We start from the raw sequence: 72,089 nt of genomic DNA, 5'->3' as shown, positions 1-72,089 counted from the left end.
GACAGGGCCCTGACCCTATAGTGGTAATTGCTGTCCCAGAATGGTACAGCCCATTGAATCATCCATGCTGACAATGTTGTAACATCCAATGTAAAGGGCCCCAAACTGAGTGAAAGGGACAAATGCTTATCCCATCAGATCAATACATATGGTATGATTAAATCAGAACAGTGTGTGTGTGTGTGTGTGTGTGTGTGTGTGTGTGCGCACATGCGTCTTCCTGTCAGTGTGTGTGTGTGGGTGTTTCTGTGTCTGTGTGTGTGTGAATGTCTGTCTGTGTGTGTATGTGTACAGTATGTGTGTGTGTGCGTGCGTTTGTATGCGTGTGAGAGCATGTTTGTGCAGCTGTGCTGTGTCCCACTCTTCTGGTCTGGCTACTGAGTTTGCCCAAAGATCATTAAGGGGCGGAGCAAGATACTTCATGAGAAGCCACTTCCTGGAACCCGAATCGCAAGGGGGGGGTCAAAATCCCCCTTTATGCAGAGCAGAGGCAGCAACTGTTCCATTGAAGTCTATGGACATAGATCAGAATTTCAACTATATGCTAAAATCTCCATTCTCTTGAGTTAGGAATGTGAATTTTGGGCACGGTTTCATGACCCTCAACCCCTTCTGACCACTTCAGGTACCTTTTTAGCATTTTTGAGCATTCCCGTCTGGAGAAAATCGACTTTATATCAGGTGTGCCCCTCTTGTTTATTCTGCTTATGTTGGCCGGTTGCTACGTACGCTCTACCTTGACAACACATTAGCCAGCTGAACCAAATCCTGATTTGTGCTAACGACGATCAGATGGCGCTGGGGTAACTTAATGAGAGCAGCGACATATTTCCATTATTCCATTGATGTTTTTATTCAATTCCTTGAAATGTATGCTTTGTGTGTGTTACTTCCATATTAGAACTAATAAATGTAGATGGCTTGAAAGAGCAGCAAGATTATTTTGGAACATCATCAAGCATTGATAATCGAGTGCTTGATTTTGTACACCTGTGGAAAGGGACCTGATGAAACCCATGAATACGTCTGACACGCAATGACGCGCCTCTTTATGCAGAGGAAGTGATCCCCGTTTTGCGCCCATAGACATGAACTACGACGACGTATCTTGCTACGCCTTAAGGATCTTTGGTTTGCCTTGCTGCTCTGGACTCAGACAGACACGACAAGGGGAGGAGTCAGGGAGAGGTCACAAAGAGGTCAAGCAGTGGCTGACAAACAGCGGCTTAATGAGAGCAGTCATCCCATTATGGTGACCCTGACCAGCAGCTAGACTTTAACGCCCAGCTCTCTCTCTCCCTCTCTCTATGTTGAGTTGAATTAACCATTTGTTATATTGGTTAAATTTGGACTATCATCACCATTTGATGATGTTGTTTACAGTTGGACTACTATCACCATGTATGATGTTGGTTACAGTTGAATTATCACAACTGTTTGATATACAGTTGAAAAGTTCTGAATGTTTTTGCTAGTACATCAAACTAAACTTCCATAACCTCAGCATTCCCCCCACAGCGTTAAAAAAGTACTCAGTGTTCAGTAGAGTCAGACAAGATTATTGTTCTATATTGTGTGGATATTGTGTGGGTTTACTTTTGAAGCTGAGAAAAGATCTGTGAGTTGAGTCATTGTGGTGGAGTGTTTTTGACCTCTCTCTTAAGAGGTAATGCTATTCTGGGGACTGGGCGAGGGGGGGTAATGCCTCTCTACCTCTAAACTCCCACTTTCTGTCTCCCTCTCTCTCCCACTCTTTCTCTCTCTATCTCTCTCATTCTCTCTCACTCTCTCTCTTCCATTCTAATTTACCTTCCACTCACTGACAGTCAGGCTTTCAATTTTTCACAATTTCTAAAACACATATTTAAATTCTTCCACCCTTTTCTCAAAATTGTAAACACAAAATGTTCACATAAAATTCTGACAGTTCTTGCAAAATCAAACAATACCCTAAAAAAACCCCAATATTTTACCTAGCCTGGCTAGCGCTTACCACTTCTCAAATGAAACGTGGTCTGGCAACCAAATGCTCATTTTCTCCTTTTTGAAAAAATGCCCAGATCCGTTCATTGGGCGCCACGGATGTCTATCAAATGTGTCTGTGCATAGCTCATCATCATCTTGCTTTCCCCCCTGTTCTGTGATTGGTCCCCTATCTCAGGCAAAAATTAGGGCGATAGTGAAGGCAGGATGGGAACACCCAGGCTAATTGCTTAGACACGTTTAACAGAATTTGGCTCATTGTATCAAAACTCTACACACAGCCATATAAGACATAGCTACTTGGAGATAAACAACACACATCTGTGCCAAAATGAAATACTGCAATCGAAACGTAACACTCCTTGCTAAAAATCTAATTCTTGCAACAAAACTGAACACACAAGCACCTTTTGAATTACTCTTTCAAATCAACAGCAACACATTGATGAACTTCATATAAAACACTGCAGTCTTTGTGTTTATATTACTGTCATTTTGTCAGACTCTGAGTTGCTAGACCACGTCTCATTTGAGAAGTGGTAGGCGCTATAGCCAGGCTACTAAGCAATAGGAAAAAACTGTAACTTGCGGCCGGGACCATTGTCCAAAGCAACTTGAGTAGTGTGCGTATAGGGTGATCCAGCCTTGCTCAGTACTCACTCCCGCCCCCTGGCATTTTACAGAAGAGGTAAGTTTGAGTTTGAGTTTGAGTTGTTGGACTTTTAGTGGCCCACAAGCAAGCCGAAGCAGCTTGAAGAGGGTCCTCTGAAAGCACGAAGTTCCCCCAGTGTCTAGAGCCCTACACTATAGTTTCCATGGCAATGAATGGCACTCGCTCAGCGGTATCCATAGCGATGGCTGTTCAGGAGCAGTTGAACGAGTGTGGAGGCTTGGTGGCTATCGGTCACTTAGCTCCAGTGCTGGGTTAGGCCAAGGTGATCACCACAATGGGCACGGCGGGAGAACATGGACATCTGGCCATCTGTCAGGTGGGCTAGCACCAAGCCTGAGAGGCACTTCATGTTATTGTGTATGTATGTATGAAAGGCCAGGAGGTGAGGTGAGAGGAGGAGAGGAGGGGTGTGGGGTGTGAGGAGAGAGGGAGAGGTTTGAGAGATTGTGGAGAGAGAGGAGAGGAGGGGGAAAGGGGTAAAAGAGAGAGTGAGTGATATATATATATATATATATAGAGAGAGAGAGAGAGGAAAGAGAGCAGAGAGAGAGGAGGGGGAAATGAGTGATAGGAGATAAAAGAGATAGAAAGAGAGAGAGAGAGGCAGGGGAATACTGAGAGGAAATAAAGAAGAGAAGGACAGAAGAGGGAAACCTTTGAACAGTAGTATAGTATAAGTATAGTATTCCATCATGTTTATGAAATATGTTAAGGCTAAATTTCTAGAATCTAAGGGGCAGTTTGGAATTTTTAACATACAGTATATGGACCTCATTTCTATAACCTGGATGCCAGCCAAACTTAACCCCGCCCACAACATTTGAGGTTGGGAAGTTTGGTCTGGCATTGCTCCGTTGGGGCGTAACTATGCTCGAACCAGACCTGTTCGTACCAATCAAATTGTCATGGCGGGCTTTATACAATGAAGGACACAGTGCCTCGCCACATCATCTGAGTGCAGAGGAATTACGCTGCAAATGTTTGAAATGTGTGTATATTTGAATAGGTTCATGGGATAGTTCTTTCACTCGGAATATAAAGTATGTACACAGTCTTGTACCTTTACCTCTTTTTTGTTTTTCTGGTAGTTTTTTTGCTCGAAATGATGTGCTGTATAAGTATGAGTCACACCGTAGCTGATTAGCCTAAGGCCCTAAGGCATGGTCTAAGTGGCCAAAATTTAGAAATTGTTCTGCCTTGAGCATCAACTCCATAGATGTGAATGTCGCCACAAGGGGGAAATTCAGTAAAAAATAATTAATTTAATGTAATTAATTACATTTTAAAAGACATTTAAAATCATTGCAAATAAATAGTACATAACATTTTATCAAAATTGGTGCAAGGGTGAAAACAAAAGATGGAGTTAGTCATGATGATGGTCCATAATGTTTGAAAAGAAATAAATGTTTTGATTTTTGATTTAAAAGTGGTAATAGAGCTGGCTTCTCTGGCATGCAACGGAAGGTTATTCCTGAGGTACGGTGCTCAATAAGAAAAGGCACAGTGGCCTGCCGATATCTTTTTGACCCTAGGAATTTCTTCTACAACTTGATTCCACCTGTGTCCACCTGTCCACCTGTGCCTAAATGAATTCATTGGACATTATTAGGAGAAGCGCACATCTCTCTATATACAGTAAGCTCTCACAGTTGATGGTGTATGTCAAAGTGAAAAACCAAGCCACAAGGTTGAGACAATAATTGTCCATAAACCTACAGTACAAGACAGGGTTGTGTGGAGAGACACAGATCTGGGGAAGGATGCAAAGTGCCCAAGAGCATGGCCTCCATGATTTTCAAACGGATAAAATTGGAACAACCAACACACTTCCAAGATCTGGCTACTCAGCCAAACTGAGTTATCCGAGATAAAGGGCCTTGGCCAGGCTGGTAGCCAAGGACTCTGGTCACTATAAATGAGATCCAGAGTTCCTATTTCAACACTTTTGCATGTAATGACTTTGAGACCTGCCCAAACTGTTGTGCAAACGCTAACAATGAAAATATGCCAGGCCGAATATTTTCATTCTCGTAAAATATACTTTACTGACTATGACAAGTTATGACAATTTGTCAATTGACAATTTTGCTTGTAATAACTCAAAGGATGAAATAAGGCCTAGTTTGTTTAATGGGACAATTAAACATGATATTAGCAATTTAAAAGGGAAATCAAATACAGCAGACATTTGCACACAATCAGTTGCATGAATGTGGAATTTACTGTTTGTTAAAGATTAGCAATAGCCTTTTTGATATGCAGAAGTGATAACATTTGGAGTTTGAAAAGGCAGTGTTGAGAAATGCAGCGAAATGACTGAGGAAAACTGCAAGTGACGGCCCTCAGGCTACATTGGGTGCTAAAGCAGAGGGCATAAGCTAAGGGCTGTTTCCTCATCTCTGCGATAACAAAAGGGAGATGTAATGTTCTGAGATGTTGTGCTGCAGGTCACTGTCTCCATATAAGGCCAGTCATTGGTATGACGAGGAGGAGCTGAGTGTCTGCCAACAAAATACAAACCGTCAGCAGCTGAGCATTTACTTGGTGACCAGGAAAAGAAGAGCCACCATACAGTAGGTAAAGCTAAAACATTTTTTTTTTTTGCAGGTTTTTTTATGCTTAATGTCCTTCCTCTGTGTAAAGTAGTGAAGTCAAGTGTATTTGAATGCATTTTGGATTGTGAGGGGGAGACAGAGTACGCTAATTATGCATACAGATGAAATGGAAAAAAACAATGTGTTCCTCTTTTTTTTACAAATCATAAGCACTACATCAGTCTTATGGTCTTCAGTGCAAATAACAGGTTTTATGTGAAATATCATATGATCTGTTCAGACAGGAAGAGGACACAGAAAGGGGTTTGAAATGGCGGTGATCAACGAAACAGTCCCAGATGACATCTTCAGTACGTACCAGTGATCAGTTGGGTGATACTAGTTGTCGCCTTACCCATCACATTACTAACCATTTACGGACTCTACTTCTTCATCAAGGCTGATCACGTTGCCCCCGTGTATGTCATCAACCTTCTCATCTCTGATATTATTCAGATATGTGCAAATCCATTAAGCTTTGTGAAGGCAGAAGTGTATGTACTTTATTATCTAAGTCTGATGGCAAGTGTTTGGTTTATGGTGTCCATTGCTGCAGAGAGATACATCATGATCGCCTATCCAGTGTTTTACAGAAACATACGAACAATCAAGAGAGTCCTCCTTGTGTCATTTGCTGTGTGGATGGGGGCTACTATTATGGTGATCATATTTAAAGTGGTTGAGGGGGCTAGCTACTACCGAGGAGTGGTTCTACTGCTGCCCTTTCCCTTGTTGGTCTGGTTTCTCCTGGGATCATGGAGGGTCCTCTCAAAGTCTCGCTCTGTGTGTCCGAAAAAGCGACGCCAGGTCATGGGCACCCTGATCCTCGTGTTCTGCATCTACGTGTTCATCTTCCTGCCTTTCATTGTCACGTCTCATCTTTTCTTTAAGCCGCAGTTGAAAAATCAGGTGTTGCACTTTCACCTTTTCTCTGAGGTCCTCATGTCCCTGAACCCACTGCTGGACCCCATCTTGTATGTCTTCATGAGGAGGGACGCTAAGGACATCCTCTGGGCTTTCCCCTGCTGCCGCCAGTCCCAGAGATGCAGCCAGCCATCGGAGACACGGTCCACCAACAGCACAGCAGTTCACTCAGAGACACTGGTCTGAGTGTTGAACCACTGAGAGACATAGGTGCCTACTACTGCTCTTCTGGTATCATGTGGCAAAACACACATATTCATTCAGGCAATATGTGGCAAACATGCTTTATATTTAAGCTTTATATGATATTTTTCAATTACTTTAGGGCTTTATTAGGTGTCTATTGAGCGAGATACAAGAAAAGATATGTTGATGATATCTGACCAGAAATGAAGCCATCATATGCCTATGGACGTTTTATAGCGTGTTGGCATTACAATTTGTCTTGCAACATTGTAAATGAGGCCTAGCATACCCTACAAGACATGAAGCTACTACACCAGTCCGCTCAAATAGCATAAATTGAATCCAATATGCGGGAGCTAAAGGTGGTGGTGGTCAGGGGCGGAGTGGTAATCGGGAGATTCGGGACATTTCCCGCCAGGCCGGCCGGCCTGATATTGCATTTGAACTGGCCCAAGACGTGCCTGAGCGGCCACTAGAACATTTATTATCATGAGATATTTCCGCAAGTGCATCTATCCCCTGAAATCGCTCATTAACATTTGTAATTATTCGGAAACCAACCACTATTTAAACCATTTAGTTGCGATATATACCTTAGTCATGGTTACCCTACATATTAATTCACAGGCCTATTCAGCTCAGTTCTCTCCCATCAGTGCATTTGTGGGTAGCCTTGGGTGTCTTCGTTTAATTCTTCATATCAGTAAAAATGTTATTTAACTCTTTTGGTCACAAATAAATTCAATATAGAACAGCAAAGCCTCCTGGGAATGGCAAATACGTTTGCTAGGTCAAGTCTATTACAGAAATGTAGGGGGATAGATGAGCGGCCCCTCCTCTAATGGCATGACCCTTTAGCCTGTCTTCGTGAAAGTAGCGTTTTGATAGTGAACGGATTAGCAGGTGTTTGCTTGATTAATATGGAAGGCAAGAAGAGGAAAGAGAAAGAGGGGGCTGAAAAATGCAGAATTAAGAAGAAGCGACTGCTGGAGGAGCATGCATCTAAATGCTCAAAACAGATTTAGGCTATCCGTAGCCTAGTCCACAGCCATTACGAGTACAGGTAAATTTGACAGAATGAAAAACATTGACGCAAAGCTGAACTACGTTAGGCTACTTGCTAGATGGAAAATATCACAAGCTAGTTAACTCATGTAGCCTACATGTCAAACGAATCAATGGCTTACAGTTTTTTTCAGTGACTAACATAGCGTTTGTCCAAACAGTTGTCACGTTTTCAAAACTCTAAACACATTGTGGCCATAGGCTACCATTCACACATTTCATGTCGTTTTCGCACAATATGCAGGCAGTGAACACATTTCCACAATGCTTACATTTTCTTAACAAACAAGTTATACCTCTCAACAAAATGATGGATCGTTTTTCTATTATTTTACAGATGTTAACACATGACATCCCACAATAATTAAAACAATTCCAAACCTTAGTAACTGCTTCTGCAATGGTATCAGTTCAAAAACAATATATCTCAGCTGATAATAAACAAACAATTGAATAACTGGCACACAGATGATGTTGGGTAAATTGGGCCAACCACAGCTGATTCCAGTTTGTCTTAGACTCAGTGGCAGGGGTTACTTTTTACATTTACATACACAGTAAAAGGAGGAGGTGATGTTTTTGGAAACAGAAACATAAAAAGACAAATACTGTAATGTTTGGATGAGGAAGAGTAAGAACAATGGGCCCAGGGAGAAGAGCAGTGAAGGGCGCAGTAGGTGCAGGAGCAGTGAAGCAGTGAGAGGTGCAGGAGCAGTGAGAGGAGCAGGCCCAAGGAGAGGGCAAGGTAGAGATGTAAAATGCTTTTGAATGTGAACATTACAGTATATGTGGACATACAGTTCCCAACCAAGAAATTTAGTGTAAAAATGGTGTATTGCATGTTTTGCATTCAAATGCCCGTAAAACTGAAACATGAAGTCTGGACCTGGACCTTCATAGATTGACTATATTACATTTAGCCAACATTTTGTTTGTGTTTATAATATACGGAAGGTGGTCGTGCTCAAGGCATGGGTGGGTTGGGCCGGCAGTGGGCTGGCGGCGGGTAGGGGGCCGGTGTGGTCAGAATATTCCCGGTGGATTTTAGTGTCCCACTCCGCCCCTGGTGGTGGTGGTGGTGGTGGTGGGTGTGTGTGTGTGTGTGTGTGTGTGTGTGTGTGTGTGTGTGTGTGTCACCCATCAAACAACCTCTACCCCGGAAAATATGTATTAATACTGGACAATAATATTAGCCCGTGTCTCGGTTTTAGGTTCGTGCATTGGTCAGCAAAAACGTAGCCTACATAACAGCATCCACATGCAATCAATAATTTAATACAACAATAAAGTCTAACAGTGACCTACTCATTTGGACAACGTTACACAGCCCTATGGCTAAGTTACCTTTAGTTTTGTACACCTTTAGCGTACAGTTAACGTCTGGCTTTAGCTAGTCAATTCCGTCAAGCACACCAATTGTCTACCTGTTTTGTCCATCAGGAATAGGCGTAACTCTAGCTTTGCTTTCCATCCTTTCTGTTTTCGTTGTTGCGATATAATATCCATGATGAGTATTGAGTTGTGATTTAGCTTCACATTGTGTACTGATAACGCTAACCGGGTTAAAGAAAACAAATAGTTGCGCGCCTGCGTGCGTAATTTCTCCTGCTTAAACAACATGTGTGCGCGTGGATGTAACTCTGCATTAAGTTAATTTTGATAACGTGTTGACTAACTTCAGGCCTACTTAATATAGAAAATTGTAAATAGCCTGATGGCATGCAGCTAATGGGATACTGTGCATAGTTGGTAAAGTATGGTCGGCCAATTTGGTGTGAATACACACGGGACATTTTCTCCCGTTGATGAGTAGCCTCATGGTACGCTCAGTGCATACAGACGCACACCTGCAGGCAGGTGTCTCTGTCTGTGTGTGTGTGTGTGTGTGTGTGTGCACTAATGAACCCAACCAACGTTGTGGTTCGACTGCACAGTTACAATAGCACAACATAGATGGGAAGGGTGGCCGTATAAACTCTCATTTCCCCAGCACCTCTCAAGACAATGCCCGTCCAATGAATTATTAAAGGCTATCGATCTGCTTCAAATCTAGATGATTTTACGAGCTCTCCCTTACTGAAATTCGCTGCGTGACGTCAGCACGAAATAGAATGCGAAATATTAAAATAATCGCATCGGACTCGGTGTGTACACTTTGAGTGCGAAAATTTCGCACACGAATTTTTCGCATTTTCGCACCGCAAATTCGTGTCGTATCTGGTCTGTACGGGCCTTAAGTCTAAGTACTCCCAATTGTCACACTATAGTTATCCATCTTACCTGCTTAGAAATGCACCACGTTTTTATTTTGTTTCACCATACTTGGTCGTGTGACTACTCGAGTAACTGTATTTTAATAGGGAAAACATGGAGGTGAAGTGTTCCTTTAAGCATTATATTGTTAGAAACGTAGTTATATCTTTGAATAGTCGTGCATAATTCCTTCATTTTCATCTGAGATGGGAGAAAAAGCCATCATGTGAATGAAAGCCAACAACTCCCAGAAATCAGCGCCTTTCACTGCTCTTCATGTTACACTCAATCTTGTGGCCATATTGAAGGTCCTGTTCCTCGTAATGAATGTTTGAAAAATCGCTAGTTTGCGAACCATCATTAGGCTACTTGTCTGAACGAAAATCGCATCGCATTTCCATGTCAGATGTCCCACAAGTTGACTGAATAGGCTAGAATACCTGACATTTAAAAATCATTATAGGCCTACTAATTTCTGCGATCATTTGTGAGTATCGTTACTTTAGGCTACTGACCTTCAAGGCGATTTCACAAGAGCAAGTCCACCGCAGGTCGAGCCTGCACGGGGTATGGCTCCTACCGACAAGCAGGTCTGGCTAGGCCTCCTGTTCTTCACTGTATTACAGCTCATATACAGGTAATCACACATCATCATTATGATTTACACAGTAAGATGTAAATCAGAGCAACCAGGGCAACCAGAACGTTTTCAGACCATTTTAAGTTTTCCACATTTTGTTCCGACTCATTTTAAAATGGATTTCTTTTCTTATCAGTCTTCACACTGTACTCCAATACTTTCCAAAGCAGGTGTTTTAAGTCTTTTGTACATTTTTGAAAATAAAATAAAAGACTAAAATATTCCATTTAAGTATTCTGACTCTTTGTTATGACACTTGCTACTGAGCTCTGGCACATCCTACTTCTATCAATGGTCCTTGAGGTGCTTCTACAACTTCATGAGAGTCCACCTGTGCCTAAATGAAGTAATTGGTCATTATTAGGAGAGGCGCACATCTCTCTAGTTCTCACAGTTGATGATGTACGTCAAAGTGAAAACCAAGCCACCAAGTCAACATAGTTGTCCGTAGACATACAAGACGGGCTCATGTGGAGACCCAGATCTGGGGAAGAAACTTCCTGTAGCATTGAAAGTGTCCAAGAGTCTCCATCATTTTCAAATAGATAACACTGGAACAACCAACACACTTCCAAGATCTGGCTGTTCAGCCAAACTGAGTTATTCGAGTCGCAGGGCCTTGGTCAGACTGGTAACCAAGGATGCAATGGTTACTATGAATGAGTTCCAGAGTTCCTATTTCAACACTTTTGCGTGCAAATGACTTAGCAAGAAAAAATTTGAGACGCCCAAACTGTTGTGCAAACGCTAATGATGAAAATATGCCAGGTCGTATATTTCCATTGCGCAAAATATGCTTTACTGACTATGACAACAAGTTATGACGACTAGTTTGACAATTTTGCTTGTAATAACTCAAAGGATGAAATAGGACCTATTTGTTTTATGGGGTAAGAGCATTAAGCATGATATTAGCCATTTTAAAAGGGAACCAATACAGCAGACATTTGCACACAATCAGTTGCATGGATGTACTATAACAATTATTGTTTGTTAAAGATTAGGAGTAATAGCTTTTTTGATGTGCACAATTGATAAGATATGGAGTTTGAAAAGGCAGTTTTGAGAATTTCAGCTCTGAGAAATGCAGCGAAATTACTAAGGAAAACTGCAGAGTGCATAAGCTAAGGGCTGTTTCCTCATCTATGCGATAACAAAAGGGAGATATAATCAATGTTGCTCTGCAGGTCACTGTCTCCATATAAGGTCAGTATTTTACTGGATCGGTGATATGATGAGGAGGAGCTGAGTGTCTGCCAGCAAAGTACAAACCTGTACAGCACTTGAGCATTTACTTGGTGACCAAGAAGAAGCTGAAGCACCCAGGTAAAGCTAAAACATTTTTTTCCTTTGCGTTCTTTTTTACGCTGAGGATCCTGCCTCTGTGTGCTGTTTAGAGTAGTGAAGTGAAGTGTATTTGAATGCATTTTGAATTGTGCTAGGGGGAGATGGTAGAGTAGGCTAATTATGCATATCGATAAAATGGGACACCCCCCCCCCCCCAAAAAAAAAATGGTGTTCCTCAATTTTTACAAATTTAGTATTTTAGTCTTCCATGCAAATAAGTGTCGAATTATAGGTTTTATGTGTCTGAAATATCATATGATCTGTTCAGACAGGAAGAGGACAGGAAAAGAAGTTTGAAATGGCAGTGATCAACCAAACAGTCCCAGACGACACCTTCAAAGATACGGTCATGCCAGTGATCGGTTGGGTGATACTAGTTGTCGCCTTACCCATCACATTACTAACCATTTACGGACTCTACTTGTTCATCAAGGCTGATCACGTTGCCCCTGTGTATGTCATCAACCTTCTCATCTCTGATATTATTCAGATATGTGCAAATCCATTAAGCTTTGTGAAGGACGAAGTGTATGTACTTTATTATCTAGGTCTGATGGCAAGTGTTTGGTTTATGGTGTCCATTGCTGCAGAGAGATACATCATGATCGCCTATCCAGTGTTTTACAGAAACATACGAACAATCAAGAGAGTCCTCCTTGTGTCATTTGCTGTGTGGATGGGGGCTACTATTATGGTGATCATATTTAAAGTGGTTGAGGGGGCTAGCTACTACCGAGGAGTGGTTCTACTGCTGCCCTTTCCCTTGTTGGTCTGGTTTCTCCTGGGATCATGGAGGGTCCTCTCAAAGTCTCACTCTGTGTCTCCTAAAAAGCGACGCCAGGTCATGGGCACCCTGGTCCTCGTGTTCTGCATCTACGTGTTCATCTTCCTGCCTTTCATTGTCACGTCTCGTCTTTTCTTTAAGCCGCAGTTGAAAAATCAGGTGTTGCACTTTCACCTTTTCTCTGAGGTCCTTTTGTCCCTGAACCCACTGCTGGACCCCATCTTGTATGTCTTCATGCGGAGGGATGCTAAGGACATCCTCTGGGCTTTCCCCTGCTGCCGCCAGTCCCAGAGATGCAGCCAGCCATCGGAGACGCAGTCCACCAACAGAACAGCAGTTCACGCAGAGACCCAGGTCTGAGTGTTGAACCACTAAGAGTAAGCGGTGCTTACTACTGCTCCTCTGGTGTCATGTGGCAAAACATGCTTTACGCATTCAGGAAATGTGCCAAACATGCTTATTTATATAGTCTTTATATTTGATATCATCATTGATTATATTTTTAAATTACTGTGGGGCTTTATTATGTGCCTATTGAACTATGCATGTAAAAGTATGGTGTTGTTATATCTGATCAGAAATTAAGCCTTTCCTCTATAAATGCATCAGCTTTCCATCTTGTAACTCTGCGACCCAGACACTGACTGACTGACTGACTGACTTATTATCCCCTTTGCGTTTGTACTGGGTTTTTTACTTGTTGTGTCTGATCCAGTGGTCACAAAGAAAAAAGACGTAGACTAAATGTAAACCATCTCTATGCCTGATACTTTTGGGTCTTTCAAGAGGGGGCTTATCTGGAGGTTTCAGTTGTCATGTAGGAACCACCTTTTGAACTCTTTTATTTTATTATGAAGCAGTTTGAGTGTAGGCTACTGTAAATGTGCAATGTTTGTATATATATATGCTTTGTATTTGATATTTGGTGGTTATTGATATTACTGTTAGATGACTATTTTACAGACTTACCACCGTTTTAAACTATTTACTGTAATGATGTATAGAAAGATGCACAGTGGTGCACAGCTCTTAGCATGGAGTGTTTTACTGTAATATTGGTAATTTTTTATTCACACGATGTTTCAAAAGCCTTTGTTTTGTTTATATTGTCACAATGTCTGTCAACATTAAAAACTTTGAAACATTTACACTATCTTTCAATAACAATTTTGAGCAAGACTTTTGCTGGAAATTGTCTGGTAGTTTGCACTATTTGTTTTGAGAAATAACTGTTGTACAAATGATAATGACAGAGGTGCACAATTCCAACTTCAGAAAATGTGTACCTGTTTACACAGGCGATTCAACTATAGATACCACAAAATGCTACAAAATGTGTCTGCTGCTCAGTCCTGCACATTCTCCAATAAAAATAGACAATAAAATGCAATAATTGAAATGTATTCTCTGTAATTATGTTTTGCTGACTCAAAATTTGATGACTTATAATTTGGCTTAGGGCAGTGGTCCTCAAATGTGGGGCGGACTTCACCAGTGGGGAATAAAGTCAGGTCAGGTGCATGGGGCGCGATGAACAGAGGGATTTTTGTTGTTGTTAATCTTAGCAATCCCTTTCTTTTTTTTGACAAGATCATAGATTCAAGACAAAATAACAACACAAACGGGACCATAAACAGACCGACATATTAATTAAAATATCATCTGATCCAGCAGACCAAGACAGGAAATGCAATGTGGTGGAACCACTTTTTTTTTTAGCCATTTTGCTGAGTTGATGTAGCCTGGCTAACGCCTCCCACTTCTCAAATGAGACGTGGTCTGGCAACCAGACGTTCATTTTCTCGTATTTGAAAAAATGCCCAGATCCGTTGGGCGCCACGGATGTCAATCAAATGCGTCTCTGCATAGCTCATCATGGTCTTGCTTTCTCCCCAGTTCTGTGATTGGCCACCAACATCAGGCGAAAATGGGGGCGTTAGTTTCCAGCCTTAGCAGCGTGAAAGAAATCACCGTGCAAGGCAGTATGGGAAACCCAGGCTAGAGTTGATGGGGTCAGGCTTAGAAAATTCCCCACTTCCAGTGGAATAACAGAAAAAGTTTGAGAACCACTGGCTTAAGCAACAAAAAAGAACTCTCTTGAGCATGGTTCAAAGAAGTTGTAACAAAGGAGTTGTAAATCATGAAAAGGACCTTTTTATCTGTGCATTGTATCCCCCACCCGGTGTAGTGATAAATTAAGAGATGGGTAAACTAGGAATTCTGTGATCGTAGCCTAAGATTTGCCATGCAGAATCGGATTCTGAAAAAAGGTTTGATGATGGTGGAGGTTATTAGGCTATACAATGCTAGTAACACATGGTTCTTGTTGATGAGTGTACATATTGTAAATGTGGATAATATGTGTAGTTTTTCAATGTTAAAAGTTGCAATTGAATAAACTTTGAGATGGATCAACTGTGATTTCCTGTGTTAGCTGCATTGTATAAGCCACACAACAGTGTTTTATTCAAGTTAAAGGGATATTCCGCCATTTTTGGAAATACGCTCATTTTCCACCTCCCCTCGAGCAAAACAATCGATATTTACCTTGTTCCTGTTCATCCAGCCATTCTGTGAGTCTGGCGATACAACTTTTAGCTTCAGCCTAGCATAGATCACTGAATCGGATTAGACCATTAGCTTCTCGCCTGCAAGCTTCATGTTTAAAAGTGACTAAGATTTCTGGTAATTTTCCCATTTAAAACGTGTCTCCTCTCAAGTTAGAAAGTGCAAGACCAACTGAAAATGAAACCTGGCGTTTTTCTAGGCTGATTTGACATGGAAGTACACTCTCATCTGGCGTAATAATCAAGGCAACTTGCAAACGTACCATAGGCGCAGTGATATCGTACGCAGCATCTGAAAATAGTCCCCATAGACAACAAGCAGTAGTAGTGCCAGTAGCTGCAAGTTGCCTTGATTATTACGCCAGATGAGAGTGTAGTTCCATGTCAAATCAGCCTAGAAAAACGCCAGGTTTCATTTTCAGTTGGTCTTATTGCACTTTCTAACTTGAGAGGAGACACGTTTTAAATGGGAAAATTACCAGAAATCTTAGTCACTTTTAAACATGAAGCTAGCAGGCGAGAAGCTAATGGTCTAATCCGATTCAATGATCTATGCTAGGCTGAAGCTAAAAGTTGTATCGCCAGACTCACAGAATGGCTGGATGAACGGGAACAAGGTAAATATCGATTGTTTTGCTCGAGGGAAGGTGGAAAATGAGCGTATTTCCACAAATGGCGGAATATCCCTTTAAAAGAGACAAAACCATATTAATGCCATAACTGCCCCTGTGTATTAACCTCGTAGAAGAAATGTAGCAAAGTCAATCTACAGTATAAGCCGCAGCTCGGCCTAATAGGTTTGGGAAATAATAATGTGGAAATGGTTGAAGAAGATGATACATTGATTATTATTTACCTCAAGTTCTTTGTTTTACCAATGTATTTGACCTTGGAAGTCATTCGCCCTTAGCCTGGCAAGCCAAACTATACAAGGCAAAAAATATTTTTTGCCGCTAGGGTGCGTCTAGATTAATTTCTAGGCTAATTTGTCCTATCTAAACGGAGAAATAGTCTTCGCAATTCATTGTGTTTACCTAAATGAACATGGACCACCAGAGAAATCAAAAGAAAGCCCTATGAGAGGATCATAAAGAAAAGGATTGACAAGCACTAATAAGTTTGAGGTTTATCATTGGACTGTAGCCAACCTCAAAGAAAATCAACCCTAGACTGAACAAAATAATGGGAAGACCTTAAATGTGCCACATTTGGTTTGGCAATTAGGCCTAATAATTTTCTCTTGATTTTTAAATCCAGCACAAACCTTTGCTTTACAGTGGTCACAGTGGTTTACATTTATTATTAAGTTTGCTTTACAGTTTTAATTTTCGAAAGAAACACACACACACACACACACACACACACACACACACACACACACACACACACACACACACACACACACACACACTATTGGGTTTTGAAAATGGATTGGAATGTTATTCAGATAGCCTGCATGTGTGTGATGATGACAAATGGTAGCCTACCCCAAATTACTGTAGTTAAGATTTAGAGGGAATGTTGTCACTGTTTGGCCTATGCGAGAGTAGCTGTTACTGTTCAGCCATACAGTAGGCTACTACCTTGAATAGGCCTACAATAGTGTGCATATTTCTGTAATTTTTAAATTTACTAGGCTATTTAATCAGTGAAATTGCCCAATAACTCTTTTTTTTAAAGGGAAATCATGTAATGTGTTATCATCATAAAGAAATTGCAGTCAAAGCCTATCTTGTCTGTAACCTAATCGACAAGAATAGAAACCAATTTAAGCTCACTGCGTTTATGGTTCCTGACAAATCATTGGACAAGAGCAAACAACGTCCCTCCCCTCGGTCTGGACATTGAGCCCAGGGAGAATTGTGGGTCATCAATGGAGAGACGAAGGAAAGAACGTCATCTGTTTGTAATGACTAGCGACCTAATTTAACTCATCATTTTGCCAAAAATACAACCATTCTCACAGCTAATGAACCTCTAACCCCTAACACTTCAAAGAGTTACTGGTGAGGTGTCAAAAATGTACGAAAAACTCCCTGTTCGGAACCGGGAACTGTTTAAGGGAGAATTGGTCGTGTAAACCTTGATTGCATTAGCTTGCCCGCTAGCTATAACATTAGTTCTGGTCGGCGAGCTCATGTAAAGGTATCTTCATCTACTTGCACGAATACAAAACATCCAGTTGAAGTTGTGAAAATACCTCCGGTGGCCAGGGGAAAGGGAAGATATAACTTCATCCTGAAAACGTAAACGTAAGTAGCTAACTATTTCGTTAGCTAGCACGAATTAGCAGCTAGCAACATAGCTAACTCAGTTGTGTTTCGTAACACAGTCTGCGGAGCAACTGTACAGTAACTCGGGGAATCAGGTTCCAACTAGGTAACTGTAAGTAGCTTGTAGCCAATTTGTTGTTAAAACGTAGTATCAACAGTGTGCTGCCTTCGACGAATCTACTCCTCTGCTTGAATGCTGCCGTTAGTTGAAGCCTGTGACACCATGAATTCAATCTTGGCCCAGTAACGTTATACTCAGCTAGCTAGTTAGCCAACATAACAACCTGTGCTAGTAGAGGTCTCGCTGTCAGTCTACACGTTTGCCTTTTTGCTAGGGAAATTGGCAACTACAACTAAGTCTCATGAGGTGGTTCATGTCATGCATGTAATCAGCTTGGTGGTTTAAGGGTGAATTGTTGAATTGGTTTATAATGAAGTGACGTGTCTGCCATCATTTACTGGATGTAGTTTGACATGAAACATGCTTCATAACAGTTTTCAGAAACGATTTACTCGCATGTATCATAATGCTACAATGAAATTTTTTTCCCTTAGTTCCTCAGATCATTAAATCACTAAGGTATAACTGAGACTCTGCTGTAACAGACTGTAATGAGTACAGACCTTCGGAAAACGAGATGGGAGTTAGGCTAAAGTTAAAATAACTAGTAAGGTTTACAAATTAATTTGGAATCTGAACTAGGCTAACTGAATGTTGGCACTTGTTTCTTATAAGCGTTGACAAAATGTAGTTTTTTCTTTGAATTTCCAAGTTGACATGTTATATTGAGCAGTTGTTGTCTGTCCTGGAGGGTTTTTATTTGAATGAACAAAGAAAACTGGAGAAGCTGAAACTTACTTCCACTGGAAAGGAGTAGGCCTAGGCCTTTTGTATCTCCAAAAAGATGGCTGAAGGCCTGTGAGATGAACATCCTTCGTCCTTGGTGATTGAGGTAGAGGTAGAGGTAGAGTAATCTAGACTTCAGAGACACCATTGGGGAGCCATATAAGCCTATAGTCTGCCCCATCTTACATTTTCATGCCCTTGCTTCTGAAATGTGCAGAAGCATATTGCCAAGGTAATCTTCTCAAAGTTTTCCAGGTAATAGGTGGTTGGAAGTTTTCCGTGAAGGCAGCATACAATCACTACAGAATAGCAGCAAGGTAGCCTAACAATGACATGATACATTAGAGAATGATGTGTTCTGCTTTAAAGCTATCCTGTGTGACCATTTCTCCCATCAAGCGGTGAGATCACAGATCGCAGCCAATGTTATACTTCTCTCTCGCCCCTTGCTTTCCAAGCTCGTAGAATAACATACAGTAGCCCTTACTTGTCAAGCTTCCCAGATGTGATGATGAAAAAAAAAATGATATCGATATCAACTGAGTTACCATTTTCATTTGAGTATAACATGCAAGTACGCAATACTTCTTCAGCAGCAGACATGCCATGATGTATGGAAAACTATGGGCATGTTCAGATTTGCAAAGTAGCCTAAATTAGTTAGCCTACAGCACTGTTTCCTAAAGTGTGGGCAGCAGCCCACTTGTGGGTCGTCAAGGTATTGCAGGTGGGCCGCGAGAGGTAGACTGCGTTCAATATATATTTTTTATTTAGACATTTTGTTGTTGAAGTTGAAATACTGTGAATGTTGATTAGGGGTGTAAATCGGAGCCTTCATGACGATTCGATACGATATCGATTTCCTAGGCCAGCGATTCGATTCTTTTCGATTATTTAGAATTCCCACCGATACGATTCGATTCGATTCAATTCGATTTTTTACATGATATCTATTAAGCTTAAAAAATCTAGAAAAATAGGAATCATTTGCCTTTTATTGAGAATACAGAAACAGTAGCCTATTCTATTCACATGATGTGTATGTTACAGTATAAACAGGGCCAAATTGTCTTTCTACCAGCCACAAAACTTTTAGTGCAGTTTCTTCCTCCACACTCTGAGACATAGGCTACCTGCTGACTGTGAGATAACATAATACAAATTGTAGGCCCAATATCTGCTATTGCATATGCATTTTGTGTGTAATCAATATTAGAAGATTAATTAGCTACTATTAACGTTTAACTTTAGGTAATTTAAGTCATAGGCAGCCTTCACTGTATTGGCGATGTGAGATTAAATAGGTGTCTGTCACTTTAAGGACGTGAACTTGCGAAAACGTTCTGAAGTTGGAAAGATTTCCTGGCCGTGTGTAGCGGTACAGGCTATGATAGTTGCAAGCTATAGATGTCACTGTTAAAAATAAATCAGTCCACAACTGGAGGACTTTTTGAATCTAAGGAACATGCTCAGCCAAGACAGTATGGGAAACGAACACAAATCATAATCTGAAGCATGTTTAACTAACGGGATAAACGTTTCCCCAAAACTTTAAATTGATTCGTTTGGACACTTGTTTCTCCAATTCCACTTCGTCCTAATAACTGTTATTAAATAACACCTGCTACTCAGAACACAGAAATGTTCAGAACACGTAGCCTAACTTGTAAAACGACACAGTAACTAAAACATGATTAAAATCAAGATTGAGGTCTCTAGAATGCATTGGCCAAATGGATTGGATATAATATGGATATAATAATGAAGAATGACTAGCGTCACTGTTAGCGTGCTCACTTGATCTGACGAATCCATCAACTGTTTTCCACAGGGAAAAAACGTGTGCATCAGGTGAAGCTATGGTAGGCCTAACAGTGAGGGTTACTAAATGCAAAACGTAGTCCACCAACTTATGCGATGATGACAAAATTCGCAGGCTATAAACGCTTTGTTGCGGCGCTGAAAGTTTACAGTGAAGCATGTCAACAACCCGCCTTTAAATTCTACTTGCCAATGCAGAATTTCACTCACATTTGGCGAGTGGCAGAGGGTGCCAATTTTAAACCCCTACTAGGCTATGAAGTAGAAGACAATAATGAGGATAGCGCTACCCGCAGATTAGGAGTAGGTAGAAGGCTACGCATACGAGCGCAAGCTGAAAATAAACAGACGGAAAAATACTAAAATAAATACATTAATCGATTATCTTGCGGACGTATCGATGCATTGAATCGTCGGCTGTAGAATCGATGCATCGATACAAATCGATTAATATTTACACCCCTAATGTTGATGATTAAATAGTAAGTAGCCATGCTGCCACTTAAATATGAAAAACGTATTGAAGCAGTAGAGTATGTCAGTTTACGGGCACTACCTACAGCAGTGTTTTTCAACCTTTTTTGAGCCAAGGCACATTTTTTCATTGAAAAAATCCTGAGGCACACCACCAGCCGAAAATTTTAAATAAAATGAAATTTTATTGAAAATGAAATGAAATAAAACTCTGTATAGCCCGCATTAATGATATCAAGTCATTCTTGTCAAAATGTCTTGAATAGGAATCAAATGAACACAAAGACAATTATTTCTATTCACTCTTTTTTTAGACCAATTAGATGAAATTGGATAATTTCCCACGGCACACCTAACAATGTGTCACGGCACACTAGTGTGCCACGGCACAGTGGTTGAAAAACACTGACCTACAGTATATGGCGATGCCACCTGGCGGAGACTGAGGTCGGCTTCCTCACTGTAGATATGTAGATATACAGGACTTATTCTAAGCTTTTTAGAATGCCTTGATTTCTTGGTTATAGGAATTACACATTCTAAAACTGATTGTTCCGGTCCTTGGTTATGATTAGCTGAATCGCGTTCGATGCCGGTGTAAAACCCAACACACACCTTGACCGCATTTCGTATAGCAATGCGCTTACACAACTTGCACAAAGTTAGAGTAGATGCATCTCCATGCTGCATGGCAACCATTCAGATAGAGGAAATATATTTCTTGGCGGAAGAATGATCATCTGTGAATACATTGTTACATTTTTCATTGCTGTGCCTTTGTTTCATGAAATCTTGCGAAATAGACGTAGTAACAGTTTTAGAAAAGCAATAAGCCACTCAAATCTGATTTTAGATCGCTTGCACATCGTGCCTAATAACGCCCCTTAGCTGTTCTAAAATCAGTGCAAACGACGGCCTCTTAGGGCTTATTGCTTAAGTAATCAACACATATTTATGAATACTAACAACCCACAACAAGTCAAGGTTCTATTATTCCATGTTGAATTCAATGAGCCCAGAACGTTGATTTTTCAACATTCCCAAATTATGGTACACCATTAAGGAGAGCATGGGCTTTATCCATTTTTTCTGCCCTGGTTACGAGATGCGTCTGTCTGTCTGTCTGTCTTCACACAGTTTGTTGTAGCTGTAGAAAGAGTGAAGGGAGCGGGAGTGGGAAAGACGAAGCCTCTGCCGTGTTCACTGTTATGGAGTGTGACTGGAACCAGATCTGTCAGTCACAGCATAATCTGGAGGTTTCCTTCAGAGGGCTCCAGAATTTGCTGATGCTGTGTGCAGCAAACACACACACGCTCACACAGACACACACACACACACAGACACACACACACACACACACACACACACACACACACACACTGACACAAGTGTGTAGACACACAAACAGTCTCTCATGCACACACACGAACACACACACTTGCACACTGAAACTCACACTCAGATATAGAATAGTGACAAGAGCTGCAGTGCAGAGGAGTGTGTGTGTGTGTGTGTGTGTGTGTGTGTGTGTGTTTTGAAGATCTGTTGTAGTTACTACTGTTGCCAGTGTGCGCCCCCACTGCAGAGTATTTTCAGTTTCACATGTTAGATCACGTCACCTACTGCGTGTCGTCATTGGACACCCTCCGCAGTCAGGGGTTTTAGTCAGAGCTTAATGGTATGCTTCACATAGGATCTCTCTCTCCCTCTCTCTCTCACACACACCCTCACTCTCAATGCAGGTTAGTTATTGTTGCTCTTCGTGAGTTCCACGGCCTCTCCCCACCTGCCGAGTGACGGCCTTATAATTCTCCCTCCCCTTCTTCCATCTGACGGGTTGTCCTGGGTTTTACGGTGTGTGTGTGTGTGTGTGTGTGTGACCTCCTCACCCACACGCAGAGAGGCACACACAACAAAGAGCTTATTTTGGCCTCCTCCTGAGGCCTCTGGTGCCATCCTGTAAGTCGGACAAGTCTCCCACAGGGCCTCCAGGTTTAACTGAACTGAAGGTTTTACTGCCTGCCCTGCAGTATTACTGACCTGAGAGACCTGTGCCCACTGACCTTCAGCCAGCCAGTGGCCCTCTGTATGTTGGTGCTCTTCACTCGTAGGGTTTATTGAACAGCCTAGATCCTTGTTTCTTTATGCCACAGGACTTTACATTTAGAAAACCAGGTTTGTTTGTTAGAGGGCATTGATTAGTATCACAGAAAGCTAACTTTGCTATGCAGTTTAATACTTTTAAGTTACTATACAGTTAAATACTTAAGGTAATAATGGTGTGTCAGCATGTGCACACTTCATCTATTTTTGTCTATTGAAGTGTCTTTTTTCTTTTATATATATATTCAGGTGTGTTTAAGGGCTATGGTTTACTAGCCTGGGTGTTCCCATGCTGCCTTGCGTGTGATTTCATTCACGCTGCTAAGGCAGTCTGGAAACTACCGCCCTAATTTTTGCCTGAGCTAGGGGACCAATCGCAGAACAGGGGGGAAAGCAAGACGATGATGAGCTATGCACAGACGCATTTGAAAGACATCCGTTGCGCCCAATGAACGGATCTGGGCATTTTTTTTCAAATACGAGAAAATTAACGTGTGGTTGCCAGACCACTCAAAGTTGCGTCAGCCGTTGACTTCGCTGTTAAAGTGGTCACGTGGTTAGTGGTAGACTATAAACTGCATTGCCACATACATATATTACTCACTGAAAATTCATTATTATGCACACGACCATAAGTCATATGGTCTTATGATATCACCTGAGATATTCATTCATTCCCCCGATGAGAGGAACTGCTGAACGACCCATGACATACCGGATGTGCCGCCATTTTTTGTACATGGGAGTGAATAGTTGTGACGCAACTTTGAGATATCGATGGCTTTGGTAGGCGCTAGCCAGGCTTACGGTTTACAGTATTAAGCATATGAACTGTTTCACTTCAGAAACAGTTCATATGCCTGGTGTAGGAAAATAGATTATGGTAACGGTTCTGCATCCACTTTCTATCTGTTGTGGTCCTTTCTCAGAGTTTGTCTTATTCCCTGTTGAAAAGAACTTGGGACCCCCCACCCTTTTGATGTGTAAGTCACTCATACAGTTGCATACACATATTTTCTTTGGCTTTCTTTTTTGAGACTAGACGTTACAAGGTGCATTACACTTTCAATCTGTGTGAAGCGTCCTTGTTGTGTAAGAAAACGATTTTTGCATAGGCCTATAAATGCTTATCTGTGCAGACGTAAGCATCTGTTGGGTTAGCTGAGGTCAGAATGACTTTTAGTGTGACTGTTGACACTTAGCCTACCAGTTGACACTTACCAGCCCCTAATGTTTGACTTAACAGCAACCCATAATGTGTCCTATTCCAATGCAAGGGTTTACTCTTATTAATAAATTCATTATGCAGATGCTGTAAGGTGACTTGTTGTGCAGCTCAATTATGTAGCACATGTTGCACAAAAAATGTATCCTGTGCTATGGATGATTAACCAGCTTAGCAGTTAGCACCAATGGCACCTATTTTAAAATGTTTTCCAGAGTGTAGCCTACTCATGAGGTGTTTGTACTACATACTGATGCTAGGGATTTTGTGGATTGTGCTGCAACACTATCTTGTACTATTACGCTGTGTTGTTATTATTATTATTATTATTATCATTATTATTATTATCATCAATCCTCATTTTCTCCTTGTTGCAAGTGTTGGTCTTGTTTTTCCCCTTTAAATAACATTCCATCCCGTTGCATCGGGAACTGCCAGTTGACTGGCTTCCAGATTCCACCATGGGAGAGTAGCTGGACCTGCCCGGCTGGCGGCACTCCTTGTCCCTGAGAAAAACTCTTGGCCATCGGATGGATGTTAAAGTCTGTGAGGTCATACCTATTGCGGACCCGGAGTGTGCCTGGATGCAGGAGGGCATATCTTTGAGTGGGTTGTTATTGGGGCAGGAGGGTATATCTCTAAGCGAGGGGCTGAGGTCATGTCTTTGTGTGGGTCAGAGAGAGAGAGAGAGAGAGAGAGAGAGAGAGAGAGAGAGAGAGGGAGGAAGAAAGAGAGAGAGGGAGGAGGTGGAGGAGGAGAGAGCGCGAGAGAGAGAGAGAGAGAGAGAGAGAGAAACAGATTTTCAGGTCACATATGCAAGCAGGCCTTTGTGTGTACGCAGCATCATCAGTTCTAATCTGTTGGTTGTGCAGCTGATAGCTGATACCAGTTAGCGGTCAGTGTTGCGGCACTTTTGAATGTGTGAGCTGAGCCATGATGTTGCGCTTTGAAGTTGCACTTTGACATCATGCTTGCACAAGTTTTGTAGGCCAATGCTTCCTTGTATTCATAGTGTTTGTCACATATTATGGCATAGGCCTACATGGTATATGAGATGTATCTTTACCCATGATCACATTCAATTGAGTTGAGGGTATATAGTTGATGGACATATTTAAATTTGCAATGGTCTTTTCATTTTGAACATCAGCGTCATCTCATTTGAATGTCAGAAAAAGTGTATTTGTGTTTGTGTGTGTGTGTGTGTGTGTGTATATGTATGTGTATTATGTATTTATTTATGGAAGCATACTTTTTGGGGCTTTTTGCCTTCATTGTGATATGTGAGAGTGAAGAGAGCAAGGGACGGGACGGGAAGCGAGTGGGAGGGAGAGAGATGGGGCGGAATCGAGAAATGACCCGAGTTGGACTTGACCCCCGGGCTCCCGTGAGCACTTGGACCCAAATGTGGTACTGGTGCTGTAGCCAGTAGCACCACAGCACTCCCAAGGGACTGTGTTTTTGAGGCGAAAAGGATGCTGCAAATATACAGCAACTAGGGATTAGCATGGAAAGCATGTCCTCTGGAATTGTGGCTTGTTTTACATTTCCACCCTTTTTAACATTTTTAGTTGTGGGATTTTGAACATTCTAAGAATCCATTCCACAACAATGGAGTGCGTAAGTGTGATATCACGTTTCCATAGCAACTGAAATTCTGTTCTAAACAAACCAGAAAAAGGAACGTTTTTGCACGAATTGATGTACGAGTTTACATCGGTTGACATTAGTTAACTTTATGTAACCATAGATTAGCCCATTTTGCCGTTACAAAAACATTTTGTTTTTCATGTTAGCGTGAACTTCTCCTTTTGATACACCAGAAGGGTACATAAGCGCCTCAACATGGTAGTGATTTTCGCCGCTTAAAATGTATTTTCATTGTGAAAGGAATAACACAGTGAGGCAATATAAAGTGCCATTTGCAGTTTGTTTAGAACTGGAAATTGTGTTGCCAGGACAACGTGGCATTTTCACTATTTAATTTAAAACAACACTAAAGAGTTTTTTGTACTTTAAAATCATGTTTCCAAAATCATTTCGGTGGTTAATCAACTCGCAACAGGGTGAACGGCACTTCTGCTTTCTCTTCGTGGTCCTCTATCGGCTATAACCGCACTATGTAACTTTACGAAGTGGGGTAGTGTATCTGTAGTTCGATGAAATGAGACATCAGAAACTCCGAATTTGACTTGCTTCGATGTCGCAATACATCATACTTTCATAAAATCATGCAACATATTCTACCTTGTCTGTTATTTGCTGGATAAATAAAGAGTGTGTGTGTGACAGAGGAAAAGTGCTTTAGTGTTGCTTTAATGAACCCAGATATACTTTAGAGCGTTCGTTTTCCAACATTCTTGTCACAGCAGTGTGACCATAGACATATATACTTATATATGAGTGTGACGGTACACCTTTAAAGGTTAAAGTTTAACCCCTTACTCGTTTGCATCTCTTTGATGTGCTACATGTAGTTTAGGCCTGCTAGGCCTGCAGTTCAGCACTTTCTAAACAAAGCAGTTCGCACCATGCTGGCAGAAAGTAAAGTTTTGAACGTGAAAAAGTGGCCCTTGTTTCCATTGTATGTTAGACCTTAAGCTTTTGCTTGATCATCTCGGACTTCTCATGTTGCTAAATCAGATTGATTTGAAAACTTAAGATAAATAATAATAATTACAACACGTCACTCGGAGCTGGCCTGGCATACAGTAACCAGAAAAAGTTGTGGGTTCGATTTCTGGCTGTCATGTTGTACCCTCGAGCAAGCCACTTTACCCTGAGTTACGTTGAATTACATGTTACTATTATTTTATTGCTATGGTGAGCGTGATGCTCATTGTTTTTTTTTTTTTTTATGTTGTACGTCACTCTGGATAAAGAATATCTTCTAAGCAAATATCAATATAAATACAAACGATCACAGTCACAGTGAGGATGTGATGCTCACATTGCAGAAGGACCTTTGGTCTGGAGTTAATGCATCACCACAAGGATCTAATGAAAGGATTACCAAATCAAATTAGCTTGTTAACTCCACTCTCTGAAGTACCTCGGGCCTTCTTTTTCCCTCGCCAACTCTGCACCTATCTTGCATGCTCCGGTGAGTGTAGAAAGAGAGTGCGTGCGTGCATGCGTGCGTGTGTGTGTGTGTGGGGGGGGGGTTGTTTGTTTGCACATGTATAGAATTGTATAAAATTAGGGCTGTCAAAATAACTGATTAATTTAGATTAATTAATTTGAGATAAAATAACTGATTAAAAAAAATTAACGCAAATTAATCGATGACCTTTGACCCGGAGCCATTCTAGTCAGTAACCATTAGACCGTAAAATGGGGAGACGAGAATGTGCTGCCTGGATCATAGATTGGCACATTTACTTTAAAAAAAAAAAAAACAGCCTGACAGTGTTAAAAAGAAAGTGTTGATTAAAACAAAGTCCTTTGCAATGTCTGCAGCACAGAATTTGCATATCACCGGAGTTTGTCAACTCTTAAGTACCACATTACTGCAAAGACATAGTGTTGACATTGCGTTTTTGCGATTACATTTTATATGCGATTAATTTAGATTAATTAATCACAGAGTATGTAATTAATTAGATTAAAATTTTTAATCGATTGACAGCCCTATATAAAATGTGTCAGGCACATTTCCATTCCACTGAATTTAATTTTGTAAACAATTTGTAAGGCAAATACTAGGGTTTCAGTAGCATTGCCACAGATGTAATCGTGATATTGACATTGGGCCTGAATGTTTTCGGGACTAAAGTTATGAAGGATCACTTTTTTGTGTGTTTCTTACAGCCCAAGTTGATGAAGAATGTGAAATGTTGGGTGTTCCATAGTTGTGCCTTCCATGGAATGCTTGCAGTCAAAGGAGGATCCTAAATGGACCTTCTGTTGCTAGCACAGTTTAGTAAACATTGCCCGAAGCCGTGCACTGTTATGCATATATGCCATATACACATAGCCGGCCAAAGGTGCTTGAAAAGCCCTCTGTTGAAGGGAGCTGTGCCACAAGTGGTAGTCCAGCCACATTATATTTACATTTACATCTGTTCATTTAGCGCTTCTATACAAAGCGATTCACAACCACATAGAGGGCCCAGTGGCCGCAAGGGCCCAGGTTCAAGTCTGGCTATGAGGTCATGTCTTGATCTCACTCACACTCATTTCCGGTCTACTGTCTTCTGTCAATAAAAGGCTAGAAAAGCCCAAAAGTGATCTTAAAATAGCACAGGCTGGACTGTCCGAGACTACTCCTGAGGCTACGTTAACTTGTGACGTATCTGTCGAGCATCGCATGGGGAAGAATGCCACCGACAGCCATCCCACTTACTATATGTGATGTGAGAGATCGTCAGTGATCAGCTTGATTGTTTTGTTTACAATTAGAATGTCCTACTGTAAGTGGACTCGACTCGACTGGAGACAGTTCTGTGCAGAAACAACTGACTGTCTCTTTGGTGCACAGACTTTGCGTCTGTATCCTGATTGCCTGATATAGATGAGATCTCTCTGCGGAGAGTTAAAAGAAAGAGGTGTATATTATCAAGCACGCCCAACTGCTTGAAAAGGTTTCCCAAATTAATGTTTGAGACATGCCTTAAATCACATCTTAAAAACAAGAGTTTGCAGAGAGGAGAATTAGTACAACAGGTGAAACAGTGAAGCATGCCGACATCGCATCATTATGGGAATATGTTTTAATAGGTCTCCAGATCGTGAACTTCACGGGCAGCCATATTGGCAGCCTCACTCCTTAGTTTACTATGCGCCTTGTAAGGATTTACTCCTGCCTGTTAGTGTGTTCCTGTTACTTAGTTTTTGCCTTCTTTGTTGTATGTTGTTGTGTAGTGGGGTATAACAGCCCAACCCATGATTGCAAGAGGAAAAGAATCGGTAATACTATACATTTTCTGCTTCTTGTCTTCTGCATCTGAATGAATGGATCATTACGTTCGGTGCGCTACCAACATGGCGGCAATATTCCTTGAATGCAACGCGTGTGCTCGATCCCTATTCGTATTACTAACAAGATGATGGCTAATTTAAAACTAGGCCTGGTTTGCAGCCGCAGGTGTTACTAACAAGATAATGGTTAATTTAAAACTAGGCCCAGTTAAACCCATAATCCCAAAATCCTATAGGATTCCGATAGCAACAATCCTATTGGATTTAGGAATCCTATAGGATTGTCCAAAGAAAATCCAAAATCTGAACGGAATTGTATAGGATTGTCAATCCTGTAGGATCCTAAACCTATAGGATCCTATTGGTTCTGATTGGAGTCCTATAGGACATTTTGATTGGAGTCCTATAGGACATTTTGATAAGGGAAGTAGAAGGTGGGTGCTAGTGAGGACAGAATCTGAATGCCAATGAGGATCAGTGTATGAGAGAGCGTAGGCAAGAGCAACACGTCTTCAGGATTTTATTAAAGCCGACGTTTGCATGGTTTTAATAGAACTTTTAATAAATCTTCCAAGATATTCTCAGAAGCAGGTTTGTTAGATAAAATATGATTACTGTGTAATTGTTGTGTTGCTATGAAGAATTTTTAATCTTCATAACAAGTGAAAAGATCTGCCAGTGCACCGAGAGAAAATCCAGGCTGGTCAGTAAAAACAAGTCCTTTATAAGTTGTTTGTTGAGATGATAATATCTTTTATTAAGTGTAATGAGAGATTTTTTACTTGAAAAGAGACAAAAGTACTTGGTAAGATTAGGATTTTTGCAGTGAAGGAAGTAGGATTCTTTTCTTTTTCTGGCCAACCATTTCCCTTTCTGTCTCTCTCTCTGTCATTCTCTCTCTATCCTCTCTTTTTCTCTCTCCCTCTCTCTGACTGTGGCGGAGATGCCCTATGCAGCGGTGTCCTTGTATGGACAGCTTCTTTGCCATGGGTGTGTCTTGGTGAAGGCTGGCATTACCATCTGAAGAGGCCTGCTGAATGATATGGGGGATGTTAGGGGGTACTAGCCGTAACCTGGTAACATTGCTTGTGTTATTTTTAGCACAGAATTTCTCATCTACTTGCGTGACGAGGTATAACCTAGATGGGAATCGGAGATTATCAGGGTATCATAAAAACATGCACATTAGTGTTGTGTTGTGATAGAGTCAGGACAGGACCAACTACGAGCCCACAGATACTATATGTATCCTAAGGTCAGCTATGTGAATCTAGAATAAGCTACATAAGAATTAGCTCTTGCTCTTGTTTCCTTGGACAAAAGCTTAGAAGCTAACACATAACAGTTCTAGAAGAAATCTTACCATTTATTCTGGTTCTAGAACACTCCACACAACAATGGATTCTAGTCCTTCACATAACAATACTGGTTCTAGAATAAACCCTGCATAGCAAAAGGCTTTGGATTAGACCTGCCCGAGATCTGGGGCATTTCAGTTCTGCAATCGTTTACTTGCTACTAGGGTGGGGGGTTGTGCCTTTGGTAGAGGATTAGGCCATTTGCCTTGCTTGCTGGACCTGTTGTTTACTACACCTTGTGTTAATATGGTCCATAGGACCGCTAAGGTGTCCTCCTGATATACGGAATGAATGGACGAGGCGGAGGCATAGAGGTCCATGACGCACAAGGCTGTTATCCCGCTTATCCCCCAGTTGCCACTATGTATAGACAATAGTCATTCCTTTATAGAACGCAAAGGCTACCAGAGTTAATTAAAAAAAAAAGTATGTTGTACTTTCTTTGGTTCTGACCATGATAACGATGGGCAGCTATTCTATTGTTGCGAAGCCTGTTTCCAGACTCAACGGTTGTTTACAAGGGTTGTTATCGTTACCATTCAAATGAGCATTGATATGGAACGGTGATTAAACTTTTTTGCAAGGTCTACTGTACTTCATAGGTGTCCCGTTATCTGATGACTCAATAATGAGCCGACAATTCTTTCTCCGGGTCCAACTAATCCCAGACTGCTCGTTACAGTCCCCATAGACAGTAAAAAGAAATATGTTTCTGCTATTCAGAGTAGCCAAGAAGAAAATTATAGTTCTACTACTCATTTGCTCCCTCAACCCAACACGCGGAGGTCTGGATGTTACCTTTGACTATATAATTCGGCTGCACAGCTACACTAATTACTCTGTTAGAGTGAAGTGATCTTTTTTGGTTTAACCCTCACTAAAACAAAGGTGATGGTGGCAAGGTTTAGAGGCTGTGAAAATGGGCTAGCTGCACTACAGGTAGTGAACATTTTTGAATGAAGGAAGTGGTCGGGCCTGTGACGTCATACTTAACAACTGAACACAGAATTAATAGCCACCCTACCTGCCATACACTAAAGAGTATTTCTTCTGTCAGGGTGATAAGGTCTGATATTGTCTCTGGCTTCCCAAAGAATTAGTAAAGAGTACAATAGATGTTCAAATTCTGGACTTCATTGATGTCTTCTTTTGAAGGTTAATTAAGCTACAGCTAAGACGTGTTCATGCTCTGACATGTCTTTAAAGCAGTGCCTTGTCCCAAAGATGTCCTTTAAAAGTGGGAACATTTAAACATGGAAGAAAGGCACCTGAATATTTGAGAGTTCAGTACATTACACTCTAGATGGTATGCATTGTATTCCTTCCAGTTCTCTTTATCGGTTACACACATACTGTACACACACCGTTGTCAGTCTGTCTGTCTGGCCTATGTTTTGCACTGTATTACCCATTAGTAAGGCATTATGCCTGCAATACAACTGTTGTACTCTGTTCTTGCTTCCCTTTCTGTGTTCATCACAAGTTGAATTTGGATCTGTGGTACAGTGCTGTACACCAGTTTCATTTTATGGATATTTCAGCTCAAGAGCGTTATGATACTGTTGAGATCATGGAGGTGTTATAAGAACTGGAGAAAGTGAAGTCCCGCCCCCAATCATTTCAATGGGAATGCTAGGCTAGTGAAAATTGTCAAAATTGAACGATTTTTTTCAGGCTTCAACATGGTGTTTCAAGGGGCTTGTTTCCGGTGCCGTTTTACTTAGCCAATTAAGTGCCAGGTTACTGATTGACTTAAGGTACACGAGGAGGGAGTGGAACAGCCACCAATCAGCATGAGGAGAAATGGCACCAGACATGATGTTTTTCTGGGAGATGGCGACGAGGAAGTGCCTTGCTAATCGGCGAAGCTAATCAGTCAAATCCTGACCCCCTGGTTGAGATCCATTATCGTTGTTAGTAGCTGTTTTGGCAGGTTGTCTTTGGGTGCTAGCATACTATATGTGTATGTTTTTCCCCCCTTCTTTAACCCTTGTTTTGCCTGACTGTTTCCCTTCAAGTGTATGCTTAGGGTCTTCGAAGTTTGTGTGTGTGTGTGTGTGTGTGTGTGCGTGCCAGTGAACGACCACCTAAGTAATCCTTCTCATTGCCATTGCTGTGCCCGAGAGTGCGCTCAGAATGCAGGCAAGATCTGCTTAAGAGCACAGTTGGTGCCTCCTGTTGCCATAGAAACCACTCGGCTGCCACTCCAGGCAATGTAGCCATAGTGACGGAACCCATGACAGGACCTGAGTGGTTACATCATAGTGCTATAGATCCTGGGGGCTGGCTTTCATCTCTCTCTCTCTCTCTCTCTCTCTCTCTCTCTCTCTCTCTCTCTCTCTCTCTCGTCCTCAAGCTCCGTCCCTGCACTTCAATGGAATGTGTGCTTTGTGGTGTGTGTCTGGTGTGGGAGGGCATGTGTGTGTTTGGGTGTGTAAGGGCCCTGTGAGGGCAATGGGCCATTTGGAGACATGCTGCTGTTGATTTCTGGCTAGCACTAGCTAGGTAAGATAAGGACATGTGCATCGACTCCACTGGAGGGAAACAGGATGGGGAACTTGTTAAGAAACATGTCTTGTATGAGAAGCAGGGCTGCTGTTTTAATCCTTCTAATCTAAGTTGCCAGACAGGTGTTTGTCGGGAGCGGGGATATGTAAGTGTCAGGGAGCTGATCCAGACGTCTGCCGCCAAAGAGCTACACACTTCAAGAGCAGTGTCCGTTTCTCTTGTCCTTTTGGACCTTGAACCTCCACATCCTCTCTTTGTTACACCTGGAGCCTCCTCTCTTCTGCACATCCATCCATAAGCAATGAGTGGAAGCCTATTGTGTGGCTAGCCTCGTGGCTGCAGTGTAATGCTAATAGGGAAGACATCAAAGTGCATCATGGTCACTGCCTGTGTCCTCCAGATGGTAGCCTGCGCCACCACCTCACGTCTCTGTGGTCAGCACATGTCCCCCATTCACACCAATAACCGTGTGACTTGACCGTTTTATACAGTATTTCGCTCGCCCAAAGTGTCTTCAGCATACTTACACTTCTGGGACTGGGACTAGAGTTAACGATCGGCAGTCTTTCCTTCTCAGGACATGTGGTTAGCTCTGGGTGTAGAAGACTTTGATAATACTGATGTCGATTTGAAATGTGTCCAGTCAGCAGATTACTGGGGGTGGTGGTGTGTGTGTGTGTGTGTGTATGTGTGTGGTGGTGGTGGGTGAGTGCTGAATTCCATGCCTACGGTGTTCCTCTGCCTGTGTGATGGAGAGAGTCATATCATACTTGAGGATCAAATGGCAATGGCTGACTTGCATCCGTAATGTTGTGTAACCGCCTGTTCCTTCCTCTGGCCCACATTCATCATCAGATTCATCATCAAGGCCCAGACCAGACAACTCCGCCTTTTAATGTTATTTGGGCCTGGACCAGCTTTCTCCGGAGAACTCAGGCGCTGGAAGGGGTCTTGAGGAAGTGCTGCTTCCCTCACTGAAAGCTGAGAGTCGGGCAGAGTTGAAGAGAGGGTGGGCTGGGACTGGGGCACTAGGGGTGGATAGGGGTGTTTTGGGGTGGGGGTATTAGGGGGCCAGTGGGACTGTAACCCAAGCTGAATTGGGTATTTATAAACCTATTGCAGTGAGGTGTGCCAGTGGCAGACGCCGTGGCATGCACGAACGCCGCTTGGTTGGTGGCTCCATGCGCTGGATGCCTTTGCCTTAGGCATGCGAGGCTTGGTTGGCTGGGTTTGATGAACAAAGAATCAAACTCAGTAGTACATTAGCAGGAAGTCGTGGTGTTTATAGAAGCTGGTGTTTGTGTTGGTGTTGTATTGATCGCTGTCATTTGCTTTGAAAACATACTGAAGACAACATAATGGAGCATTAATTCAGGCCAAACAGTGTTTTTGTAGTTAGGGTAGTTTTGAGATTGAGACGTCAGACATCATGAGATTGATTTTATACAGTCCTGTATAGAGGAGCCCACTCCAGAAACCAGTCTACCTTGAAGCGTACTCTAGAAACCAGTCTGGCCTTCATTACCCCAGGGTGGAGCAGCCACGTTTGACGTGTTTTTGTGTCAGAGATTATCGTCAGTCCCTATTGTCAAGTCTGCTTTGTTTTTTCCTATCATGTGATCTAAGAAAGCCACCAAGCTCAGTGCACTGGAAATCCATTCATAGTTTTAACTTTGTTGTTGTTGTTTTGTTTTTTTTTACCTCAAAGTAACAAAAAAGAAAAGCACAACACTGCTTACTTCACATATTGGGGCGGTTTATTGATGAACTGACAGGTTCAGTCAGTCGGACCTTCATCTTTAAACCTGTCCGGTTGTGTTAACAGGAGAACAAAGCATTCATCTTGGCTGTGTAGTGCAGCTATCATGCTGAATGATGATGCAATATCACAAATAGATATCGCTCCGCAGCGTTTGTGACGCAGGCTATTCTTGGCCATATGTAGCCTGATGTCCTTATGTGGCTGGGGTTTTGCTAAAGCAGCTTAAAGCTATTCCACTGATTTTAATGCGCACATGGTCTGGTCATGGAGACACTACTTGTTTGGTACAGTAGATAGCGAATTGCCACAATATCCCAACTATTAGACAAGGCTTATACATTGCTTTTGCAAAATTTCTTCTGCTATGAGGTTAATACATGGGGGGAGTTAATATTGTATTTATATGGTTTTGTTTCTTTTCACTTGCATAAAACACTGTCCTGCGGCTTATATGCAATGTAGCTAATGCACAGGGAATTACTGTACTGAAATGGGTGGAGTACCAGTACCTGGAGTCAGTGATACCTTGGTACATGTAAGGTCATGGTTTGACCTGCATTGGGGCTCTTTCCGTCAGGACCTGTCCAGGCTTGTGATTTTGTCGAGGGACAAGTTGCTTTGACGTATGTTTTATTGACATGATTTTTAAAAAAAAGATTCATGGTAATACAGGGCCAATGAGAGGTGCTAGTTAGGTTAGCAATTAGCATACGGTAAAATAGTAGAGCTTTCTTCCTTTAATCGCCATCATGGCCAGTTTAGGCTTGTGATGTTGTGTAAGGAGAATTTGGATTCTTCTATGACAGCGAACATGGGGTTGACTTGTCACATGAGCTAGATCAGAGTCGGAATGTCGTTCACAAAAGCACTTGAATATGCCTATTTGAAGCCCTTGACCTTATTCAAAATGCCAGTATCTACCAGCCACTGACACACACATATGATCAAATTCACCAGTCGCTCAACAGTTTTACTATTTTATGTCTGCGATCTTTCAGCTACTTTCATATTTTTCCAGCATTTGGTTGGTGTCTGGTGCAATTTCCAGTCTCTAGATTACTCCCGTTAACATAGGAGTGTTGTTTAGGTGAAGCGGTCACCCACATCACTACGGAAACGAACACCAGGAACAAAGAGTGCTGTGGGGGTCAGTGGGCTGTCGCCGTAACAACCAGCTTACGCTGTGTGCCCACTGCCTGCAATCTGTTCTGGAACTTTCTCCCCACTGCTTCAGAGCTTTCACATGGGGGTTATGAAAGAGAGAATGGCAACATGTTTTGGGGGCAAAAGTGTGTGTGCAGGTGTCTAGGAACCTTAACACACACACACACACACACACACACACACATGCACCTTGGATAGCTAGTAAGTAATTCTGTGTTATACTGCAGTTGTTCGAGGCTTGTAACTGTTACTGTTGTAGCAATTTTTAACTTCTGACAATAAAAAATCTTATGTGTGCATCCTAACGTTAGTTACTCAACTCAGAAGTTCAGAGACCTTGGTGCCTATGCTTTTGCTCGATTAGCCTGAGTCTTCTAGGTAGGCTACTGTACTTTTGTTTGAAAGTGTCCACTAAATAATTAAATGTGAACTGTAAATATAGTTAGCTCAGTGGTTAGTCTGCAGCGCCCTACTGATAGGTCAGGAGTTCACCAGACTCGGTGGGGAGAAAGATCTGGAACCCTCTTAGGTTGAGGGGGGCTGAACCTGATGGCAGCTTGAGGTGGGCGGAGAGTAGGTCTGATGAGAGCAAATCCCATGATCCCGCAGTGTGAGAAGTTTAAGCTCTGTTACAGGGAGCCTGCCAGTCTGCAGATCGACAATCAGACTCTCACTTTTAATGAATGTGTGCTGAAAACCTAGCAGAGAAAACACAGTTCACTCACAGTTGAAGGGTTGAAAAGTTGAAGGTTTTTTTTTTTTGCCTTTCAGTGCTAGTTTCTTTTTTTTCAAACACATTTGGTGTAAATTTGATTTGACGCATGCTTTCCCTCTTGTTTTTGCACTCCTTCCAACACACACACACACACACACACACACACACACACACACACACACACACACACACACACAAACTCTACAAGGCATGTGTCCCCTTTTGCTGAAACTTCCCCCAAGCCCTCTGCCTCCATCACTCTATAGTCACACCAAGTGCTTTTGACAACGCACATACCATTTTAAAGCGGTCATGTAGAAGGAATTTCTCACTGACACTTTGTGTATTTAATCCTTAGCTAAAGAAGCGAGTGAAAGTCCGTGTTGTATCCGAAAGAAAGAGAGAAAGGGGGGAAAAAGCGAAACCATGCAGTGTCAGGACACAAAGCACAGGCCGTGGCCTCACCTGCCCTGCGTGATGACGCCTGCTTTCTGGACAGCGTGTTTGTTTAGCCACGCTAACCTGCCCTGGCGGAACGGGAAAGAATAGCTGGTGTGTGTGCGAAAGAAAACCCAAAACCTGGATGACGGTGACGTAACATTGACTCGTCGTCTCGGAACATTAGCGGAAACATGCTCTTTGGCTACTGGAAAGCCAAGATGCAAGTGTGTTGCCTTTAAAGTTCTTGTGTCCTGTTTTTTCTTTTTTTGTGCTGCAAAATATATTCTCCTGAATGCAGCCTTACCATGCCATTGTTATTATAGGATGACTTCATTGAGAAAGCATTCACGGTCCACAAACATTCAGGACAGTGGCATTGAACTGAAGTGAAGGCATTAAGTTGAAAAGCACTAGAATTTTCTGCTACCATTATGTTGCTATAAAGCCATTTGTTTGGGTCCAGTAGAAGGCCTTGAGTAGTGTAGTTGTGTCTTAAAGTTCAGAGTGAAAAGTAGTGGAAGAGAATGAACTGCAGTTAATTATTTGTGTCGTGGTACCAGGTTGTGTGTTTCAAAACAAGGTGGATTAATGAACACAAGTGCACATTACAGTGCGAGGCTATAGCCATGCAACTTGGAAGGGATTTTTTTATAAGGTCAAGTCAATTCGATAATCTTAATATTGACTCAATATTGATTCTGAAGGGATATTTCAGTCACTATACCAATGTTGCTTTTATATGAAATGGATTTGATGTAATGATGTGGTTTTTTTTTTTCAAGGGATTAACATGGTGCATTATTATAACTGGTTATGCATACATTGACAGTTGTCCCCAAAGCAGTTCATCAACCATTCTTTATGCAGGGGAACTTTACTGAGCTTTAAGCTCTTTTCCAGCAATGCCCTGACAGGCTACAACAATCACAAAATAATACAAAATAAACAATGAACAAAAAGACAGATAACCCCAAAAACAAGTAAAAAGCAAAACAAAAACAAATTGTTACATTAATGTTCTTTTTATTCAGACTTCCACAGAAAATAACCTTTTCTGTCGTTGAGCATATTATTTTACCAGAATGTTCAAAACTACCCTGCTGAAGGGTTTTGCTGAATCAGAACCATCTCTAGTATCAGGTTACCAGGAAACTTGCTTGTCTTGCATCATGATTGGGAGATCTGGTCATGCCTTCCATGTATAGGACAATGTCTCTGCATTCAAACGGACTTGAAAGGCAACCTTCAAAGTGTTCCGAAACCAGACATGCATCTTGCACAAGGTCCTGTGTGGAAATAATGTAGATGCATCTTGTTTTGTTTTGTTTGTTGTGTTTTTTTTTTTTTTCGTCATGGCAACTCTGCTGGCGGAGGCTCGGCTGCTTTATGATGAGTCAGCAGACGGAGAGCCTGCAGTCCGAGCACAGAGCCGCACTCTGATCAGTCCAACGCTGGGGCATGGTGTGCACTGTAGACACTCTCGTCTCATTCTCGTCTCCCTCTCGTCTCCCTCTAGTCTCGGTGTGCTGTTAGGCTGAAGGCTTAGAGGCAGCCCTTGACGGGGCTCTGTGCGGGATGGTCACCTAAGGGCAGGATCAGTTCTCATGTGCCACTCTCACAACAGTGACAGATGGCTCTTAATATGAGAGAATGAATTGATTTGAATTGAATTGAATTGATGAATATGGCTTGAAGGGTTTATATGGTGATGAAGTTATATTGCTGCTTTATTTACACATCAGATATTCTCTCTTTCTCTTTCTCTTTTTATCTTTCTCTTTCTCACTCATCTTTCTCTTTCTCTCTCTCTTTCTTTGTCTATCTCTCTTTCTCCTCTTTCCTTCTTTCTTTCTCTCTCTCTCTGTGCCCAGGGTTCTGTCCATCCCTCATATATCTCCTCTCTCATGTGGTCTCCTCTTCTCCTCTCCCCTGTCCTGTAGGCTTCACCCTGAGCCAATGGGGGCGTTCCTGGACAAGCCGAAGACGGAGAAGCACAACGCCCGCGGCGAGGGCAACGGCCTGCGCTTCGGCCTGAGCAGCATGCAGGGCTGGCGCGTGGAGATGGAGGACGCGCACACGGCCGCGCTGGGCCTGCCGCACGGCCTGGACGACTGGTCCTTCTTCGGCGTTTACGACGGGCACGCCGGCTCGCGCGTCGCCAACTACTGCGCCAAGCACATCCTGGAGCACATCGTGGCGGGCGCCGGAGGGGCCGAGGAGCTCCGACGGGCGGGGGGAGGCCCGGCGTCGACGACGACCGGCGGACCCCCCTCGGCGCCGCCGCCCGAGCCGGCGTCCATCGAGGCGGTGAAGAAGGGCATCCGGGCGGGCTTCCTGGCCATCGACGAGCACATGCGCAGCTTCACCGACCTGCGCAACGGCATGGACCGCAGCGGCTCGACGGCGGTGGGCGTGCTGCTGTCGCCCGCGCACCTCTACTTCATCAACTGCGGCGACTCGCGCGCGCTCCTGTGCCGCCGCGGCCGCGTCTGCTTCTCCACGCTGGACCACAAGCCGTGCAACCCGCGCGAGAAGGAGCGCATCCAGAACGCCGGCGGCTCCGTCATGATCCAGCGGGTCAACGGCTCGCTGGCCGTGTCGCGCGCCCTCGGCGACTACGACTACAAGTGCGTGGACGGCAAGGGCCCCACGGAGCAGCTGGTGTCGCCCGAGCCCGAGGTGTTCGAGATCGCGCGCGCGCCCGAGGACGAGTTTGTGGTGCTGGCCTGCGACGGGATCTGGGACGTCATGAGCAACGAGGAACTGTGCGAGTTTGTGCGCTCGCGCCTCGAGGTCACCGGCGACCTGGAGCGCGCATGCAATGAGCTGGTGGACACCTGCCTACACAAGGTGTGTGTGTGTTTGTGTGTGCACATTTGTATGAGAATGCATGGGAAGAACTGTATTCAGCATGTCTGTGTCAGTTAGTTAGCTGTGTGTGTGGGCAGGCAGTACAGAAGTGAATACCTGTGTGTGTGTTCATGTGCATACCTGCATGTCTGTGTGTGTGTGTGTGTATGTGTGTGGGTGGGTGGGTGTGGGAGTAGCCTAGTTGTATTGAGTTTGCCAGTTGTTTGTCTGCTAGTCACTGCTTGTGTGTTGTTTGTTTCTTTGGTTGGCCTCTGTATGTTTGTGTTCCTATTGCTGCTTGTCAGTGTTGACTGGTTATCTTCTTTGTGTGTGTGTGTGCTCTTTCCTGCTTGTCAGTGTTCTTTGTGTGTGTGTGTGTGTGTGTGTGTGTGTGTGTGTGTGGTTGCAGGTCTGTGCGAACTAAGCTCAGCGGTTTATGTTTCACTTGCCATGTAGTTAATGAGTTTCTCATGTATAGATCACATACGTGATGTAGCTGCGCTTTTGCTTTCGTGTCCTGTGGTTTGTGCCTTTGCTTGTAGTTTTCTCAGCACTTTGTCTTATTGTCTAGACAGACTGCATTGCCTCTAGATATGTGTGTCTGTGTATGTATCTGTGTTGCCTGTTGATGGAGCAAAATAATTGATTTTTACTTTAGGAGCTATTAAGCATTTGCAGATGCTGCAGTTGGAGTTCTGATGTATGGATTGGAACACATCTGGGGCCTCAGCAATGCACATTCCATCTATACGTTGCTCTTTATGTTTAGAGAACAAAACACCAACATCTGCTTTGAGTTGCTGTCCTGCACACAACCCCAACAACACTTGTTCTTTCTCTCTCTCTCTCTCTCTGTCACACAACCCCCACCCCATCCCCTTCTCATCTCTCTCTTTTCTTTCGCTTTCTCACTCTCTCACTCTTTCCCCCATCCCCTACTCAATCTTTCTTCTTGTACTCTCTCTCTCTCTCTCTCCCTCCATGTCTCTCGCTCTCTCTCACACACACACACACACACTCTCTCATTCCACCCCTCCAACCCCATCCCCTGTCTGTCTCTCGCTCTCTCACCTTCTCTCCCTCCTCCTCTTCATCCCCTTCATCCCTCTCTTCCTTTTCTCTGTCTCTCTCTCCCACTCACGCTGTCTTGTCCTCCTGTTCTGTCTGTCTTTTGTCTTGGGGCTCCAGGGCAGTCGGGACAACATGAGCGTTGTTCTCGTGTGTTTGCCCAACTCACCCAAAGTGTCCGAGGAGGCCGTGAGGAGAGACGCCGAGCTGGACAAGCTTCTGGAGTCTCGCGTGGAAGGTGAGCACACACACACACACACACACACACACACACACACACACACACACACACACACACACACACACACACACACACACACACACACACACACACACACACACACACACACACACACACTTTAGCCATTTATTTATGTCCACATGGAGAAAAGTGGTGCTGGACACATATTAAAGATGCAATATAATACACAAACATCTGCCCCACTGAATAACTGCACATCCGCTATCTGCATGCTGGATGAGGCAGCAGCTAGCATCGCAACTCAGCAGCTTGTTAGGCTAGTCATAAGTCAGTATTAAGTTGCTAAGCATAGCAGTGAGCTTGTGTTTGGCTAAAGGTAAGTTAGCATTAGGGTTTGGTAAGAATGGCAAGCTAATGCTAAATCAGTTTTAGATTGTGCTGAGGGCTGGGCTAGCAAAAAATAAGTTAGCATGAATGTTTGGTGAGGATAGCGCATAGTGCTAGGTCAATGTTGAGCGCTAGGTCAGTGTTGAGTGCTAGGTCAGTGTTGAGTGCTAGGTCAGTGTTGAGTGCTAGTCAGTGCTGGGCCGGTTTTTGGTGAGCATAGCATGGATAGCGTTTAGCGCTAGGTCACTGATGGGCTGATGTTGGCCTGGTGTTTGGTGAGGATACCGCATAGTGCTAGGTTAGTGTTGAGCGCTAGGTCAGTGTTGGGCCGGTGTTTGTTGAGGGTAGCGCTTAGCGCTAGCTCAGTGTTGGGCCGGTGTTTGGTGAGGATAGCGCTTAGCGCTAGGTCAGTGTTGGGCCGGTGTTTGGTGAGGATAGTGCTTAGCGCTAGGTCAGTGTTGGCCTCTGCATGTGGCAGAGAGAATGGAGTTCTGCTGCTCTGGTGAGGAATGCACTGCAGGAACATCCAGCTGGCTCTCATCCCATGCTGTCCCACTGGGCAGCACACAGCCTCTCTGGGTTCACACACACACACACACACACACACCGACACACAGACTGGCAGTTCCCTTCTAACTTTCTCTCTCCCACTCCTCCTTTTTGTTTCTCTCATTTGGTCTTATTCCCTCCGTATTTTTTTTCTCTCTCTCTCGCTCACTCACACACACACACACACACACACACTCTCTAATGTTCACTTATTCTGTCACTACATATCTGCATGTCTGTGTCACACCCTTCCTTTTTTGGTTGTCTAGTTTGCGCAGGATCTCTCACTTTCCTTCACATGGAAGTTAAACTTGAGTCACAGTGTTGTGAGTGTATGTGTATGCTTTATTTAGCCACCTCTTATTCTCTCTCTCTCTCTCTCTCTCTCTCTCTTTCATTCTCTTCCTCTCACAGAGATTATTGAGAAGGCTGGAGAGGAGGGCATTCCTGATCTGGTGCATGTCATGAGAATTCTCGCCTCAGAAAATATACCCAACCTCCCACCAGGGGGAGGCCTCGCCAGCAAGTAAGACAGTATACACACACATGTAGATTCACACAAACACACATGAAGACATGCACACGATCCAAGTGCGTACTTCCCAGGCATTCCCACTACCTCAGAGTAAGCACCAGTAAAGGTTTCTGAAAAGATATTAAAACTTTCTGAAACTTGTGGAAAAATGAATCTGTGTAAGAATCATTTGTGTTCAAGAATATATTGCCCTCTGTTTGTCTCTTTGTCTCTCGTTCTCTCTCTCTCTCTCTCTCTCTCTCTCTCGCACACACACACACACACACACACACACACACACGCGCTCTCTCTCAAATATCTCTGTATATATACCTTCATTGCAGGCATGGTGTTATTGAAGCAGTGTACACTCGGCTGAATCCGCACAGGGAAGAGGATGGGGTAAGTGTTTGAGTGTGTCCATGTTTGTGTGTGTGAGTGTGTCCGTGTTTGTGTGTGTGATGTGTTCATGTTTGTGTGTGTGAGTGTGTCCATGTTTGTGTGTGTGATGTGTCCATGTTTGTGTGTGTGATGTGTCCATGTTTGTGCATGTGAGTGAGAGTAAGTGTGTCCTATGCTTGTGTGTATGAATGTGCCTATGTTTGTGTGTGTTTGTGTGTAGAAAGACACAGATGTCAGGTTTCCCACACTCTTGCTCATAGCAGTAGCTTGTGTCTATGGGCAGATTTGTGTGTGTGTGTGTAGACTCCAACCTTTGCAACTCCCCAGATCCTCCTTGTGTAGTTACATCATGCCATGAGACACCTGCTCCAGTCTGATGTACTGTATGGTCAATAGCCCATCACTCTCTGGCCTTAATCTCACACACGGCCCTTGGCAAGTCTGGCAGATTGAGGGGACTTAACCAACATTTTGAATGTATACAACTCTCATGTTCCTCCCCCACTACCAACGAGCACCCTCTCATCGAGTTTGTGCTTATTAGTGACTGCACGAACTGTGATTGACAGTCAGATCTGCTGATGATTATACAGCCCTGCACTTGGACCAGAAGAACCAGGATCATTGGATTTTTGCAAAACAAATGACAGGTTCTAGGAGTAGATAGAAGCGCAGGGTTTTCTCTAAAACCTGTTGATTTATGTTGTTCTTTCGGAGCATACTGTCAGTCTCAGTTAATATGATCAAAAACATGTTGCCCATGGCAGCTCTCGCATAAGGGCCTTAATCTCACACACAGGCCTTAAACGGCTCTTTCAGTTTCCTTACCTTTCCTTTCCTCTCTTTCCTCTCTTTGGACAGCTCTGTGTTCCACACTTCACTTCCTGCCTCTCTCTCTCTCTCTCTCTCTCTCTCTCTCTCTCTCACACACGCACACACACACACACACACACACACACATTTCTTGTTTCTCTTTGGAGCTGTGCGTTCCACACTTCCTCTTTCCCCCTTTTCTTACACTTCATAGTAAAAAAATCATCACTTTACAGTTAAGTATAAAGTAATTTTTTTTTGTATTATATAGCACATGTTTCATGCACACAGTGGCCCTTAAGGCACATAGTGAACACAAGCCCTGATTTCTTTTCTTTTTAAAATCAATTTCTAAAAATGTTGATTCAGTTATACTGACCAGCCCTTGTAGAAAATGTTTGGCTATAGATGGCAACGTTAAAGACGTTTACTGGCATGACTTTGTACCAGTATTCACCGGTATTATATTTTGATGCAGTCATATATTGTTACAAAATACTCATGGGAATTAAATAAACCTTTATTTGCAGTATCAGGGCACTGCCTGCTTTTGTTTGAGGGTGGAGGAGGGAGGCCATACACACAGTCAATGAGCTATAATGAATAGAAACACACACACACACTCAACTCTCAGAGCTTTATGGGTGTTCTTCTCAAATGTTAAGTGCGTAAACCCTTCTGCGTCTGAAGGTACATTTCTTACGGTGTTTTTAAATTACCTTGCAACTGTAATCTGATCATGTAAATGGTGTTGCCTTGAGTGTAGCAAACCCCCCCCCCCCCTTTTATTTTTTTTAGTATAAATGGTCTCATGATGATGATGTCATATCCTGTTAAAACATATCTGGATGTGTCATGTGTTGCATGATGGGAAGCCTGTTGAGAGCGATCATCATGTGATCCAACCCCACATGAAGTCGCTGTAGTGGAAAACCTTAGTGCTGCTAAGAATGCAAACTGTGGCACTGATAGCGTGTTTTGTATCTATTAGCAAAATATGTGTGTCTAGATGTGTGTTTGTGTGTGTGTGTGTATATGTATGAGTTTGATGAGACTGAATCGTTGATGTCAAAGCAGGACATCTCTGTGGTCGTTTGCTACAGTCTGAGGTCCTGTGTGTGTATGTGTGTGTGTTCTGTGTGTATCAGAACACACTGAAATGACTGATACCTGCATCCCCTCCCATGTTGTTCCTCCCCTATCCTCTATTCGGGAAGTCTCAGATAGTCACACAAACACCCACACAGACTATAATAAAGCTAGGTTTTGGTCACTGGCATTTTCTAACTTTGTGTATGTTCATTCCTTAATTAACGCAGCCCTCCTGTTTTGTTTGGTAAGTTTGATAGAAAATTTCCTTGACCCGCCGCTGGGACGTAAACCCCCCCTCCCACATGAGGCCATCACAGTGACCACTAGTTCATTATAGTGACCACTAGCCCATTATGCAGTAATTTCCTGTGTATTAGCCACATTGTGTATAAGCCGCAGGACAGTATTTTAATGCAAGTTATAAGAAACAACACCATATTAATAGCATGTTAACTGCCCCCGTGTATTAACCGCATAGCTGAAGAAATTTTGCAAAATCAATTCGTAAGCCGCGGCTAATAGTTGGGAAATTACGGTAGTGACACACTAGTCCATCAGACCACTAGATCACAAGGCCATTATAGTGCATAGTCTTCACTCTCTTTAAGCTTTAATTGAGTGTAATCAATCTCAGAAACTCAGATTGAGGGTTGGAGTTGTTGTAGATCCAAGCCCCTAGATAATCGGACTTGATTAGTGGTGAGACTCGTTTGTAGCTAACTAGCGCTAGTGCTGACTAGCTGACTTCTGATCAGTTGGAATAAGGCCTTTGAGCCAGGCTGTTGGAGTAAAACATTCACATTATTATATAAGATATACAAATTTACATGCATTTGAAACATACAACCTATAGAGAAGATAGATATCTTAGAGTGACAAATGCTTCCATTGAAGGTGCAGTCAGCGATTGTATGCAATTTCAAACCCGTAACATTTTTGTCACAGCCAGTAATCATTTCCTCACCATCCGCTAGATTCCCAGCCTTTGAGTACCCGGTAAAAAACTGTCTCTGTAGGCAGCCCAGGCTCCGCAAACTGGGAAAACCGAAGGGAGCGGTGAACTACCTCTCTGGTGTTTTTCGTTTGGTCCTTGGTTAAAAAAATGTTTGTACATTTATTTATTTATTCGGCACATTCAGCGATGAGCATAAAGAGAAGGGATTTGTCATTATAGTCATTCAGTAGATTAGTCTGTCTCTTGTATAGTTCACAGTTGCATGTCTGCACTCAGAAGGAAACATAGAAGACTAGTTTCTGCATTGAGACCTCATTTGATTGTGCCTTACTTGATGTGATGTGATGTGATGTGATGTGACGTGGTGGAAACTGAAGAAGAATGCAAGATGCAGCAAGACTGGCCCCAAAGTTGGACTTTGTTTGACTAGTTTCTTCAGGTTGTATGGCAGCAGAGTTTTTTTGTTTTCAAATGTGTACAGTAAGGTTGTTTGCACTGTGATGAACAGAACTGAGGAATGACTATAAATTCACTAGAGCTTGAGCTCACACTCTACTTGGATAATCCTCCGACAGAGATTTTGCAGCTGTTTAAAGGCTGGACAGTTTCTTCAAGTTTTTGCTTCACCTCAACTAAGCCCAACCCTTAACACCAGCTTAAATCATAAATTGTTAAGAGTGTGTCTTTTTTGCTAGGCCTATATGGTCATGAGATACAGTAAAGGCCTTCCCTACCAGTTCCTACTTGCCTGATGCAGATCTGTTGAGATGGACACGTTGCCTTTTGAGAATAAATAAAATATTTTTTGGAGCCCATCTACAGTGTGCAGACGATCCCCTTCTGGCTCTGTTAACAGAGTGTCAACAGATAGTGTATCAGTATGAGTGTCTGTAGGCAGCCTGTAGGGGATCATCCAAGTAAAGTGTGACCAGCATGATGGCTGATGGTTTGCTTTCTATCATAAATTATCCCAACAGACATGGATAGGTCAGGAGATTAAGCTCATGTTGCCGCCATTCATTAACATCTTTGAGTATGTCCATGGTGTGTCTGTGTGTGTGTGCGCGTGCGAAAGAGAGGCTCAGGTCCACAGATTAATAGACTTTTTTCTTTCATTTTCTTATATAATTTCTGTGATTTATAAAAGCAATAAAGGGGAACACATCCATACCTTAGCATGAGTGCTGCTATTGTACATGAACAAGAGCAAATCTTTTGAAGACTAGTCTCAAAATCCTATCTTTATAAGGGCATGTGGTGAGAAAAGACCAGGTATTAAATGGTGTGTAATCAGAGAGAGAACTTTGCAGCCTGGATGAACCCAGACAAAAACCTGTCAGCAAATTTTAATTCGCTCTGCAGGTCCATCTGCGAAGGAGCCCATTGACACCTGCTTCTGAATTTGCTGTTTTACTGCTGCCACGGGCATAATCAGAAGTGAAATAAAATTTACTGTAAATCTGTTGATTAAAGATTTACCAAATGATTATATAAGTGCAGCGATCATATCTTTCTTGTTAATGAAAGTTTTAAATGCAGTTGGTTTAGTCCAGTTTGCTGCTAGTAGTGCTGCTGTTTAAAATACATATTCCTGGTTTTTAAAATACATATTCCTGGGTATTTGGCCATTCAGAAACAGATGACCAACCTGGAAAGCAAATTCCAATGTACCAACAGGTCTGTTTGGTCAGCTAAGAACTCTATGGAAGGTGACAGAGCTGCTCTGATTCCATCTGCCTGTAGTGCGCTAAGGGGGTGGGGGGCAATAACAACAACAAAACATTATTAAACAAGTGACGCTCTTCAATTTTCTGTATCAAACTCTCTCTCACTTTACACCACCCTATACACAATGTGTCTCACTCTCTTTCCTCAGATTGGAGCAGACCTGGAGGACCCCTGGTAGCTGTCCAGAGTGATTGCCTGTCTCCCTCCCCCCACCCCCAGGACTTCTTTTTACAGAAGACATCTTTGCCTCACCTTCTGTCTTGTTTTCCGTTTTTTATGATACCAAGAGATCAATTGGACCAGATATAAAACATTCAAAATGTTTTTTTTGTTGTTCTTTTTCTTTGAAACACAACACACAATCCAAAGGATTGCAACACTTTTTCTTTTTTCTATGAATGGGCTGGAGAAAAAAATGAAAACCCTCAAAGGAACTTTGGTGTTTTTGGAAAACTCTTGTTCGTGAATAAGAAAAAAAACACTCACACACACACACACACACACACACACACACACACACACACACACACACACACACACACACACACACACACACACACACACACACACACACACACACACACACACACACACACACACACACACACACACACACACACACACACACACACACACACACACACACAGATACACATAGCACACCATAGGAAGGCAGTAAAATTCTTTTTTTACTGCAGTTTTTTTCTGTTGTTGTAATCGTTCTCCCGTGGTTACTGTTGCCGTTGGTTTTCTTGTTTATGAATATTGATGATGACGATGATGATGATGATGATGATTATGATGATGAGGACATTTGTGATGAAAATGATCGTATAGACACTGGGCCTGATGCAAGCTGTCTGTGGTGCCTTCTGTATAACGACGGGGTTAAGCCAACCAATCAGGGCCAAGCAACTTTGCCCCTTAGAACACGTGGTTTGGACAGACGGGGGAAGAGGGGGCCATGGGGCAGGGGGTGGGGGGTCTCTCTACTCCTAGTACACCCTCCCACCATCACCCATCCCCACATGGATCGTGGATTGAGGTGGAAGCTCGGACTGACCCCCGCTCCACCCCACCGGCCTCCTGGAATCACATGGGCTTGCGTCTGAGTGCAGGGCCCCGACAAGCGTGTGTTGGTGAATATGACTGGCTGAGTTTAACCTGCCATGTTTGGGGTTGATTACTGCGTGCTGTGATTTGCACCCCCCCCCCCCCCCCCCCCACACACACACACACACATTCACCTTCTACCCCCAGTGCACCCCCACCCCACCCGTAACAGACATTGAAAAAAAAGAGAAGTGAACATTTTGATTTGTTTGTTTTTTTCCCGCATACACACTGCCTCAGCTTGCTAAGGATTCACAGCCTCTTTCAATCTCCTCGTGTGTGTCATTAAGCTTTTTAATCCTGCTGGTTAAGAGAGTATAGAATATATGAATATATATATAAAAACAATATATATATTTTTAAGTTACCAGTTTTTGATTTCCTGTTCTGTTTTGGTCTCTTCTACGATGACTGACGTGGCCTACTGTGTGTAAAGGAACTGAGCGTTGATGACCAGGTGACTCTTAAGAATGAGCTCTGGAAACTTGTGGACACAATAAGCTTTGTGCCATTTGTATGTATGTGCGTGCATGTGTGAGTTTGTGTGTGTGTGTGTTTGTATGTGTCAGAGAGAGAGACTGGGTAGATGAGAGAGTGTGTGTAGTGTGTTGGTAATTTCTCTCTGTGTGAGTGAGATGGAGTGCAAACCTGCCGCTCGGGAACTATGGGTATGTTGTGCTAGAAGGAGCCGTGGACTCCCTACAAAGCCACACCCATTTCCAACGCCTCCTCCCTCTCTCTTTCCCTCCATCCATCTCTCTCTGTCCTCTTTAGCTTTCCTTACAATGCAGAAATGGACTCTTGCAACAACCTGCCTTTATTTTTTCTCTCTCTTCGCTCAGAGTATATTGTACAACTGTGTGATTTCTTTGTTTCCTTGTTTTTTTGTTTTTGTTTTGGTTAGCCAGGCTAAATAAGAAATAGCTTTATGATGAATTCACTCTTATTTCCAGATGCAGCATTGTCATGTAACCTTGAATGTTCAGATGCGTTTCCAGCTCTTCGCAGCTCTCAGTGACACCACACCGAAATCATGAGTAACATGAATAAAAAAAAAGACAAAATAAAAAAAACAAAAGCTATGAACCTCTGCTGAAAAAAAATAAAGATTTAGTGAAACCTGCTCTTACCCTCTTCATCTAATTTCTGCCAACAGATTTATGGATGGTGTCAGATCCACACACACACTCAGAGGCATGCACTCAACTCACTCAAGGCCATCAATTACCAAGATAGTTAATGATTAATTCAGTAGACAACAACTCGTACATTTGAACTGATATACTGTTGCTGTCCCATTCCCCACATAGCCCTGGGTTCAAGGGTATACACATTAATGTGTGCCATTTGGGGTTCTATACAATTGCATATTTCTATTATGTTGGGGTTTTGTGTTTGAAACGTGTAGTCAGTGCATCTGTAGCCTGTACCTACAACGATAGATATCCTGAGGGATATGAATTGTACTTTGTGCTGATTCAGCCTATCCATTAACTTTTAAACAAATTTGAACATGAATATAAGAGTTAAAAGAAGACAAACGTTTCAAGGAAGGAGTAGATATTTTGGGGATATTAATGCTTGCTTGTTGATAACTATTGATAAGGGTACTTTTGGAAATGTATTTAGAAAACAGTTCTCTCATGGTCCTTTTTTTATTCCATCAGTGGAAGGAGCATCCCCTGTCCCCATGGCAACGTCTTGACAGGACAGATGTTTCACTTCCGATTGGGAAATTGCTGACTTGAATCTAACACTGTAAACGTTCTCACAAGCATAGGATCACCGGTCTCGCTTCATGTTAAGATCAATGTAGGCCTACAATACCTGTAGACTGACAATGTCATAGGCTACTCACAATTCTGGCTACAACACCTGTATAATTACACACAACTTACGGTGTAGGCCAATATGTGGTTTGCAAACGGGTGCATTTAATGCGTAGCTTGAAGAGAAATGTCACCATTGTGCAGCGCAACGGAAACGGCATCTTGTTTTCAATAGGGGGCTATTTCGCTGCTCTGTCGTCTAAACACATTACACACTGGAAATGTGCACCTCGAGTGGAGGTCAGGGGAATAGGAGCGGACGGGGCGTGGGCAAGAGCTGAGGGAGGGCAAGGTAGCCTGCCTACCGGGGACAACTACGACAGATTGGAATCACTACAGGCATTCCACTCGTTTTACGCACAGGACGCACTTGGCATAGTTCATTAGCCCGACAGAGAGGGAAACATCAGCGGTACTCCAAACACCAGGTGCCTAGCCTGCCAACATGAGCCTTAACCGAGACTCGCGTGACAACTCTCTCGAACTTAAAGAGGGGGTTGAAAACGCCTCTTTCGAAGAGGACGAGCGGCACATAAGTTCTGGAAACACCGGTGGACAGGTTACGGGTGACCGTCCTTCGTCCAGAGTTAACGTCGACGGAGATGAACATTCCTATACTCAGATCAAACCGTATGCAGGTATGCCAAAAGAAGTGCTGTTGCTGCACTCCGGCCAGGCTCGCTACCGACTTCCCCGGGAGATCCTGTTCTGGTTGATCATCGCATGCACCGTTGTCCTGATCGCGCTTACCATCACGGTGATCGCGTTATCGCCGCGGTGCCTGAGCTGGTGGCAGTCCACACCGGTCTACCAGATCTACCCGCGCTCCTTCAAAGATTCCAACAATGACGGCATCGGAGACCTGAAAGGTATTGTGCTTCAAAGTGCATTTATCTTCTCGGAAAACGTTACTTACGCCCGTTTCTGCTTTGGCGAACTTTTCTTTTTTTTTTTTTCATTTCCCACATGTGGAGAGTGGTGAAACTGTTGTGACAGACGCAATTAAGCCATTATAGACCACTATCGTGCAGTCCAGTCTCTCATAAAATGCTCCGGTTTATGCTTAACTGGTCATAAAGTCCTCTCCTTGCTGTCCATGGTCCTCTCTGAATGGCAGAATGAGACTCATAACAGACATAATGATGTTTGACTAGGGAGTGAGAGGTCTGTATTGCCCACTTAAAGAGTTTGCACAAGTTTGGTTTGTTTTCAATCTACACAAACAAATACCAATGCAATCAAACCTAACTATTGTGGTCTATATGTATTCTGCATATATTCTTAGTATGTTGTTATGTGTCAGTTTTGTAGAAATAACAGCAGCAGTTCAGGCTTTATTTCCAGGATAGCAGTTGTTGTTCAAATGAATGTAATATGTCTGTAAGCTGTTAAAACCTTACCTGGTAACAACAGCCAGAGAGCTACTGAAATGAAACAAATGAAAAGTTGAAAGAAGAGCTGCAGGCTGGATTAAGGTAAGGAGGGCCTCCATGTCCAGACTAAATGTGGTTCTGGATGGAGATTTCCTGTCATCCCAGCTGCTGAAGCGCGGTCATGACTTTATTGTCTGCTTCTCACTGGGCCCTGCATTCTCTGGAGGCCTCATGCTGTTAGACTCTATTCAATCCTAGAGGGAGAGAGAGAGAGAGAGAGTGAGAGAGAGAGAGAGAGAGGGTGTGTGTGTGTGTGTGTGTGTGTGTGTGTGTGTGTGTGTGTGTGTGTGTGTGTCAGTCCTAAATTGTGTGCATATGTGTGCATATGTGTGCATATGGTTCAAGCGAAATAGGATCACTTTTATTAACATCAAAACAAATGACTGATCACTATCCCATGCACAGGTATCAAGGATAAACTGGACCATTTTATTTACCTGAACATCAAGGCCGTCTGGATCAGTCCATTTTACAAGTCACCAATGAAGGACTTTGGCTACGACGTGGAAGACTTCCGTGATGTCGATCCCATTTTTGGAACCATGGCAGATTTTGATGATCTTCTCGCTGCTATGCATGATAAAGGTGAGCACAGATGAATACTGTACATCCCTGTTGTTCTTCTGAACTTCTCTGCAAGCCCTAAATAGTCTTAATAGTCTAAACAGCCTGCTGAGGTGGCCATGACCATGGCAACCTTGACAGGGACAACAAGGAGGTGGACGTTCCCAGTCGCACTCCCCCTAGTGTCTATTTATTGGCAAATGTACTGTATTTATTCTTATACATAGCCTTATTCTACTAACCTGGAAATCCAGACCCTGGTAATCTTTCAGATTAAGGGTCTGGCCATGAATAATGTAATGGCCCAACCTGAGGGGCGGCACCAAGCATGCATTTGAAAATCTCACTGCACACAATTGGATAACACTGTTTACTCTGACTGATTCCGGACTTCTACGCAATTGAAGCACAGGGGGTTACCCGTGATGCCTGGGGTAAAAGTAACATGCATCATTGCTCATTGCCAGAGTATCAGACACAATTCAAATTGTGCTCTCACGAGAACTCTGGATTTCCAGGGTATTATTCTACTGTCCTTCACTCTATTTTGTTTTTTTATTCTTTTATGTTTTATTTGTTTGAGTGTTGTACTTTAAGAACAAAAATTAACCGGAGTCAAATTCCTTGTTTGTTTACGCTAACCTGGTCAATAAAGCTGATTGTGATTCTGAATCCGCAGTGCCCTATTCTGTGTCGTCCCAACAGGGCTGAAGCTGATCATGGACTTCATTCCCAACCACAGCAGTGACAAGCACATCTGGTTCCAGAAGAGTCGCAATCGGACGGCTCCTTACACTGACTACTACATCTGGGCCAACTGCACCGACACCAAAGGGCCCAACAACTGGGTGAGAGGAGCGTGGCCAGTGGGGACAAGCAGAAGAGGCCTTGGCTCTTTAGATGACATTAGGCATCATGTACACATACTGTAATGTAGATTACATTACATTTAGCAGACACTTTTTGTCCAAAGTGATTTACATATTATATTACAAGGGATTACATTCTCCCCGGAGCAATTTGTGGTTAAGTGCCTTGCTCAACGCAACAACAGTGAAAGCCGGGAATTGACGACAACTTTCAGGCTACTACACGCAAGCCCAGCTCCTTAACCACTACACTACCACCCCCTGTTAGCTTACTTGTTGCTAAAAAGCACAGTGTTCATCAGATGTATTCAGATATATTCAGATATAGCATATGCGTATAACATGAGATGTATTTCCCAATGGATGTAGTTCCATATCATACGGACATACTGTATGAGTGCTCTTCTCTGATGCATCTTTTCCGTGTGGTGTATATTCATTGTGCCTCGCTATTTCCCTCAGTTTCCTCCTTACATCTCAATCCTAATTCTCAGTTCCAGTCTCTGATGCCCGTTTTCCCTACAGGTGAGCGTGTTTGGGAATTCCTCGTGGACTTACGACCCTCTCCGAGGCCAGTGCTACCTGCACCAGTTCCTGAAGGAGCAGCCCGACCTGAACTTCCGTAATCCCGACGTCCTGCGAGAGATGACGGTGAGGCGGTCGCCGCCGCTCCTCAGCCAATCCCCAATCCCTCTCAAACACGCTGCCTCTCCACTGTAGTTAGTAGTGTTGCGCGGGTGGGCTTTTTTTAAAACCCGCACCCAACCCGACTCTTCAGGAGATCCAAACCGCCCCGCCCAACCCGCAAAAATATGTTCGAATCGTGACCCAAATCCGACCCGACCCGACCCGAGGAAAGAAAAAAACGCACCTAACGTCTTTCGTTGCCTAATAAGTCTAATTCTCCCACGTGAGGACAGCAGTGGTTAAAATTATCGGTCATTTTTAGGCTACAATCTGCGCTCGTCCATGCCATTCATAATTGGAATCTGCAGCCTAGACAGCTAGTGTTAGATCATCTTCATGGACATAACGATTTTCCATTAATATTTCCCCTTGCAACTTCATAGGCTACTTTTGCGTGAAACACTGTCAAGCATAAACACATGTTGCATGATCACAGCTGTTTATTCGTGCATATGACAGAAGCAAGGCGTTCTCGCATTGTGCACAACCTTCCATATCCCAGATCAATTGGCTATATGTCCATAAAATAGCGTATGCGCGATTGACTTTTTTCAGTCAGTCACGCATGGCGCAATTGGATGCTGAATTTAGGAGAAAAGTTATGTTTTGCGCTCGACCACACCTCCTGCGTTGTAGCCTACATGCGATTTAGAAAGTCTGTAATGCAAAATGTTAGCCTAATTCGTTGCACCTCATATGTATTAAGTTCCCAAGTGAGAAATGTGCATTTTTACTTTTTTGACCCGACCCACCCGCAATGTGTAGAAAAAACTACTAGGCCTACCCAAATCCGCCCGACCCGCGGGTAAACCCGCGGATATCCGCGGGTAACGGGCTGAACCGCGCATCACTAGTAGTTAGATTAGATTAGACCAGATGAACTTTATTGTCCCGTGGGAAATTGGTTTTGAGCATACAGCGCTACATACAGTTGCTTATCCTACAAAAACATACCAATTCAACGCCACATACCACATAAAAGACCGCAAGAATAGAATACAGTGAGCACAGCAGACATAGACAATCTCTAAGCAGAGAAACACGCCGAGTGTAGTGTAGACAGACTCAGTTTTAGAGGTTTAAAATGGGGCTCCTCCAGCATGTCCTTTAGGTAAGACTGAGAAGAGGAGAGGAGTGGGAGGGAGATGGGGGATAGACTGGGAGAGACTGATGCCAGGTCAGTTTAACCTGATAAAGGTGTGGGGTTTTCAATATTCTAAGATTCCATTCCGCAACCATTTTTGCTTTGACCACATGGCTACATATTATCTTTCCTTGGCTTGCACCTTGTTAGGCATTGACAGCAGGTATGAAGATAACTATTACTCTGTGTGCGTGTGTGTGTGTATGTGTGTGTGTGTGTGTGTGTTTTGTCTGCTCACACGTGTGTGTGTGTGTGTGTGTGTGTGTATTTGTTTGTGTGTTGTGCGTGCTATCCACATTCTCAAAAACATTCCCATATGCCAAGATCACAGTAAGAGACCCACAAGCAGAAATGCACAATGTATACGCACACACATACAGTGCGTATATTGTGTTGCACACGTCAGATACGTACAGTATATTGTGTTGCTCATTTTATTTTATTTAAGCATGAGACAGGATGAGGAGACCATGCCAGCAGGCCCTCCATTAACAATCTCTCTCTCTCTGCCCCTCTCTGTCTTTCTCTCTTTCTCCATCTCTCAGTCTCACTTTCTCTCTCTCTCTCTCTGCCTCACTCATAGACTCACACACCCTTATCATTTCGTTATGATGTAGTCTAAAGGATCCAAGAAATGGCGTTTGCATCCTCTCTGTTTCTCTCTCCCTCTCTGTCTCTCACACTCTCTCTCACACACACTCTTATCATTCCCTTATCTCTATGATGTAATCTAAATGAGTAGTTTGTTCTCAGTGTTCTTTTGTGTTTTTTGCTGGGTTGTTCTGTAACATACTGTTTTCAATTGCCAGTATATCTAGTTAACATCAAAGAACAAAACAAAACAAAATCACTTGATACACAGGTTGCAAGAACAAGAAGCCCATTACATTTAGAAGACTTCAGTTAGTTATTGTACAGTCTGATATGTAATGCTGTACATGTCGCTGAATCTAGACCCTATAATTCGAATTTTGAAAAATATACCCTGTAGTGCAGTGATTAAAAATAAAATCATAAATCACAGATTGTAAACAATTAAAGTGATTGAGTGTTCAAGATATGCAATTTTCTTGATACATAATAAGAGAGTGATTTGTAAGACAAAACATACGGTATAATTTCCATCAGTTCTTTTGTTAGCCCCTCGCTAATTGTGGAAGATTATTAATTGCTAACAACACAAGTTGTAATATTTCAATCAACACTTACAGTACACAACTGCCCCAACTAATTGCACAGTGAGCTCCAGACAATCCCCACTGACATGTGAAAGATATTTATGTAAGTTTATGTAAGTTTTCAATCATAATTAAAGTAGAAAATGGACACAGTTGTTTACATGCATGCCTTTGTTTTGACTGATTACTGACCTGAACACCTGAGTCACACATAAGACCTGAAACACCCCACCACCACCATCACCACCACCACTGAACTACAAGTTTTAGATTAGATTAGATTCAACTTTATTGTCATTTAGCAGAGTACAGGTACAGAGCCAGTGACATGCAGTTGACAAAAACTACTGTCCAGCGTATAGTTGAATAGTCGCTGTTGCTACCGCTTCTCACTTTTCACTGTATGTTTCCACCATGCGTGTAGGATGTCATTCGTTTCTGGCTGGACAAGGGCGTGGACGGATTCCGCATGGACGCAGTCAAGCACATGCTCGAAGCACCGCACCTGAGAAATGAGCCCCAGGTGGACCCCCTCCAACCCCCAGTGAGTTACTGCTTCCTTTGGCTGATATCAGCCCAGTGTTAAAGGAGTTCTGCAACCACACTCTTAAAACAAATGTGTTGGAAACAACACAAACTGTGTTGTCCCGGTCTGTACTCAGAGGTGTGTTAAAAACAACACAAGTTGTGTAACAAATATCAAAAGCAATGTGTTGGTTAACACACAAATTGTTTTGTCCTTACCAAAACACAGTGCACACAGTTATCCTCCTTTGTCTGTACTTGCCTTTAGTCTGTATATGGTCTGCATTGGTATTTACGTGCTGTCAGCTGGCGGACACTTAACCAAAACATTACATTACATTACATTATGCTGACTGACACTAAAAAAACTAAATGACTAACAACATAATAAACAGTTAAAGCAATTCTTTCAACAATTCTAGGAACATTTAAAAAAAGGTGGAGTACAATGAGAATAAGTGCATCAGTTTAGATTTTAAAAAGGTGGAGTACAATGAGAATAAGTGCATCAGTTTAGATTTAAAAAGGTAGAGTACTATAAGAATAAGTGTCAATTCCAGTCAGGTGGTAAGTACTAGGATCAGCAAGACTAGTTGTAAGTAGTACGAGAGACGTTCTCTTTATAAGCATGTTACTTTATAAGCAAATTATCAAGAAAAAAACATTTGGAAGCAAAGATCTGCAACGAACACACATTTACCTTTTGCAGAACTTACTGTTAGTGCCTGGCAGAGGCAGAATTGCAACCAACTTCTCTTGTATTATTGACTAAGTTACTGTTAAAAGAGACAATTGGTCTCAGGCTTTGCCTATGGTGACCAGTCCACATGCGCTGGAGATTATACAGTTCAAAGGCTAAGTTCTCGTCTGTCTCTACACCACTGAGCTTTTCTCTGACAATGTTTTATTATTGGATGGAAATCTTCAGCCTTAGTTAGCATGCAGACCTTCTCTATTTGTGACCGAAGGTTCAATGACTTGAGACTTTCAGCAGGGACGTAACTAGCAGTCAAATGACACTTAAATTGGTGCATTAAACCCTTACCAAATCGTTTCAGAGGTGCAGCAATTTTGTATTCAAAGGTTTTAAATCCAGTTGTTTGCTCAATTCCAAAGAGATACACATCCATGTCAGATTAGTGATTGTAGCCTACTGTATTTGTGTGCCCACTGCCCATGTTTGATGGACATTTTATATTTTAGCTTAGTCATCTGATAGGCTACAGTAAAAGTACATTTTGTATACATGATTAGTGATTATGGCCATATCACTGTGCCTGACTGCTCTCAGGTCTTAAGCGTATTGGCCTTCTCCTAACCCCGAGACTGTGTTGCTGATCATGACGGTAATCACCAAGAACAGTTGAACTCCAAAGCTCAAATGAAACCAGCCCAGTCAAGGTCTGTTTTGTAATCCACACCCAAACTAAGCGACACCAAATAATCCCCATGCAGGCCAAGCCTCCCCAGCGCGCTGATCCCCCTGTTCTTGGTCAGTAGGGGCATGGAGGCAGCTGTCATTTAAAGTCATGTGAAAAATACCGTCTGCTGACTTTTCATTATTTCCATTCTCATCTCCCCTATAAGCTTTTGCTTTCAGCACCTTTTGGCCTCTGTGAAATCTTTACTTTTTTCCCTTCTCTTGGTGCTTAATAAGTGTGTCGAGTAAAAGGGACAAATGTGTGTGTGTGTGTGTGTGTGTGTGTGTGTGTGTGTGTGTGTGTGTGTGTTGACCTCCCAGGGACTCTCTCTCTCTCTCTGTCTCTCTCTCACACACACACACACACACACACACACACACACACACACACACACAGAAGAAGGGGGATTAGGAAGGGGCATATTTCTGTGGATTTGGTGGCGGCTCACTCTCATTATTCTAATGCTGTGCAATTACATCAAGTCTGAGCCCTCTGTCTCCACTCTGAGAAGGAGGTCGGTCTTGGGCAGTGCACACACACACACACACACACACACACACACATTGGGTACCTCTGAATCCCCCTGAACTCCTACCTTATCTCTCAGGACTGTCCTTATGACCCTGGACGATGAGAGAGAGAGAGAAAGTGAAGAAAGTAATGTGCACACACACAACACACACACATAGAGACACAGATACAAACCCACACACACACACACATGCACAGAGAGAGAGGGGGGAAGAGAGTTAGAAAGAGAGAGAAAGGATGAAGAGAGAAGGAGGGGGAGAGAGCGAGGAAGTGAAGAAAGTAAAGAATAGAGAGTCAGTTAAAGGAGAGAGAGAGAAGGGGGAGAGAGTCAAACGGTTGCTGTAAAGCTGCTGGCCGCTGCACTCTTTTTCATTAGTAAATCCGCGGCCGTATCGTTAGGCCTTCTCACCAGCTTTTGTCCGTGTCGGTGAAGGAGAGAAGCTCAGGTCAGGGAGTACATTTTAGGGGTTTTGGAAGCAGCTAATGACCAAACCCTGCTCCAGCCAGCCAAATCTGGGCTATTATCCTCTGTCGTCGCAAGCCGGCGGGCTACCATTCAAACTGCTCAAATGTCCTCTACCTCCTCCTCATCCTCCTTCTCTTCCTTTTGCAGGAGTCTCTGTGTTAGTGGTGTTATCATATTCTATTCTCTCCCACTCAGCCTTCCCATTTGGTAAAGATTCTGCACCGTACGTTATGTTCAGAGCGGCTCTGTTCAGGAATGTTTCTCTGCACAGGACATGAGACTCTAGTTGTTCGGCCAGCTTTGTTCATTCTGTTTTTTTCTTTCAGTGCCATTTATCCTTTCTGGACCATTTGGACTATGCTGTTTAATTGTTGTTGTTATGTTGTTCAAATGTTCGCTTCCTTTTCATGAGGACAGATCAAGGCGTCATAAAGAAAGGACATCAGAATATGTCTCATGAGTTGACAGATGTCAGACCTAACCACATACTCCCTCTTCATAAGATTTACCCATAATGCAGTCTGTCTACATCTCACACCCATAGACAGTAAAAGATATGGACAGAACTATCACGTAGACGTCAGCAGAGACCAAGGAAGCAAATTTCACCGGTTTTCCTTTTGGTCTACTGTCTACTGCGCAGGCTCAGGAGACGTACATGTGACGTAGGGACGTAGTCTGACCGAGGTCTGACTTATGGCGACCCTTTACTCTCTCTGGACGCATGCGCATTACCTAACCTACATGTATGTCACTTTAGCATTGATTTCGGAAAAACGTTTATTACTCAGCTAATAAGACAGTTATAGGTTATAAAGGCAATCTCACAATGTTGTATTTACTCCGAAAATAGAAAGAAAAGGTTTGTATAAAGGTTTAAAATGCTTCAGCTGTAACGTTATTTTATGTCAAAAGTGGCGCCTACGCCCCATAGGATTCAATGGAATGGCTAGCTAGCACTGTCTCCTATTTACCATGGCAGCCACCATACTGTCTACGCTCTCCGAACGTTCGCCTGCCCCCTTGCTCACACCCAGAACGTATAGGCCTTGGTTAATAGTTGGGAAATTACGGGTATGTGCATTGTTGAACGCAACACTATATAGTCCATGTGCATTGGTCAATGTTCCCATGCAGTTTCCAGGCTGCAGAGTCCAGCTGCAATGCACCTGATTGATTATTTGTTAAAAATATGGCTGGAGGTGACCACACGTGGAATGCCATTTTTAAAGATGGCTGCAGAAAATGTAGTATATTTTTGGCCGAAGTGCCTAGCCTAGCATTGACTACTGGTCTCTGTACAATGCATTCATGCTGACACCATCTCCATCTCTTTCACCTCTCCAGGAGGAGGTGAACACTGAGTTTGAGCTCTACCATGACTACACCTACACCCAGGTAGGCCTCCACGATATCCTGAGGGCATGGAGAGCCGAGCTGGACAAGTACAGTCGAGAGCCAGGGCGCTATAGGTACTAAACTAACACCATCCAGAGCTCTCCTCTTCCCATGGGGTTTTCCCTTCTCTAGTATTTTAGCTAAGCTTTAACTTCAGAATTTGACCATGTTAGCTAAGGTTTAATGTCACAATTTTAGCATGTCAGCTAAGCTTTAACTTCATAATCTTAGCTTTTTAGCCTAGCATTACTTTTCATACATAGCATGTTAGATCATTCTTCATTCAGTAATCATGTTAAGTAATCGTGATTTCAGAATTGAACCAAAAAATAATCACATTCATGCTTTTGGCCACAATCGAGTAGCCTAACTTTATGGTAAATGTAATTCTGTCTGTGACATCAGATTCATGGTGACGGAATCGTACGACTATGAGGAGATCGAGAAGACGATGATGTATTACAGCAATGACTTTGTGAAGGAGAGCGACTTCCCCTTCAATTTCTACCTGCTGGACCTGCCGCAGGGGCTGTCTGGACACAGGGCCCATGAGCTGGTCAGCCTGTGGATGACCAACATGCCGCGGGGAAAGTGGCCTAACTGGGTGGTGAGTCGTTAGACTGAGAAAAAAGAAGATACTATTTTGAACCTCACTTTATTCAATGTTAAGATTTCTGTACTTGAAATGTATGCGTAATCATTGCGTATATTCATTAGATAATTGATCATTTACATATTTAAACATAATCACAAAACATCTAATACAAAACATTATCAACATAATGTAAATAACAAAGCTGTGGTAGCTTTGTGGGGATATCTATTAGTTAGTCTTAGCCTAGTCACCTGTATTATCCCTTATCAAGAAATCAGATTCAAATTCAGATTCAGATCAGATTTAGGAACCTATACGAGGATTCCATTTAGATTTTTGGACAATCCTATAGGATTCCGAAATCCTAGAATTACAAATTGAATTAAAGGAAGAAAAATTGAAATTCAATTAAATTTGAAGAAATTCATACACAAATTATATTGTTTTGATAAAGTAACCCAAATAAAGTAATCCAAACCACATTTATAATGGGTAACTTATAAAAGTAACTAAATACATTTCTAAAGTAACCTTCCCAACACTTGTATGTGTGTGAGATTCATCATATTTTTTTTTTGTTATGTGACTGTAGGGAATTTTTTTGGAATCGCTATAAATTTAATTCCACTTCCTGTAATCCCAATTCCAATTCCAATTAAATTTCCTGTGGAGGCGGAGCCAATGTCATTCAAATTCCAATTCAATGAATTGAATGCAGGCCAAGTCTAAAATTCAGAATTGTCTCTGACATGCACGCACACACACACGCACACACACACACACAAAGGGAAAAAAATGAGCATGGTGCAAATAAAGCACAGGTCATGGTTTTTAGTATCCAGGAAACACGTAAAATGATGAAAATCTATTTGCGGTGCTTTCACCATATTATTATACTGTATTCGTCATCAATTGAGCAGGACGCATCATCCTCTGTAAAGTTCTGGGTATGTGTGTTTTGAATATTGAAAAGAGGATGAATTGAGCTGCCACCCTTTGTGTCTTTAAACTCAGGTTGGTAACCATGATAAGCCGCGCATGGCATCCAGCGTGGGGAAGGATTACATCAGCGCCATCAACATGATGATCCTCACTCTGCCCGGTACGCCCACCACCTACTATGGAGAAGAGATCGGCATGGAGAACGTCCACATTGACATCGAGGACATCCAGGATCCCTTTGGCAAATTTGACCCTGTGAGTGTCTTCCATAGGTGTGAAATATGTGTGTGTGTGTGTGTGTGTGTGTGCGCGCAACCCCCCTATGTTCATATCATCATGACCAATGAGACAGCTCAGCTGTAGAGCGTAATGATGTGGGGAGCTCTGGTGTCTTCCGATGTAGACTGATTCTACCCATAGACTGTGACCACTTCCCATTTAGGCTCGGATTCTCCTTCTCGGAAATTCTGAGTCTGATTGTTTGTTGTTCTAAGAATTGTTCTAATTCTAAGACGTTACTGTGTTCCACCTTTCGGATCCAGCGTTGGAGGTGTTCCGGCTCAAATTAAGCCCCAGTTCTCATCTGTGTTCCATGTGATTCATCCAGGCATAATCAAAGACATGAACTATCTATTGTGAAGTGTACTGTACATTCTCATTGGTGTTCCATGTTTAGAATGCCACCCGCGACCCCTCGAGGTCGCCCATGCAGTGGAACAGTGGGCTCAACGCGGGCTTCAGTGGCAATGAGACGGGCACCTGGCTGCCCATCAACCCCAACTACACCACCGTCAACGTGGAGGTGAGTTTAAATACATATACTTTTTTGATCCAGTGAGGAAAATTTGGTCTCTGCATTTATCCCAATCCATGAATGAGTTAAAGACACAGCACACACAGTAGGTGAAGCATACACTAACCTACCAGTGAGCCGTCTGCTCCAGCGGCGCTCGGGGAGCAGTGAGGGGTTTGGTGCCTTGCTCAAGGGCACCTCAGTCGTGTATGTCGGCATGGGTGAGCCTGAAAAACAAAATTCCTACTGGTCGAGGATCGAACCAGCAACCCTTCCGAAGCCTGAATGACAGCTGAATCAGATATCAGTATTTGGGAAGGGTATTCTAGCAGATGAATTGGGAAAACATTGTTATTGAAGTAAAATATTCTAGCCCATTATTTATTCATCTGGAACACAGTTATTTAAGTAAAATCTAAAACCCAGGGAACATATTTTAATAAATGTTGAGCATTTTCTAAAGGGGTTAAATTTCAGTACAGTGAATCTTATACTTAAAGGGATATTCCACCATTTGGGGAATTAAACTCATTTTCCACCTCCCCTTGAGTCTAAGTGGCTATACCAGTTTTTGCTCCAGCCTAACATAGATCATTGAATCGGATTAGACCATTAGCATCTCGCCTGCTAGCATCTAGCTTAAAAGTGACAAAGATTTCCGGTAATTTTTCTATTTAAAACTTGTCTCCTTCTGCAACGGTTTCATCTGGCGGTGGATCTTTGGTGTGAATTGGGCCTAAAGCTCCGCTGTGCTTGTTCCTCAGGCCCAGATGGAGAACAAGAGCTCGGTTCTGGCGCAGTACCAGCGCGTGAGCCTGCTGCGAGAGTCGGAGATGGCGCTGCATCGCGGCTGGATGTGTTTCGTGTGGAGCGACGCCGACGTGTTCGCGTACCTCCGCGAGCAGGACGGACTGGACCGGGCCTTCCTGGTTCTGATCAACCTGGGTCAGGCCACCACCACGGACCTGTCGTCCATCTCGGGCCTGCCGGGCCAGTTCCGCGTCCACACTAGCACCGTGCCGGAGAACAATGGGAGGAGCTACGACAGGGCAGCGGTTCCCACGGCGAAGGGGGAGGGGCTACTGCTGGAGTTCTCATCCAGTCAGAGGTTCCACACAAGCCACGCCTCCAGCTGTTACATCTCAGAGAGGGCGTGCTACCTGAGTGTGCTGGACATCATGTACAAGTGCTGAGAGTGTGTGTGTGTGTGTGTGTGTGTGCCTGTGAGTGTGTGCATGTGTATGTCTCAGATCACAATACTGACCAAAATAATAATAATAAAAGCACAAAGCACACCTGTACTGTTGTTTGTCACTCCCATTTTTTAAAAGAATAAAAACAGAAAACGTCATTAACAAATGAATGTACTGTATTGAATATCCATATTATATCAGAGTTTTACATGCTGTACATTTAGAAAAGAAAAACAACAAGCGTCACAACACTACTCAGACAATGAGCCATGAGGACTGGAGAAGGACTTTCCTCAGCGTTTGTGCTCCTTGTGCTTGTGTCCAGCTGTCTGGTCCAGGCCCAACTCCATGTGCAGAAAGGCCATCTGTCTTGCACTCTGTGGTGGACGAGAGGGAGAGTTTATCCTCAAAAAGGGTCAAATTGTTGTGTGATTGATAAAAGCACCACAATTGGTCCAGGCAGTCTTTTAAGATTATCAGAAGGCGGTGTCACAATGTTTGGACCCAGTAAGGGCATTTCTAGGGGAGGGAGATCTAAAATGGAGGCCACAAATAACAATAAAAAGTAACATAAATGGCACATTTTCCTTTTCTTTTATGCCATAACAGATCATCTGAAGACTGAGGGCAGGTAAAATCAAAGGTTAATTTACTTGGATGCACAAAGACAACAATCTCCTGCCCTCAAATCATCGTAAAGCACACAGGGCTATATAATACATAACAGACCATTTCCTGGGTGATACATGGTCAGATGGTGTTGATAAAAGGGTAAATGTTTTACTCTGAGATAGGAGATGACCCTTAAGCCACACATGGGAATTTATGGAGTTGAACCAATCATTTACGATTACAGTATGCCTTGACCAAGCGACCTCAGACAACTGCCTTCATCACCTCATCATGACTTTAGTCAAGTTAATTAGCATCTTTAAAACATGACATTGACATGACAAAACATTTTAAACATTTAATTATCTCAATGTGATATCACCTGGTAAAATAAAGGATAAATAAAATAAAATAAAATAAAAATAATCTTAATTTGTGAGGCTTACAAAAAAGACAAATCTGTGATTTGAGATGAGCGCCAATTTACATTATAACAACTCCATGGATGTCCTTAGAAAAAAAACTCAAAACAATCCAATCAAATGCAGCTATCCTGCTTTTTTACAAACCATCAATCAGATCCACTAACACCACTACTACTGAGACAGCAGGATTCAAATCCACCCGTATACAGTACCTACATGTACTAATGACTGCAACACTGCCTTTGAGGGAAGTCTATAAACACATCAATACAATCTAAAATAGGCAAAAAGTAGATTCAACTCGCTATGTCTGTGCTTACGGTATAAAACAAAAGCTACTGCTTGTGCCCTAATGTCCTGCTGTGCGTTGTGACACGGCACTAGCATGGGCCTGCTAAAGGCGCATAAATACCTCACACAAGGACAGCTCAAAGTCCTCGGGCCCAAAATGGTCTCCTCCAGGCTGCAGGTCCAGAATGATGTGGGTGTCTGGTTCAGGTCCTAGACACAAGGGAGACACTTGAGTGGGATCTGTTTGATTATTAAATGCTTCAGCCGCGTGGGTTACCTCTGCCTGGCACAGACGCCTCACCTGAGTCCACCGGCCACTCGCTCACGCTATCTGACCGGCTGGCCTTTGTGAATGTTCCAGTGGCCCTTACGCCCCAGGACACTGAGACCTTTGGGAGACCTTTTGGCTGTTACTCTAATGGAGTGACACAATCACCTTCAGTGACATGCAGAGTAATGTCCTCTCATTAAGCAATAAGCCCCAAGAGGCCGTAGTTTACACTGACTTTAGAACAGCTAAGGGCCGTTGTTAGTGGAGTGCCAAAAACCCCCCTAAGCAGTTCTCAAATCAGTGTAAACTACGGACACCAGTGGCTTATTGCTTTTCTAAAATGGTTGCTACATATTTTGGCAAAATGATGACAAATCAACAAGAAATGTAATGATTTATTCATAATCATTCTTCCGCCAATAAACATATTTCCGCTATCAGAATGGTTGCCGAATGTGATGAAGCTAATCATAATTAAGGACCAAAATGATCTGTTTTAGACTACAGTACTGTTTTACTTATATTACTGTGCTTAGGGGCTGGATGAAGGGAGATTTGTGCCAACACATATCATAGTGCTCATTTTGCCTTGCATTTTCAACTGCCATCTGAGTGTAGTGATTCACAATTGGAACAGCCACAGAGATTTCAGAGCAGATTTCCAACACCCCAAGACAGGGGACGTTAAGTGAGTAGGATTTGTTCACTCTGATGCCAAAAGGAACGAGGCTCCCCGGAACTAATAAAAGGACAGGTGTTAATGTGTGTGTGTGTGTGTGTGTGTGTGAGAGAGATAGAGTGTACAGTATGTGTATGTATTAATGTGTGTGTGTGTGTGTGTGTGTGAGATAGAGAGTGTATGTGTATGTGTTAATGTGTGTGTGTGTGTGTGTGTGTGTGTGTGTGTGTGTGTGTGTGTGTGTGTGTGTGTGTGTGTGTGTGTGTGTGTGTGTGTGTGTGTGTGTGAGATAGAGAGTGTATGTGTATGTGTTAATGTGTGTGTGTGTGTGTGTGTGTGTGTGTGTGATAGAGAGTGTATGTGTATGTGTTAATGTGTGTGTGTGTGTGTGTGTGTGTGTGTGTGTGTGTGTGTGTGTGTGTTTGTGTGTGAGATAGAGAGTGTATGTGTATGTATTCATGTGTGGAACGGCAGAGATGAGATGAGAGTGTGTGATGAGACGAGGCGCTTGAGAGCATCACACACTAAATCCCCCCAAACTCTTCACTCATCTCTCTCTCTCACACACACACACACACACACACACACAGCCTTATCTCACACACACTGGCTGGGAGCACCCCCTCTCTCTCCCCCCCTCACATACACTCTCCCTCTCTCTCCCCGTTTCACACACACTCTCCCTCTTTCTCCCTCCCTCACTCCCTCCCTGTGCATCTCACCTCTCTTCCTTCTCTATATCTCTACCCATCCCCCTGTGTCTCTCTCTCCCTCTCTCTCTGTATCACTCCATCTCTCCCTCCCACCACTATGCATCTCTTTCTCTCTCTCTCTCTCTCTCTCTCCCTCGCTCATCTCTGCTCGGGCTCTCGGACGCCTGTTTCACAAGTGTCCTCTTGACCTTGAGCAGGCCTGGCGTATTGTTCCTTATCTCCCGCGCCGATACGCCATCTCACACACGCGCTAATCGCCCGAGCAGGGAGGGTGTGATCAGCATTTAATCGACCACAGGGAGCGTCCACAGATTAAACAGAGAGACAGACAGACAAAAAGTTCTCACTTTGTGTGTCTGTGTCTGGGTGTGTGTGGGAGAGAGAGAGTGTGAGTAAGTGTGTATTTGTGCGTGTGTGTGTGTGTGTGTGTGTGTGTGTGTGTGAGAGAGATAATAAATTAGGAAGGGAAAAGGGAGCCAGATTCTGACACACGGGGGAAAGTAAGCAGGAATCCGCTGACTACAAGGTGACCTCAGCATATTTTTCTCACTTTCTTCTTGTTCCTTCAAAGGTGCAACATCTCTCTCTTTTCTTTAAAAGGTAAAACATCTCTCTCTCTTAGTTAAAGGTGAAACATCTATCTCTTTTTGTTAAAAGTGAAACATCTCTCCTTTTATTAAACATCTCTCTGTTTTTTTTAAAGGTGGAACATCTGTCTCGTTCCTTTAAAGGGAAACTATGCAGGTTTGGCGATTTCTTGGCCGGTTTTGCTTTTGCTTTTCGTTTTCGCTCGTTTTACACTTGTAGGTTTCTCTGCAGAGCTTCCCCTACAGCTTTAGCGTGTATATTTTACAACACTCTTCAATCGGTCAGTCTGCTTTTTCATGAGCGATACACGAGACTTCACATGAGACTTCCTAGACCTAGACCATGGGTGCGACCTGAGGGCTCCTGAAATTGCAAGCGTGGTTCTATTGCTACAGACCACTAGGGCGGCCAAAAACCCCCCATTGTTCGACCGGTAATGACTCATTTAATCATATATAACAGTATGAAACAAATTGATGAACTGAAAAATGTTGCATAGTGTATCTTTAAAGGCTAATTATTGTTACTGCACACGATTCATCATCACAGTCCCAGTCAGCTGTTCTATACATTAATATTAGGAGGAGGAGTGTGTGATCAGGTTGGTCCTACTGATGCCATTAGCGTGTGGATGCTAATGTTGTATGCGCGCGCGCGTGTGTGTGTGTGTGTGTGTGTGTGTGTGTGTGTGTGTGTGTGTGTGTGTGTGTGTGTGTGTGTGTGTGTGTGCTGGTACTCACTGGGCATGCTCACACTGGAGTGTGTGTCGACAGCGGCCCGCAGTCTCGCGACGTACTTCTCCACACCTGACACAGGCACTCGACAGTCCTCTCTGTAGGCTGTGATCAGCATAGAGGGGTAGTGCTGTAACACACACACACACACACGCAACACACGTTCGTATGCTCCCTTATAAAACAATAAACACACACACACATTTGAGCTTGCACTGTACAGCCTGTTTCTGTCCAGCAGGTGTGTATGAGTGTGAGCTGATGGAGGAGCGCACCTGTGGCGTGATGTTAGCGCACGGGCAGTAGGAGGCGATGTTGTCCCTGTGCTGAGGGCTACTCAGGGGGTCCCCCCACTCGCCTCTCTCCTCCACGGTCAAGGGCAGAGAGGGGTCCTGCATGGTGCCCAGCACGTCCAGAAAAGGTGCCTGATGGAAAATACACATCTCCTCTCACTGGTCAGACAGCCAGCTCCCAAACAAAGCAGACTCCAGGTACTACAGCTGTACCAAACTACCACACGTACCCTTCTCTATACAACTGGACACTGAAACGTAAACAACATATCTATCTGTCAGGGACAGCAACTGGGGCTCATTCTGGCCTAAAAGGTATGAAACAGAAATGACAAAGCCTGACTTTAGAGCTGGGAGTGTATCTGTGTTATGTCTGTGTGTTTGAGTGTGTGTGTATGTTTACTTTTGAGTGCGAAGGTGTTTGACTGTACACACACACACACACACACACACACACACACACACACACATGCACAAACACATACACACACACACACACACTGTGTTTCCTCACCTGCACGGTGACGGCCCTGACGAGCTGAGGCTGCTGGTTGAGCAGCGCCCCCACTAGGACTGCCCCGGCACTGCGGGAGGTCAGCGCGGTGCGGCCCGGCGTGGACACTCCCAGAGCATGGAGCCTCTGGACGCAGGCGGACAGGTCATCCACCCCACGCTGCTTCATCTCCAGACGGCCCGCACGGTGCCAACCCAGACCCCTCTCACCTCCACCCCTGAGACAGAGAGAGACGAGAGGAGAGGAGAGGAGGAAGAGAGGGAGAGAAAGAGAGAGGAAGGAAGGAGAGGGAAGTAGAGAGAGATGGGGGGACAGGGGGAGAGAGGGAGAGGGAGAGAGAGAGAGAGAGGAAAGGGGGATGAAAGGAAGAAGAGAAGGAGAGAGAGAGGAAAGGAGAGGGGAGGGAGATGGGAGAGAGAGAGAGAGAGAGAGGGAAGGAAGAAGAGAGGGAGAGAGAGGAAGGAAGGAGAGGGAAGTAGAAAGAGTAAGGGAGGAAGACAAGGGGAATGAGAGAGAGAGTGATGAAGGGAGAGAAGGAAGGAACAAGAGAGGAAAGGGGGAGAGGAGGAAGAGGGGAGGGTGAATGCTCCTTAAATATGTGATATTGTGATACCACAGTCACCCTAGCAAAGCTCATTTCAAACACATCTAGATGAACAGAAAAGGTAACCAGGTGAGCAGGGTAAGAGCCAAGGGGGCAGGTGAATGTTCGGAGAGCATAGACAGTATGGTGGATCTGATGCTAAATAGGAGACCAGTTCCAGCTAGCCATGCCATTGAACCCCATTGGATTTTGGCCCCACTTTGACATTAAATAACGTTAATGAAGCGTTTTAAGCCTTTATACAAACCTTTTCTATTTTCAGATTAACACAACATTGTGTGATTGGCGTCATAACCTCGCTACTGTCTTACTGGCTGAGTAATAAACTTTTTTCCAAAATCAATGCTAAAGTGACGTAAGTTAGGTAATGCGCATGCGTCCAGAGAGGGTAAAGCGCTGCCATAGGTCAGACTCGGTCAGACTACGTGCCTACGTCACATCTACGTCCCCTGAGCCTTGAATTTCCCCTTGGGGATCAATAAAGTATCGTCAGTATCTATCTATCTATCTATCTATCTATCTATTTATCTATCTGAGCCTGCGCAGAAAGACAAGCAGCCCAACAGGAAAACGGTTGAAATTTGCTTCAGCATAGTTCAACATTCCATTCCAGTCCTTCCTGGTCAGAGCAGTGGAACTTGGGAAATGTAGTCCAGTACCTGACGTGGCAGTAGGCCAAGGCCCACCCACGCTCCAGCAGCAGCCTCTTGTCTGGACTGAAGGCCATGTTGAGCTCGAGGCCGTAGGCTCCGTACACATGCACAAGCATGGGCACTGCCCGCAGGTCAGCCAGAGGCGGCTTGTGCAGGAGAGAGATGGGCACCATGGTGCCATCCTACACAAGAGAAAGGGGCAGAAGGGATGTAAACAGTAGTGTATATGGCGTATGGTATATCACACTCCAATCAGTGGAGAGTGGGATTAGAGATATAACGTGATATTGTATAGCTATATAGGTAGATTGAAAAATTCATAGATAACTTTATTCCTCCCCAAAAGAACTTTATGGAAATGATGGATATATCCCAATAACAACAACAGGGGAGAAGTGGGGTAGAGTTATAGCATTACATACTCAATAACAGCAATGCATTCATTTGCCATATGCTTACAGTACGCAAGACATACAGTATGCTTAAAGGTGAACTATGCAGGTTGTTTAGCTTAATTTGCCTTAACTGATCAGCTTCGGATTGGAATGGTTATTTGACTTATATGGGTTGAATGACGGCTGTCTCGCTTCCCCCTAGAGTCTGTGAGTGGAAAAAACACGCTTGCAAGTTTGCTGACAAACAGAAAATCTCCACCCTCGTGATCATGCTCATGAAAAGGCAGACTGGCCGATTGAGGAGTATTGTAAAATATACACGCTATAGCTGTAGGGGAAGCTCTGCAGAGAAACCTGCAAGTGTAAAACGAGCGAAAACAAAAAGTGAAAGCGAAACCAGCGAAGAAATCGCCAAACCTGCATAGTTTCCCTTTAAGTAAAGAAAGAATAACGAGTGTTATGTTGTTATAAAGTGTTATGTGTGTGTTATATATATATACACACACACAACTAACACTTTATAACAACATAACACTAGTCTATATATGTTATTCTTTCTTAATATATAATATTATATTATTATATTAACACTACTACTAACACCCTTTCAACTATTACAGTTACTCTAACAGTGATCCAGTAATTATTATTTACAGTATACTGCAACTATCCTACTATCCTAACATAACAACTACACTAACAACATGACCATTTTCTTCAGTGTGTATTTAGCTATCCAGCATCTCCTGCTGCTCAGTAATCTGCCGTTCTGTGCCATTCACCTGAGGAGGAACTGGAGACGGACATGGTTCCCCAGGGGAGGGAATACAACTCAGGCCATGTCCAGGTTTACACACGTACGCACACACACACACACACACACACACACACACACACACACTCACGCATGCATATGCATGCGCACACACACCCACACACACACAGAGGGACAGAGTAGGAATGAGCAGATGTGATGTTCCTCCGTAGGGGGTCAAATCTGACCCTGTTCAGGTTCTCAGTCTTTCACCAACAGATTAGAGGAATGAATGCACCCTACAAACTACCAGAGACCTTCTGTCTCTGTTACACACACACACACACACACACTCAGACATAGAGATATGTACATACAGTACAAACAGAACATGCACGCACGCACACGCACACAAACTTACCCAGATATGCACATTTCACATTTCACATACAAACAAAAATACGTGCGCACACACACACACACACACGTACAATGCGCGCGCGCGCACACACACACACACACACACACACACACACACACACACACACACACACACACACACACACACACACACACACACACACACACACACACACACACACACACACACACACACACACACACACACACACACACACACACACACACACACAGTGGGTCTCCCCCCCTCCAACACCAGGCCTGATCCAATT

At 43.3% G+C, this 72,089-nt stretch overlaps 3 protein-coding genes across 3 annotated transcripts in view; 2 read left to right on the top strand and 1 right to left on the bottom strand.

Annotated features, from left to right (window-relative positions):
* The first annotated feature begins 16,864 nt into the window (after window positions 1-16,864).
* Window positions 16,865-49,426, top strand: ppm1ba (protein phosphatase, Mg2+/Mn2+ dependent, 1Ba). Its single transcript, XM_062519092.1, has 6 exons — window positions 16,865-17,271; window positions 38,571-39,480; window positions 40,669-40,786; window positions 42,101-42,212; window positions 42,545-42,602; window positions 47,339-49,426. The coding sequence occupies exons 2-6, from the start codon at window positions 38,587-38,589 to the stop codon at window positions 47,366-47,368; spliced, it is 1,212 nt and encodes a 403-aa protein (XP_062375076.1). The 5' UTR covers window positions 16,865-17,271; window positions 38,571-38,586; the 3' UTR covers window positions 47,369-49,426.
* A 1,049-nt stretch (window positions 49,427-50,475) lies between these two features.
* Window positions 50,476-63,987, top strand: slc3a1 (solute carrier family 3 member 1). Its single transcript, XM_062519803.1, has 10 exons — window positions 50,476-51,001; window positions 51,971-52,150; window positions 52,835-52,977; window positions 53,524-53,649; window positions 56,432-56,551; window positions 60,298-60,422; window positions 60,754-60,955; window positions 61,958-62,140; window positions 62,562-62,687; window positions 63,443-63,987. The coding sequence occupies exons 1-10, from the start codon at window positions 50,578-50,580 to the stop codon at window positions 63,869-63,871; spliced, it is 2,058 nt and encodes a 685-aa protein (XP_062375787.1). The 5' UTR covers window positions 50,476-50,577; the 3' UTR covers window positions 63,872-63,987.
* A 42-nt stretch (window positions 63,988-64,029) lies between these two features.
* Window positions 64,030-72,089, bottom strand: part of prepl (prolyl endopeptidase like) — a 13,958-nt gene continuing 5,898 nt past the window's right edge. The window contains exons 9-14 of the mRNA XM_062519802.1: window positions 70,255-70,430; window positions 68,992-69,208; window positions 68,460-68,609; window positions 68,191-68,314; window positions 65,321-65,409; window positions 64,030-64,248 (exon numbers count right to left, since the gene is read on the bottom strand). Of these exons, the coding sequence (XP_062375786.1) occupies window positions 64,165-64,248; window positions 65,321-65,409; window positions 68,191-68,314; window positions 68,460-68,609; window positions 68,992-69,208; window positions 70,255-70,430 (840 nt within the window). The 3' untranslated portion in view covers window positions 64,030-64,164. The remainder of the gene's footprint in view (window positions 64,249-65,320; window positions 65,410-68,190; window positions 68,315-68,459; window positions 68,610-68,991; window positions 69,209-70,254; window positions 70,431-72,089) is intronic.

Source organism: Sardina pilchardus, chromosome 18 (genome assembly GCF_963854185.1).
Source record: "Sardina pilchardus chromosome 18, fSarPil1.1, whole genome shotgun sequence".
Classification (NCBI taxonomy): Eukaryota; Metazoa; Chordata; class Actinopteri; order Clupeiformes; family Clupeidae; genus Sardina; species Sardina pilchardus.
This window is presented reverse-complemented; position numbering and strand designations above follow the sequence as displayed.

Bases quoted from the DNA above. Each gene is read 5' to 3' on its own strand.
- slc3a1 (XM_062519803.1), top strand. From the start codon at position 50,578: ATGAGCCTTAACCGAGACTCGCGTGACAACTCTCTCGAACTTAAAGAG. The intron at 52,151-52,834 runs GTGAGCACAGAT...TCGTCCCAACAG, and splicing joins CGCTGCTATGCATGATAAAG to GGCTGAAGCTGATCATGGAC. The intron at 52,978-53,523 runs GTGAGAGGAGCG...TTTTCCCTACAG, and splicing joins CCAAAGGGCCCAACAACTGG to GTGAGCGTGTTTGGGAATTC.
- ppm1ba (XM_062519092.1), top strand. From the start codon at position 38,587: ATGGGGGCGTTCCTGGACAAGCCGAAGACGGAGAAGCACAACGCCCGC. The intron at 40,787-42,100 runs GTGAGCACACAC...TTCCTCTCACAG, and splicing joins TCTGGAGTCTCGCGTGGAAG to AGATTATTGAGAAGGCTGGA. The intron at 42,213-42,544 runs GTAAGACAGTAT...CCTTCATTGCAG, and splicing joins GGGGGAGGCCTCGCCAGCAA to GCATGGTGTTATTGAAGCAG.